We start from the raw sequence: 60,948 nt of genomic DNA, 5'->3' as shown, positions 1-60,948 counted from the left end.
CAATTCTGGAATTTTCTTCAAAATTCTGATAATTTTCTTCAAAAATAAACACACCCAAATAAAACAAGGAACAACTAATACATTCTTCTTCTTTGGTCCAGATTTGTGATTTCGTTAGCATCAGGACCTCTCTCTACCACTGGAGATCTGCAATTGCTTGGCAACATCAAGTCTTAAGAGTTGTTTCTTGAGTGGCTTGGCCAATAACATAGGCAATATCTTTCAAGACAAAACTTGAAGCCAGGTCTTCTCAACTCTGAGGCCAGGTCTCTAAGTACCAAACACCAAGCTATCTTTCAAAGTATTCATACCAAAGCAATTTCAGAAAGCTGTTTTTTCAGTTACTTGGCTTTCATATTTTTTGTTTCTTGGGGGAGGGTCCCAATCTGACCAAACACCACGTGGTCTGTCTTTCATTGTAATTTTAAGTTATTTATAAGATGAGTTTATTGCATCCCTAGAGCCAGCAGCTAACAAAAAATATATATTCTGATTTTAGCTGTTAGTTTGACATGGGTAGATATTTTTGTTTACCATCAATCCATCTATCTTAAATGCATTTCTCATATAGGTGCAAATACTCTCATGTACAGAAATAGCTGATCTTTTCTAGCCTTTTCAAAAAGTAAATGTCGTTTTTAACTGTTCAAATTTATGTATATGTAGCTTTTTTTTCTTACAATCTAATATTCAAGCTGCAACACAGACATAGTTCTTTGTTTATAATACAATGATATCTTTGAGAACTAAAGGAAATTCAGAATTACAGCTTCATCGTAGGACCTAACAGACAGAGAAGGGAATCTGGACATGTCAGGGCAATTGATGAACATTAATGGTTTGGAGCACTGACAAGAATAAATAAGCAAGCAAAGTTTCAAAAGCAAAGATTTAGGGAATTTCCCCACTATAAAATCCCCTATTGAAGCAGATACTTTTCTTTAGAACACTGGTTCCCAACCTTGGGGTCCATGGTATAATAAATTATCAAAAGGGGCTTCTATGACGCCATACATGCACAAAGCATTATCCTTCTGATCTCTACAAAGTATGCAACACGAGTGACTATCTCTGTTATCATGTGTTTGACTGGAATTTTTTTAACTTTTGGAATGAAATATATTTTCTTTTGCTATTGTGACTAATACAATACAAAATCATCCAAAGGCTATATGAATACATAGTAGCTTTTTGCCATTCTGCCTTTTCACAATCAAGAGGTAGCAAAAAGACAAATACTATCATGTGGGGAAGCTTTGAAAGTTTTAGATGTAAAGATGTAAATATGTGAAAAGGCTGGGAACCACTGCTCTATTACAAAGGCTACTTAGTATCTTTCATTGGAATGCTCAATTCTAATAGCTTTACAGCAATATTTAATCAATGAAAAACACAATTATTTAAATGATGCCATCAACATGGGACAGAAAATTCCCACTATTTTATTGCCCAGTGATGACATTCTTTGGTTTAAAAACATCTTCCCATTGTCATTCTTAGAATGTTTAGCTAAAAATTCTTTAAGTAGTACCTTAAACACCGTGGCTGTATATATGCTTAGTTCTGGCTCACATAGAATTCTACAGGTGTTAGATATTCAAAAGTTTTCACAAAATTAATCTTACTGCTGAGCTTTAAACCAATCAAGAGGTTACTGTGGCATAGTTAAGAGAGTGCTAGACTTAAGAGTCAGGAGACCTGGGTTCAAGTTCTGCCACCTACTAGCTATTTGAGAATGGGCAACTCACTTAAAACTTCTTAGAGCTGATTTCCCCAAATGTAAAATGGGAAGACAATACTTGCACTAACTACCTACTGCTGTGAGGAAAGTGCTTTGCAAACCTTAAAGTGCTATGTAGATGTGAATTATTATTAATGAAATAACATATATAACTCATGCTATTTCAACCACCATGTTGGAAGATTTGTTGGTTAAAAAATTGCACATACTAATAGCCCAAACAATATACTTCTTAGACAGGCACCAATGTCCTTTAAGTTCAATGATCATTTCCTCTACAAGACTTAAAAGATAACTCCAAATAGGTGACAGATCATTAACTAATTCAGAAGATGGCAGGATGAAACAGGGAAAAGGCAACAAGGGTGAAATGGCATTTTTTTAAATTGGATCCACTGTAGAAAAGAACGAATAATCTCCACAATAAGGAGAGTTATTCTATCAAAATTCTGACCTGTCTACCATCATGTCTCAGATGGCTTTTATTGTAGATCCTGGTAATTAAGATAGAGTCAATTTTGGATTAAAAAAAAGACATCAAGGGTCATTGCTTCATAGTGAAGAACAAAAATATATTTCAATAGTTTATTTTTCTCTCATGACTGGAAGAAGCCAAAGACCATACTGAGCCAAGGCATAAGTACCTCCTATAGGCAGGAATGGAAACACTGGAAACTATTAAGAGTGATATTTCTTTAACATCTGAGCAGGTATTTTTTTCCTTTACTTTTGTTTCCAAAAACTGAGTCTTGGATTATGACAGTGCTAATCTTATAAAGTCATAGAATTCAGAGTTGCAAGGGATCTTAGAGATTTAATCCAACCTCCTCATTTTACAGATGAGAAAAAAGAGGCCCTGGGGAAATCGATGCCTTGTCCAAAGCCACACAACTGGTTACGGTCAGAACCTGGACTAGACCCCAGATCTCCTAAAAACCAGTCCAGTGCTCTATAATAATGCAAAGTTTCTTTGAGATGTAGAGTGTTTCATTATGAATTGCTTAACTTTACTTATGTTCAGGGGTTCCAAACACATAAAGAAAATACTTTAGATTTTGTCCCTTCTCAATAACTGACTTTCAACAACAGGGCATCATTATTTCCATCACAAATAAGTCAGTAATTTAAGTCCATTTCAGAACTATAAATTTAAGACACTTCAGCTAAAGGAGCACAAAAGCACAACCTGGTTAAAAAACAATGAAGCAAAAGCAGAAATGAGAAATACTAAAAAAGGGCTGACGCTTTACAAAATCCTTCATTGCAAGTAATGGCCTACATTTAATCTATAATATGGGTAATGACAATGAGGCTCATGAGTTTTAAAAAATGAAAACCTGATTTGCTAACACCTTACACTAAAAAAGGCACACGAAAGCATGTCAACATTTTAAAAAACTGAATGTTGTTAGAAAAAACATACTTTTAGTTTGAGATCAAAGCAATTTTGATGTTTTTTTTATCTGAAACTTTTCATTATAGCAAAATTCAAAAGTTATAATTTATATAGGCCCTAAAACATTGTAGGGTGAACTCAGAGCAACTGGTAGCCAAGTTAATCTCAGAACTCTGGGAATGAGATTCACTGAGTAATCAAAACAAAATCATGCTAATTGCAACTTAATTGAAAATGCTACTAACAAGGAGTAAGAGCAGAAAACAAATCCGGTGCATACCAAATGAAGAGACTAAAATGGGCAGAGGAAAAAAAAAGTTATGTTCAAGACTATAAAAGGGTATTGCATGCACCATTATTTTGGAAAGTGCTTAAAAACTTTTGATAGCATCCCTTTAATTCTCAATTCTACATCAGTACCAGCAGACTGTGTAAATATTTTGGTTCCTCTGAAAACTAAAAACTAATTTTGCCAAATCTAATAGGCAATGTCCAAGTCTACAAACTCCATAAAGTCTTAAATAGCTCTTGCCCTTCAAGTAATCTCCCTTCCACCCCCCCCTTTTTTTTTGTAAAACCAAACTATCATTGACTTTAAGGAGCCAAAAAAGCTTTCAAATAGTTAACTAGTACTCTTGTGTCCCTGTTTCTCACAGAAGAAAATTGTTTCCAGAAGGGGAAAAAAAGTGCTACAGGAACACAGCAACATTCAAGCCATTTAAAACAAAAGGTAGATTATTTAATGCATTAATGATGTTAATCTGAAGATAAATAAATCCACAAGAGACTTTAAAAGTTTGAGATCTTTTCCTTTCTTTGCAGAGAGAAAACTTTTGAAAGTATATAGGACTAAAGATGTCAAAACAAAATTTAATTTCTTAATGTCCAGATAAAACAGTCTCAGTCCTCCCTGCCATTCTCATATTTTCCAATGGCAAAAGTGGTGGTTCTTTCAGTTTAAAGCACAGAAAATGTTAATTTCAAGAATAACTGGATGGCTTGCTTCCTGAATCGTCTTCTTGTGAGCCCATACTCTGCAGAAGAGGAAAAGAAAGGTTATTTTTTCATTATTTCCATGATTTTTGTCATCTATACAAAGTTACAATAATCTTTCTCATATAGTAATTTCACTTGTACAAAAAATTCATTTCAAATGCTGTCCACATCCAAGGAAAGAACTATGGAAGTTGAATCGCTATCACTTATTTTTACCTTCTGTTGAGTTCTGTTTCATCTTTCTGATGGTTCCTCCTATTGGTTTTAATTTTTACTTACAACTTCACTAATGTGAAAATATGTTTAATGAGAATGTAAATGTAAAGCTTATATCAGATTGTGTGCCGTCTTGGGGAGGGTGGGGAGGAAGAAGGGGGAGAAAAATTTTCAACTCAAAAGCATATGGAAGTGATTGTTGATAAATCAAAATAAATTAATAAAATTTTAAAAAAAGTTCATTTCAAGGAATCAATCTTCAATCTTCCCTAAATAAAACTAACAGTCATGATGTCAAGAACTGAAAGCCCTACTACAAAGCTACAAGAAGATTTCTCTTTCACAATACATAATAGGATGCTTTGGTATTTAAATATTACAATAATCTGAAATCCTAATTATATTCCAGAGGTAGCAATTTATATACCTTTCTCCTCCAGCCTCCCATTCCCCACTTTAAATAAAGAGAAAAAGTAAGCACCTTTTGCACAAACTGAGGATTCACTGTGATTTCTTGATCCATGGCCTTGAGCCGCTCATCAAGCTCTATACACTTCAGCATCTGAGATATATGAATTTATACTTAATATGATAAAAGGGAAATTGGCTTAAATTACAATTTGCTCAAAATATAAAGACAAAATGTGTATTAACCAAAACGACATTGTAATTAGGATTTCAAGTCTCAAAACAAATCTTTTTTCTTATACAAATTAACATAGAATACACACTTTTGTCCTCCCATCATCTTCACCTACACATCTAATAATGTCTACAATTTCAAATTCACTATGAAATTTTGCTAGGAAGATGGTAGAGAAAAGCCAGGAAATTGCCTGAGCTCTCCCTAGTTTCCCAAAGAAACAACATTAAATCAAGCCTCTAAATGGGTTCTGGAGCAACAGAACCTACAAAAAGATGGAGTGAAACAATCTTCTAGCTTAAGATACCTTAGAAGGACTTCAGGAAAAGTCTGTCTCACTTGGATAAAAGGGGAGGACAGCCCAGCACAGGCAGTGTCCAGGGCAAGACAGTAGAGGCTCTTAGCCATGGCACAGATCAGCAACCAAGGCTCCTTGATCTTGGCTCAGAGGGCTAGCTGAGGCCTCCAGGACCAGAATCCAGGTACAATAGGCACAACTAGGCCAGGCCAGCCCAGTACAGTGGGCAAACTGCCAGCACCTGAGGCCCCAGAGCAGAAATCCAGTAAGCAGGCCCCTAGCCCTCAGCACAAGAAGCTTCAGAGAGTGGCCCCTGTGCCTCAGGAGCAGAGCTCAACTTTAAAAGACACAAAATAGGCTAAAAAATAAGGAAAAATCAGAAAAGAGCTCTGACCATAGAAGGTTATTATTGTTATAGGGAAGATCAAAACACAAACTCATGGGGGCAGCTAGGTGGCGCAGTGAATAGAGCACCGGCCCTGGATTCAGGAGGACCTGAGTTCAAATCCAGCCTCAGACACATAACACTAGCTGTATAACCCCGGGCAAGTCATTCAACCCCATTTGCACAGCCAAAAAATAAAAAAAAAAAGCAAAAACACAAACTCAGCAAAGGACAACAGTGTCAAAATGCCGACATGTAAAGCCTCAAAGAGGAGTATGAATTAGTCTCAATCCCAAAAAGCCTTCTTGGTAGAGCTCAAAAAGGATTTTTAATTTTTTTTATGTTAGGCACTTGGGGTTAAGTGACTTGCCCAGGGGTCACACAGCTCATAAGTGTCAAGTGTTTGGTCTGAGGCCGAATTTGAACTCAGGTCCTCCTGACTTCAGGGCCGGTGCTCTGTCTACTATGCCACCTAGCTGCCCCCTCAAAGGGATTTTAAAAATCAAATAAGAGATATAGAAGATAAAGTAGAAAAAGAAACGAGAGTTATGCAAGAGAAAGTCAACAGCTTGGAAAAGGAACAATAGAAATTGACTGAACAAAACAATTCCTTAAAAAATACAGCTAGCTAAATGGAAAAAAAATCCACTAAAGAAAACAACTCCTTAAAAAGTAGAATTGGCCAAATGGGAAAAGTGGCACAAAAGCTAATTGAAGAAAATAATTCCTTAAAAATTAGAACAGGGCAAGTGGAAGTTAATATTTCTATGAGACATCAAGAATCAGCCAAACAAAATCAAAAGAATGAAAAAATAGAAGAAAATGGAAACTTTGCTAAGTTTACATTTACCATTTATATCAGCTTCCCTAGCACCTCTAAGATTCAAGTGTTTATGATTTTAATGCATTCAAAGACTTGAATGAGTGGTGGCAAAGAACTGGAAATTGAGAGGATGCTCATCAATTGGGGAATGGCTGAGCAAGTTGTGGTATATGAATGTAATGGAATACTATTGTGCTATAAGAAATGATGAACAGGCAGACTTCAGAAAAACCTGGAAAGACTTGTATGGTCTGATGCTGAGTGAAGTGAGCAGAACCAGGAGAATGTTGTACACAGTAACAGCACGTTGTGCGATGACTAATATTGATAGACTTAGCCCTTCTCAGCAATGCAAGGATCTAAGACATCTCCAAAGGCCTGTGATGGAAAATGCTATTCACAAAGAAGAAAGAACTATGGAGTTTGAATGCAGATCGAAGCATACTATTTGCTATTTTTTTTCTTCTGTTGTGTTTTGTTTCCTTTTTCTGGTGGTTCGTCCTATCGGTTCTAGTTCTTCCTTACAACATCACTAACGTGAAAATGTGTTTAATAGGAATGTATACATATAGCCTATATCAGATTGCAAGCCGTCTTGGGGAGGGAGGAGGAGAAAAATTTAAAACTCAAAAGCTTATGGAAGTGATTGTTGATAAATCAAAATACATTAATAAAAAAAAAGACTTGAATGAATGACAAGAAGCTCCCTCTGTTTCCTACTCCCTCTAACTGCAGGTAGTCCTCAACTGATGAAGACTAGTACACAGGGAAGTTGCTATGAAGTCAATTGCCCCTTGTTTCCTAATTCAAAGCACACAGGTCTAATATACTTTATCCTGAGTAGATTCGGTGAGCTAATAAGTTACTCATGCTCAGGAATGCTGCCACTCAGAGCTCCTACTCCTGGGGAAGATATTGCCGACAATGTCACCACATACATCAACCCCAGCCTTTAACAAGGCAACCGCCATAGGAGGTGCTCCTGTTAGGAGCAGGGAGAGAAGAATGGGAAGGATAGAAGTTTATGTATTTCTAACATTCTAAGTTAGAATATAAAATGCATTTTTGCCACTGAAACATGACAAATGATGTTTAGTTACAGTTATAAAGGGTACCAAGCACCTATATGAAATGAGTATGCTGGTATGGGAACCTAACCACCATTTTTATAAGCTTAGCATCTATGAGAAAATGTATGCTGAACTACACATTTATAAACAAACTTTGGGGATACAACCCATTAATAATCTGGGAAGTGCCTGCATTTGGTTCTAAGAATAAGTTTTTAAGGTATAGAAATAGTGAAGTCTTATATCTTATAACCCCTGAAAATCTCAATAACCAAACTAGAACATTTTACATTAATATTTACCTCCTGATCAATGTTATGAAGCATAGCAGGATTGTTATATTTTTCAGGATTATCATGGAAACTGACCATACCATCCTTTTGATTAATACTTGCAAAAATTTCACCGTCTTCTATCTGTAGATAAGAGGAATCACAGAGAACAGAGCTTTATTAAACACACAATAGGTAAAAATCAGTGACTCTTCAATTACAAGCCTGCTCATAACAGTTGGACTGTTAATTTTGACTTTTTTAGAGGAAAAAAAATCTTAAACACCTTTGCTAAATGTATTGCCTGGGTTAAATCTTCCAATTTGGAAGGAGAAGGTAGCAAATTTTAGTAACTATAATTCCATTAGGGACTGTGATGGATGGCAGAAAAATATCTGGGAATATCAAAATTTCTATGTTTACATATAAACACATTCAGAGTATGAAAAGTCATACTCTATTAAAGAATGGAAACAAATCTATAGGTACAGGTGTACATACAGACAAAGCTGGACAGGCTTCACTTATGGGCCTACTGATGGATGCCATGTGTTGTGAAAAGGCTAGTTTAGCTTAATTTGGAGAAGTTCATCTCCAAAAAGCTGTCAAACAGATTATGAATTTTTTGGGCCACAAGCCATAAAATTGTCTGTTAAAGTGAGGGGGTACTGAAATCTATTATCAGTGTAGGGAGTCCTCATGCTCTCCCTCCTCTCCTAGCTTCCTTCAAATCTCACCTAAAGTCCAACCTTTTACAAGAAGCCTTTCTTGCCCTACTCTTAATGCTCTCTCTCTGTTGATTTTCTCCAATTTATTCAGTATATATTTTATTTGTTCAGTTATTTGCTTGTTATCTCCCACATTATACTGTGAGCTCTTTGACAGCAGAGTGTTTTTGACATTTCTTTGTATCCCCAGTGATGAACACCATGCCTGGCACAGAGTGCTTAATAAGTGCTAATTGACTGACTGATGCTAATGAAATCTTTTGAAGTATTATAGTTCATTTGTAAACACATGAATTTTTGCCTATTATTTAGGCAGCATGAATATTTTTAATAAGAAGTAGCCAAATTTCATCTACATAATTATCTCAAGAATGACCTTGCTTACCATGTGAAGGACATATTTTTCTGCCTCCTGAGGTCCTGACAACTGTACACGACTTGCCATATCTTGTAATGACAATGTTAAAAATGTCTGAAATTGAGAAGCAGAATTTGGACATAAGTAGATACAATAGCTATGAGGAATGTATTTATCAGATAAACAATTCCACTTATCTCAATAGAAAAACTATTCTACTTTGTACTAATATTAAATTATTTCAAAATAAAATATGTGTGACAGGAAACTGAAAAATCCATACCCTCCAGTGGATGAAGGCATATGGGAGAGTAGAAATTTCAAAGAAAAAAGAGCAATAGGTCATTTATTTTTGGTGATACACAAGAAACCTACATCCCCACTTTCTCTCCCTTGAAATTAATGAACTATCTTGGATAGTTGGATATCCTCTGATATCCAACACTGATAAAATAGATGTTGGAAAACTCCTTTTACCACTGGCTAGATTTCTAACATTTGCACTTTTAGAGTTGGGTATATATACATATAAGCCAATGTTCTTTCCAAGTCACCCACCAAAATGTCTATCCATTTATTCTGTGGCACTGCAACCATTTGAGTTAACAAAATCAAGAATTACACTTGACAAAATGGGGTTATTTTTAGTCCAGAACGGTGCTTTTATCAGTGTAAAGAGCTGCATGGTAAGATAACTCCTTCTACCAATTACAGATCTATAATTTTTAGTTTTAGAGAGCTGCCTGAGGCACTAGAGCTTAAGTGATTTGCCCAGGATCCTAAAAACAGTATAAAGACTGACAAAGTCAGAGTCAGTACATAAACCTAGGTTGTCCAGGTCCCAGGCCATCTTTCTATCTTCTCTATGTCACAATGTTTCTCATGAAAAAAACAGAAAAGTAATTAAAGGATTAAAAGTGAGCACACTTCAAAACAGCTAGTTGGGAATTTTTTTTTCATTATTTATCCACACACCACAATTTAGTCCCACAGTACTAATGACCTCATCTCACATTCCACTTTTTCATTGAAAGCTTGTTTCAGTGACAAACATTAGAGCAGTGTCTCTCATACCAAAGGTCAGCACACTTACAAATTTCAAGGGAGTAAAATATGGGAACTGGTCCTAGTTCATTAGAACATCTATTGATACACCTCCATCCTCAATGCACTGTCACTTGATTTATTCCTCAGTCCTTGCAGTCATTCTATACCTGCTTTTCTCTCTTCTCCTGGCTACCCAAATCTGATCCTAAAAAAGTGAAAACCCAACTATTTTCCTAATAAATAAACTCCTACCCCACTACTTTTGGAGAAAAGATTTTTTAGAAGCCTCAGAAAAATCATGAGACAAAATATGAGAATTCATCTTACCTTTGTTAGCCTTTGAATGTTCTTCTTATAAAGAGAAGACAAACACTGCTTAACCAGCCCCATATTGTTATCTCTAGTGAAAGTTTCACTATGTTTGTTTACCAGATTTCGGAGTTCTGATGGATTATTGGTTGAATAAACTTGTGCTAATTCATGGTAAGCATTGCTAAGGGGCTATAGTTTTAAAAGGAGAAAACAAATTAATACACAAAGTTAGGTATATAGAAAGCAAACAAGTGGTGATGTTTTGTAAGTACAAGTAATGTAAAAAATACAAAAATGAGGACAAAAGACTATCTAAATAATGCACCAAGTTATTACTAGCAATAAAGCAAATGGCTTAGATATTACAGACAGGTCAGGCAATACAATCTGTTTTTCAAAATGAAAGTTAGTGTCAACAAAATTTTCTGGCTAGCTCCTGATAAAATGGAACATATAATTAATTAACAAGGCAGTATTCTGACTTTTCTTATACTATTAGGACTCTACCTTTTTCTAGCTGTTGATCATCCAATAGAAGAAAAACAAAAGATGACATAAGATGAACCATATCAACCTCCCTCACTAAATTAACAGGATAAATAGTTTTGCTATGGATATCATATTAATATTATAACTAAATTGTTAATTTATGCAGAAACAAAAAGTATAGGCATTGTCATTAGGAAACTATGGCATATTATAAAAGATTAGCCCCAAACCATTTCTTGAGAATGGCTGCTATGTGCCCTCTCATTGCTTTCATTCCTTGTTAAGAATGCTGATTCAACTAGTGTAGAACTTGATCTGGATGCTTTTACATCTGCCTTGTTATCTCCAACAAGCTAACTTAAAAACCTACTGTCAAGAATCCTAACCACTTGAAATGCTGTGCTCTGTATGTGACTGGATCATGAGGGGAACAAGGGGTCTATTAAACAGCTGTGGAAGGACTCCCTCACCCAGGAAGAAATTCCTCAAGTGGAACTTAAAGCATTATAAATTCTGTAAGTAGAGGCTAACCTAAATCTGATTCTTCATAGAACATAAGATTTTTTTTAATACAAAACACACTACGCAAATAATATTTAATGAAACAATTCTCTTTTATATTAACTCTACGATGAAACTAAATTTATTTTTATCTTAACAATTTTTCTAAGTAGAATACTTATTTTTCTTTAGAACACTCACCTTAATGAATCTACCAACAATCTGAGAAGTGTATTTTGGCAGCTGTTGAACTTTGCCCAGTAATATCAAAGAAACTAGAATATACTTCTTATAAGATTCCAACATAATATGACTGACTGCCATGGCAGGAGTAGTTATGGCCTGAGCAAGAAAAAGATGTTAGATTCAGTGATAACTAATAATAAAAGCTAACTTAAGGTTTGCAGATCTCTTTTCTCATTTGATCCTCACAACATTCCTGTGAAGTACGTGCTATTTTCAACATCTTCATTTTACAAATAAGGAAACTAAGGCTGAGAGAGGTTAAGTGATCTGCCCAGGGTCACAAAGCCAGTTTCTAGGGCAAGGTTTAAATCTAAGTCTTCTTAACTCCAAGTTTAGTGTTCTATCACTGCTCCATGGTACCTCTACAGTAGTAGATTATAGATATGCTCTAGCAAGAAGTGGTAAATCGCTAGGCATAGGATTCTTCTTACATAAGACTCAACACTCTTATGAAAGGTACATGCTTCATTTTTCTGGTACTGTCATTTTGCAGTTTTTAGATAACTGAAATTTCCTTTTCAAGTTCTAAATTTTGAACTATGATGAATAGTTATGGTAAAAAAAAAAGGCTACCTACTTTCTTAAACAAAGATACACTTTAAACACAGGATAATGAACATAATAATACATTTTCCTGATGACTCAGGGACATCATAACATATTTGAAAGCACATGGGACTTCAAGACAGAAGACCTGTGTTCAAAGCCTAGCTCTGTTGAAAGATCTTGAGTAAGTGATTTAACCTGTTTGTGTCTCAGTTTCCTCATTCCTAAAATGCAGACACCATTACTTCTTATTTATGAAAATAAGAGCTATTCTCCAATTGATAAATGGTCAAAGGATACAAACAGGCAATTTTCAGAAGACAAAATCAAAGTTATCAGTAGCCATATGAAAAAATGCTCTAAATAACTAATAATTAGAGAAATACAAATTAAAAGAACTCAATGGTACCAACTCACTCACACCCATCAAAATGGCTAACATGACAAAAAAAGGACAATGATAAATGCTGAAGAAGATGTGTAAAAATAGGTATACTAATGCATTGTTGGTGGAGTTGTGAACTGGTCCAAAGATTCTGGAGAACAATTTGGAACTATATCCAAAAGGCCAAAAAACTTTACATACCCTTTGACCCAGCAATACCACTACTAGGTCTCTATAGATCCCAAAGCGATAAAAGAAAAAGGAAAACCTACATGTTACAAAACTACTGAGAGTGGCTCTGTCTGTGGTGGCAAAGAACTGAAAATTGAGGGGATGTACATCAGTTTGGGAATGGCTGAATAAGTTGTCATATATCATTGTGATGGAATACTATTGTGCTGCAAAAAATGATGAAAGGGATGGTTTCACAAAAAAACTCTGGAAGATTTACATGAACCAATGTGATGTGAACAGAACTACGACAACCTTGTTCATAATAACAACAATATTGTAACAGTAATCAACTATGAAAGACTTAGCTACTCTAATCAATACAAGGATCCATGACAATTCTAAAGGACTCATCATGATGAAAAATTCTATCCACAGCAGAGATAAAACTGATGAATTCTCTGTGCAGACTGGAGTATATTTTTTTCACTTTTTCTTCCCTTTTTTTTGGGGGGGCAACATGACTAATGTGAAAATGTTTTAAATGACTTCATATATGTAATGGGTATCATATGGGTGGAGGGAGGAAGACAATTTGGAACTGAAAACAAAAAATTTTTTCAGAATTATCATTACAAAAAAAAGTAACAATAATAGCTAACATTTATATAGCAATTACTACATACCAGGCACTGTGAAAAGCACTTTACAATTATTATTCAATTTTATCATCATAATAATCATGGGAGGTGTTACTACCATCCCCATTTTATAGGTGAGGAAGCTGAGGCATATAGAAGTTACACAGCTAATAAACATCTGGGGTCAAATCTGAACTCAGGTCTTCCTGACTCCAGGCTTGGTATTCTATCCACTGTGTCATATAACTGCCTTCTCTGTCTACATTATTAATCTTCCATTTTGGTCTGGACCTGTGATTTTGTACGTAAAGTTTTTAGTGAAGAAACAACCTCTACCAATACATATCTACAACTGTTCTGCAATTCACAACCTCAGACCTGGGGCATTAAGAGATTAAATGACTTGCCCTGCGTCACACCAATATGTGTCACAGGAGACCTGCACATAAGTCTTCCTGACTGAGGTCAGCACTTTCCATCCACTATACCGCCACTCTCCAGTTTTTCATTACAAGGACCATATCTACTTAGATTACTTATAGCTTGTTCATTAGAATCACAAGATCTTAGAACTGGAAAACGCTAGTTAGAAATCATTTAATCCAACCTCCTTATTTTATGGATGAGGAAACAGAGATGAAATGATTTTGCGCAACAGTTACTTATGGTTGAGCTTCAATGTCTTGACTATATATAATTCAGTGGTCATTCTGTAGCTATGTCATGTAAGGTACAAGGGGGCCAACCTGTCAATTTCAAAGTACTTTATAAATATAATTATCATTACTAGTATTATTACAACATCCTGGCTTCCTTAATTAGGACTATGACCCTTTGGGTATTCTTTAGGTTATGGTATTCTAATTCACAAATGTATTGTTTGTTTATCCTTAAGAGCTAAAGAGTCAAAAAGATTATCCATATTTCACCAAAAATTTAGATTACTATTAAAACAATGTTTAATGATAATTTTTTTTTAAAGAAAAGGAATATCTACCCTCAAAACTAGAACCTCTTAGAACAATCTAATATATAAAACTGTTTTTTGGTCATAAAAGTTAAGAAATAGTTACCTGTTCATAAAAGTAGAGTGCTCTTTCAAAGTTCTTTAGCCCCGTGTAGATCATTCCACCATAGTAGTAGTAACATAAAAAGTGCTTTGCATCATAAGCCCCATTCTCTTTACAAATGTCCATCATATCCACATCCAGATAGGGTAAGGCAGGCTTAAAGCATTTTGCCAACAAACAAAGCTATAAGAAAAGAACAAAGCATTAAATTAACTTGAATACAAGCAGCAATTTCACAGACAAGGAATTTTTTGGAGGAGAAATGGTATTAATATGTTTAAGCTAACAATCGTTATATTTTAAAAAGCTAAACTTGAAGGGAAAGCACATTATTCTTTTAACTATTCACAAGGAATCAACATTACTGCATTACCCAGTCAATTGGTTATGAAGATGGATAATTAAAATAATTTCAGATCTCCAGTTATAAGTATTTTATCATCTCTTAGATCAGTCTATTCTACTTTTGGACAATTCTAAGATTTCCCCCCCAACCTTCATCAAGCCCATTTCTACCATTTTGCAACTAATCTATATATAGTTCTACCCTCTGAAATAAAGTAAAAAAAAACTCTTCTTCTATATTAAACACCTTCAAATACCTGAAGTCTCAAATTTTGAACAGATGGCTTGTCTTAAGAGTCAAGAAGACCTGGGTTCCAGTCTTGCCTCTGACATACCAGTGATATGAGCCAGGGAGAGGCACAAACCTTTAAGGGCCCCTAGCCAATTCTTTAAGAATCTAATTGCAAATGACCTGCATGTTTGCACTGGGAAAAGCAGTTTCCGTATCAAGAGTTCTCTACACCACCACTGACAAAAACAGTACTGCCAGTGCTCACCACCAGCTCCTGCTCATTGAGCACTCCTGACACTGCTTACAGGACCATGCCACTTTTCTTCACTCACCCTCAGTTACCTGCTTTTGAGTCTCTACATATAGTTTTTAAAGTACAAATTGGCTGATGAGTTTCCTATGTATCTACATCTACTTCTTTTGAGAGCTCTCTCTTTTCTTACTCATCCAAATAACTTGTCATCAAGATTTCATGTCTGAGAGCTTTTCATCTCCATTGGGTTGATTTCTCTGTAAGATTCTGGGCCATGGGATTCTTGGCCATGGGACTCTCTGACTCTGAAGTTAAGTTCTCTCCAAAATTTAAGGTGCGTGTTAGACTACACGTCACTGTTCTCTCTTCTTCTAGCAGCACCTTTGAGATGGAATAGACACTTCCTCTGAAGATTCCCATTTCTACTTCAGCAACTAGCTCTCTTCCTTATTTGGCAAAATCAGGTCTAGAATAGCATTCCCCCTTGCTACTTTTCCCATCTTTTGAAGAATTAAATTATTGGTAAGGCAAGCCATAAATATATTAGCTATTCAGCTTTGGAAAAGAAAGTATTCCAGCACATATGGGGATAAGAGAACTCTTTTATCATGACTGTATCATGCCTCTGTGCTACATTTATGATGTTTTTCTTCTTTCTGGATAGATGATCTACAGTATCACAATATCACCTCTATTTCATTTTTCAATTTATTCTACCCCAAATATTTTCCTACCACACTTCTTGATTTCCTCACAGGAATATAACTTCTTAATACACAATGCTAGTTTGCTGCCTATTTTATCCATTTTCTTTCCTTTAGAATAAAGTATACAACTCCACAGTCACATTCTGGTCAAGTCCCATCCTGCCAAAAATGTCACTGATAACCTATATGAAACCAAATTTATTTCATTATGTTAAAATTCCTACTTCACATGAACTTTATGTATAGACATACAAGACCACGGTTTTAATCGCTGGCTCTATTTTTTGATAGTTTCCTATGAATTATCAGTCCTTACTATTAATATTCTCCTTCCTATGTTTTGCCTGTTACTCTCCTTTGATATATCTTTTGGTAGATAATTATGAGCAGTTTTCTTCTGTGCCCTTAATTTTCAGTTAAAAGATGAAATCTGCAAGTCTCCATGAAAATAATGGCTACCAAAAATAATTTTATCAGCCCTAGGTAGGTAGATGATAAAAATCCTACATCTGGTTCTTTGGTCCAGAAATCCAAATTCCAATCTCAGTTCAATTCAATAAACAATTATTAAGCAATGCTACATGCAAGGAACTGAGCACAATACAGGGAATTAACACAAATCTATAAGACCAAGAAGTGTTCCCCAGTGAATAAATGAACAAAGGATATGAACCTCGTAACCACCACATGAAAGATTGTTCCAAATCACTGATTATAAGATAAATGCAAATCAAAATAACTGTGAGATTCTACCTCAAATCAGTCAGACCAGCAAAAAGGAAAACAGCAACTGTTGGAAGGGACTATGGAAGGACAGGAACATTAATAAATAATGCATTGGTGGACCTATGAATTAATCCAACCATTCTGGAAAACAATTTGCAACTATACCCCAAAAGTCACTAGAGAGTGCATACACTAAGAGGAAAGAGGCTGAGAACAAAGGCAAAAATTACTCAATCAACAAGCATTTACCAAGCTCTCACTATGAGCAAACACTGTGAAAAGAAAAAAAAAAGTATATGGACTTCATGTCGAAACACAGTAGAAACAAAGCAGGTGAATGTCCATCAGCTAGGGAAAGGGAGAATTAATTGTAGTTTATGAACATGATAGAATATTGTTGTACCATAAGAATCTATGAATATGATGCAATAATAGAAATTTGGAAAGACTTGTACAAACAGATCGAGAATGAAATGGATAGAACTACAAGCACAATTTAAACAATTACCATAATAATGCAAAGGAAAAAACTCTGAAAGACTTCAAAGCTCTGATCAATCATGACTTCAGAAGAGTAAGGATGAAGCATGCTTCCCACTTCTTGTCAGAAAAGTAATGGTTTAAAAGTACAAAATAAGGCATAGATCTTCAGACATGATCAGTATGTTGACTTGTTTTGCTTGACTATACTTATTTGCATAAGTGTGGGTTTCTACTTGGGGGGGAACAGTGGAGTGAATAAGTAGATAATGACAAAGGCAAAAAAGAAGAATTAAGAAAACAGCACCAATGAAGCACTAAAAATACAAAGACACATATTATTTATATCAAAGTTCATGGTTTTATATACGGTCATTTTTTCCATTCTTCTTTGTGTAGCAAATGTTTATGGGATCAAAGGCTTAGACCTGGAAAGGTCCTTGGAGACGCCATCTTTTGACAGCTCAAGGAATGTAACTGACCTGCCCGAGGTGACTCAAATAGTATCAGAGGCAGAATCTGAACTCCACTTGGCTCTTAATCCAGGGCCAGTGCTCTTGACACTACGCTGCTCTGCTTCATGTGGATGACTTTAAAGCTCATAACGAAAAAGAATACTCTTTAAAATGTAAAACACATTCTTGAACTAAAGTGAGAGCTCCCATCCCCTCCGCCCCCAAGTGCCAGGTACCATATCCAGGGCCAGCATAGCCATGGGTCCCTGCCCATCTAGTTCTTCCTAGAGAGGTAAGTCAATATGGATTCTAACACTCCCCACAAAGGAAAAGGGGCACTGGGTGTGGCCATGCAAAGGAAGTATAACTGGGGCCTGGGAAGAAGAGGAAACATAACCCAGGGCAAACTCACTAGAGGGACAGTTTTCCAGAGCGGAGGACAAGAGCACTAGAAACCTAGATTGGGTCTGTCTTCTACCTTGGGCAGCTGGGGGCAAAGCAGGGACAGAGTTGGGCTTCCCACTTCTTATCATCCAAATCCAGCCTCAGACACTTAACAGCTGCATAACCCCAGGCAAATCACTTCACCTCTTTCTGCCTCAGTTTCCTCAACTTGAAAATGGGGATAATAAGAGCACCTACTTCCCAGGGTTTCTGTGAGGATTAAATGAGACAATAATCCTAAAGTGCTTAGCACAATGCCTGGTACTATATAAATGTTAGTTATGATTATTATTACCTCCATGGAGTTTATTCTAGACCAGAAGTTTGTAAACTTTTGATGATGTGTTTTGATAGTCTGATGTTTCCTCAGAATTTATTTAAATGAACATAATAAAATACATAGCATTACAACGGAAACAAATTAGAACAAAACGCAATCATCAAAATATTAAATAAGCTTGTGGACTCCAGATTAAGAACAGTGGTTCTAGACAAAGAGTTGGCCAAGCCCCAGTAACTCTTCCCTGAACTCCTAAACAAGCAAAGGAGGCTAAGAATACACAGGGCAGGAGAAAAGGTCCATGTCATATCAGCAGTTGGAGAAGAGACCACGAGTGAGGAGGGAAGCCAGAGATGAGCCACTAAGAAAATAAAAAAAGAAATAGAAATATAAGATATAAAATATATAAAAATAAATAGAAATATAAGGAAAAAAAGGAAGCCAAAAGACAAAACTCCAAAGAGAAAGGCTGGGTAGAAGCCTAACTCCTAAACAGCTAAAAAAAGACTTGTAAATAGAAGCAAAAACAAGCAAAGGCTCAAAGAAGGGTCATAATATGTTGAACAAGTATTATACTATGAAGGAAAGTTAATAAAAAATGTCCAGTGAAAAAGAAAAATCTCCAGAGATCATAGCAAATCAGCAAGAAACTCTAGAATGGTTCAAAAGAAGATTTTAATGAAATTATCAGGATAGAAATGACATTGGAAAGTAAAACTCTCAAGAGAATAAACAACCAACCAAGTAGACTGCTTAAAATTTACCACAGAGAATCATGCCAAAGTAATAGAGAATTTGAAAAGAAAAGAGCCATATTTGGATCAAGAAAAGAAAAACCATGAGCTGAAAAAAATTTGAGAAAAGAAAAGCAAAACAATAACTTCGAAAAACTACATGAATCCTACACAAGTCTATGTGAATGCCCTTGAAAGACAACATGTACCAAGATAGCTTAAAGATCACAGGTTACCAGAACGAGATAAATTTAAAGTACTTGACATATCGCTCATTTATAATGGAGGAAATACAAACCTAACAGCCAAAGGAAGAGACTTAGATGCCCCTAAAAATCAGAGAAATGTAAAGGTGACCTCAAAAGACCAAATGTATCTATCAGAATAGCAAACATATTTTAAAAAAATAAAAATCTAAGGCTGGTGGGGATATGAAGAAATAAGAACATTTTATGTTAGCAGTGAAATTACAGACTAGTTCAAGTATTCTGGAAAACAATATGCAATAGTAGTCGTAAGACTGATCACACCCTTTGACCAAAGCTAAGTGGCATACTAGATCATGTACTGGGCCTGGAATCAGGAAAATCTGACTTCAAATCTGCCCTCAGGCACTCCCTAGTATGTGACCTTAGGCAAGTCACTTAACCTTTTCTGCCTTAGTTTCCTCAACAGTAAAATAAGGATAATAATAGCCCAGGGTTACTGTGAAAATGAAATGAGATAATATTTGTAAAAATGCTTAGCACTATATAAATGCTTATTCCTTTTCCTTATACCCTATTGAAAAAAGAAGAGCTAAACTGAAAGGAATGATTTAGACACTACCTGTCCCCCAAGGTCTCTTGCCCAGGATTTCATCATCCTTAACAATATAATCTATTAGTATCATTTGTCTCTATGTGAATCATTAAAATTGGATAGCTATCAACTTTGAAGTCTCTAAAGGCTATCATTTCCCAGCTTTAGGCCTATGAAAACTGTAATATTTCCCTATTGATCATAACAAATACTAAAAACCTTAAATCTTTAAGTTTATTGATAATACTACTTCTTACCTGGCAGAGATCTGCATGTATTGAGGTCAGCTGGTTCGTATTCATCTGCATCTTGTCTATGGCTTGTCTGAGGATACCAATTCCTCGCAGGGGCTGTCAGAAATGACATCTCTTTCAGATAAGTTCTCATAGATGGCAGCACATTGGATCTTATGTTGTCACTTACAAATAAAAAAAATACTAATTGATAGGTTCCTTTAAACAACAATCTGAGGTTTCCATATCCTTTCAGGAAACTGTTGTTTTCACTTAATAGGAAAAATTGGCCTTAATGTTTAAAAGAATTTCTTATGACACAATACAACTTCAGCACTGACTTTGAAAACCAGAAAATTATTTACAATGGAAGTCAGTCTTTCAAAGCACTACGACTTCTTCAATTTTTAATGAAGAAATTTTAATTTTTAATTAACTTTAAACAAACAAAATACAGAAATTCTGTGTATATATAAATATACAGAAGTTCTGGAATATCATCAACCTCTTAACATTCTAGGAAACATCATTAAAGGCTTTATCCAGAATACATCTAACAAAGTAAAGTGAGCTGGGTCATGTACCAAACACAAGAGACAACAGAAGAACAATCAGTTATACTGTTAATATTGCCAAGATACTAAAAGAACAAGAAAAAGGTTTCCAACAAGCTGTGCTGATCCTCTCTGGGTGACTTAGGGGATAATAAGAATCACATTAAGATAAGCAGATGTGGAAAGGCTGTGATCTGCATTAATTAAGGGAGTATATTGAAATCACAGATATCACAAAGTATTATTTTTGATACATAAACTAAATTAAGTAAATTAGGAAACTTTAAATTGTTGTTAAAAATGCCAGCATTTGTTATTTGGGAAAGCCAATTAGAACAGCATAAATCTTCCTCCCAAGAACATTACCTCATACTTGAATTTAAGACTGAAACAAAATACTATCAAATGTAGGACCTTACACTGTGAGGTGTGATTAAAGGAAGGACACTCGGTGATTTTTCTGGGTGACATCATTTTATAGTCATATTTTAAATATACTTTTTTTTTTTTGGTGAGGCAGACAGGGTTAAGTGACTTGCCCAGGGTCACACAGCTAGTAAGTGTCAAGTGTCTGAGGCCACATTTGAACTCAGGTCCTCCTGACTCCAAGGCCAGAGCTCTATCCACTGCTCCACCTAGCTGCCCCACATTTTAAATATACTGAAGAAAATCACATGACAAGAGACTGGTTGGTTACTATGAGTCTTTCTTTCAAACTATAGTACTCTTAATAAGAGCTAACACATAGTTTGTATTTTCAGTCTCTCTCAGAACAACACATTGAAAACTATTTTAAACTCAAACAGATTAGAAAGGTAATATTCTATAATAAAATAAACATTAGATTGAGTCCTAAGACTAGTGCCTTAAACTTGAGGCACTGCTGACTAGTTAGATCACCTAAGGAAAGTCAGCTAATCCCTTTATGCCTATTTCTTCTACACAAAATGGTGAAATTAAACGATAGGGAAAAGTACTTTGAGTTGCTCAGGAGGTACTATGTACAAAGTATCAATACTATTAGCTTTAATCTTCAATCTAAACAAGTTAAGTTAGACAAACAGTACTGTATAGTGGGCTTATAATGACTAAATAAAATTTCTTACCTGTTTTCTTTCCACGAGAGCATTTGTTAACTGGTGGCAAAGACCAGCAACTAGATAAAACAATAAATAATTTAAAAATTCAAGTAACTATAATAAATATAAAACATTCAATAAAAAATAATAAATTAATATATAGCTTACAAGTGTCTGTTGCATATCTAATATGTTCCCCATTACAAGTGCTGATAAAAAGCTGAACCTGTGAGAATAATGTTTCGAAGTCAGGTACACTGGGCATAGAAAACTTCACAAACCTAAAATAGACAAAGATTCAATTACTTTCAGTTTTGGGGAGAGGAAACAAGCAGAGATACCTAGAAAATATAATTTACAGGTATGAATGCCAAATATACACAAATCTTCTACTCAATATACACAAATCTTCTACTTCTTCCTTGAAATGTCCTTTAAACCTTTTAAAAATGTCTTATGGGATGCCTTTTGTCTTTATCTCAGTTATTTCTAAAAAAACCCTTCCCTCCTTCTCAAGATTGAACCCTCCCTTATAACAAAGAAAAACAATTAAGCAAAAGTACCAGAAAGTCACCCTATCTGACAGGGTATACAATATCATGCCCCACAAATCTCTTGCCTCTTTGCTGAAAGGAGAGCAGTATGCTTCATTATCTCTGATTACCTCTGTATAATTAATGGATTTTCACTTACTAAGTGTCTGGCTTCCATTAGGTAACCTTTTCATTTATATTGCCATGGTCATTGTGTATACTTGTTTAGCTCTGCTTATTGTACTCTACATCAGTTCATAAAAATCTTCAAATGCTTCTCTGAATTTTTCATTCTTACTCAAAATATTTCATTACATTTTTGATGGGAGCAATGTCCTAAGGCTCTACCCTCATGAAGATTATGGTAGTTGTTCCTTAATAGATATTGAAACTGTCCTCAGGATTTAATTGACTCAGGGCTGTTGACATGGCTTCCTGTTCACTGAGTGAAAAACAGACAAGAAACAAGGGGCTGGAGCTCCTTGGTGATGTTTCTTACTGGAGGAAGGTGACCAACACTGCCACAGGAACGCTGTGCTCAGCTCAATCAGGAATATCTTCAATTAACATTTCTTCCCTGTTTGGAATATCCTTTCCCTGGTATGCTTCCCACCTCACATGAAAAGGTCTTCCTGCCTGTAAAGCCAAACACCTCTACAAGCACACATGGTAGTATTTATCTGGTCTTCTCTGGCAGATTGCCCCTTTATCCACCCCACCCCACCCCATCTCTCACTAATCTTTAATTTCTCTCAGTCTACTGGCTGCTTTCTTGCCATCTACAACAAACAAAACAAAAAACACTCACTTGATCCATCTATCACTACTAGTAATCATCCTTTAAATCTCCTTTTAATGCCCTTGATAACCTGCCTCCTTCCCACTTTTCCATTCTTCTACCTTATTCTACTCCTCCCACTCCTCCATCCCTACCTTCACTCCACAATGCCCTCAACACCTCCTTCCACATATTCTGTGATTTAGTGACACTGGCCTCCTTGCTGTTCCTTGCATAAGACACTACATCTCCTAATTCTTGGCTTTTTAGTGGCTATCCCTCATGCCTAGAATTCTCTCCTTCTCTTTCCTAATCTCTCTTAAGGTTAGTGTTTCTCTCTAAGATAATCTCCACTACATCATAAATATATCTTGGTTATATGTTATCTTCCCCATTAAGATTATGGGCTCCTTGAAGGCTGACTGTTTTTGCCTTTCTTTGCTTGCATCCCCAGCACTCAGCACAGTGTCTGGTACAGAGCAGGCACTTAACATATACTTGTTAATTTGAATTGACTTCTCCTGCTATGACTACATAAACTCCTTAAGTTTACATGCCAATCTTGAACCTAAAGTACCAACCCAGCCTGAGGCAGGTCTGACCAATTACAACATTTATATAAGCAGGGTTTTGTGTTTTGTTTTGTTTTGTTTTCCCCAGCCATTCATCAAAGAGCACCCACTCTTACCAGAGAGTGCTGTTATAAATATCTGGATTTGCATACTGACTCTTGAGAGGTACAGAAGCAAAATGAATAGAGCACCAGCCACAAATCCAGGAAGATTTGGGTTCAAGTTCTGCTTTTAACACATACTGGCTATGTGACCATAAGCAAATCATTCTGAAGCACTCCTGATGCTCAAGGTAACTAAGACTGTAAGTTGCAGAGAAACTGCTGACCTGGGAGTTCCCCATACCAGTGAAATCTCTATCACTACAGTGGGTCTTAAAATGTAACTCCTTGGGAGTAGGAGTTATTTCATTCTTTGTATTTGTAGTTCTAGTGCTTAAAAATGAAATGCTCACTAGCACAGGGGGATAGAGATAAGCATAGGGAAGGCACTTAAATGCTTGTTGACTGATTGTTTCTGTCTCTAATTTTAGAATAGAACTGTTGGTTCCAGGGCATGGATAGTTCGTTCACTCTTTCATAATTCCAAATTATATTCAGAACAGCTGGGCTAATTCAGAGTATTAATATTTTAATTAGTCTTCACATTTTTGACAGTCTGGTATATTTCAATCTTTGTTAGTTTGCAAACACAACAGTTGTTTTTGATTTGTTGAACTGGGGATGCAAACATTTTCCCACTTAGTTTCTTTTTTTATTCTTTTTTCAATGATTTTGTTACAGCAGAAACTTTAATTTTATGTGATCACAACTTTTTTCTTGCTTAAGATCTCCCCATAGCTATGGTTGTGAAAGGTACCTCCTCCACTCTGTTCTAATTTTTTTATGATGTAGCTTAATTCACAAGTTGTATATACATTTTTACATTTTATATTATGTCTAAGATATTATGTCAACTGAATTTCTACAAAACTATTTTCAAGTTTTTCCCATCATTTCTTGCAAAAAGGGAATGCATACCCCCAGAATTTATGCACTTGAGTTTATCAAACACTGGACTACTGTTTTCAGCTGCTTCTGTTTCCTGCTTATCTAGTCCGTTCCATTGATCTACTTTTTCTGTTCTTGAACTAGTACCAAATAGTTTTGATGACTACTGTTTAAAATGTTTTTCAAGATAAAGTTTTACATGTCCCTTCCATTTGTACTTTATTTTACGCTTTTTTGTGCTTTTCATTATTTTTTTTTTAGATTCTAGACCTATTATTCCTCCAAATGAACTGTTATTTTGTTACATTCTATAAAGTATCCCCTTTGCAACTTGATGGCTATAACATCAAATTCATAAAATAATTTAAATAGCAACTTTTTTGTTATATTGGAACCACCCAATCATGACCATGAAATATCTACCCATTTGTATTTTCCTATATTTTTGTAAGTGTTTTTTGTAGTTGCATTTATATTGGTCTTCTGTCTTGGTCAGTTAGCTTCCAGATATTTTATGTATTTTAGCAGATCTTTTGAGGGAAATTTCTCATATTATCATGGTTTCTTCCTGGTTTTTGTTAGTCCTTTAGAGAAATACTAATGATGTTTTTGGTATACCTATCTGAATTTGAATTCACAAATTTTACTGAAGCTATTAATCATTTCAAGTAGTTTCTTCACTGATTCTCTAGGTTTTTCCCTCTAGTCATTCATTCATGGCTTGCAGGATTGCTTTTTCTTAGAATTCTGAATTAAGATCTTTTTCCTGTTTAGGTATTTGGCATTTTTGTAGATATTCATCTGCTTCCTTTGGATTTTTAGGGTTTGAGGGCCTGTAATCAAATATGGTATTTTTGTTGTTGTTTGACTAGCCCAATTATTTCTCTGGTACAGAGAACTTATTTTACCAATGCAAAGAGGCATTTGCTCTGCAAGTCAGAGGAGGGACTTGAATCCAGGTATTTTTTCACTCTGAGGCCAGCTTCTATCTGCTATTCCATACTGCCTAACTTCTGTGTATATTAGTTGTGTACAGTAGTTTCTGATACTTCTCTTTATTCACTTTTTATTAGTTGTGATTTTTACATAGTTTGTCCATTTTTCTTTGATTTTCCTCTTTGTTTTTCTTGATCAGTTTAGCCAATGGCTTATCAAAAACCTAGCTCTTGTATATATTAGTTTTATTGCCTTTTTATTCTCAGGTTTCCTCTATTTTTCCTCTGACTTTCAAGATTTCTTCTTCTGAACTTGTTTTAGGATCATAAATTGAAAGTTGGAAGGGACATTAGAAGTTATTTTACAGATGAAGAAACTGAAGCCCATAGAAATGATAATGATAATGACAGCTAGCATTCACATAGCTCTTTAAGGTTTGCAAGGGACTTTATATCTTTCCTCTGCTTTGATTTGATTTTATGCCATAACAGCCCTGTAAGGTATATACTATTATCATCCTCATTTTATAGAGAGGGAAAATGAGGCTGAGAAAGGTTAAGTGACTTCCTCAGGGTCACCTAGATATAAGTATGGGAGGCAGGATTCAAATTCAGGTCTTCCTGACTCCAAGTCCAAGACTTCACCCACTGTACCATCTAGCTTCCCTATGTCAATGAAATCTCAGTTTCTGGTCCCATGCCTAAGAGACGACTTGTAGCACAAGGCAGGATTGCTAATTTACTTTCTAGGCTCCCTAACTGCACATTTGACTCATTGATTCTCCCTTTTTTATTTTATTCAGCTAAGTTTTCAGAGATAAAATTCCTGACTACTTTTTAAAAAACCTAATCCTATAAGTTTTAGGATTAATAATATTTGATATAATTATTTGTTTCTAGGGGGCAGTTAGGTGGTGCAGTAGGGACAGAGCTGGGCCTAGAGTCAGGAAGCCTCATCTTCCAGAGTTCAAATACAACCTCAGTCACTTAATAACTATATGATCCTGGGCAAGGCATTTAACTGTTTCCTCAGTTTCCTCATCTGTAAAATGATTTGGAGAAGAAAATGGCAAACCAGTCCAGTATCTTTGCCAAGAAAACCCTAGATGGGATCATACAAAGTCGGACACAACTTAAACACTGAACAACAACATGATTTGTTCTTTGATCTACTCATTATTCAGGATGTCATTACATAGTCTTTCTATTTAGAGTTATATCTTTTATTTATATTTCCTTTATTACATTATGATCTATAAAGGTTGTATTTATTATTTCTACCCTTCTTATTTAAGATTCTTTTATGCCCTAAAATGCACAATCATTTTTTGTAAAGGTCCCACGGGAAGCTAAGAAATGTGTATTCCTCAATGTTCCCATTAAGCAAATACCATGGACCAAACAAATTTAACTTTTCTAACAATTTATATGACTCCATGTTTTCTATCCTGTTTGTATTTCTTTCATATTTACATTTGTATTTCATATTTATCCAGCACTAAGAGAATACAAGAGTCTCCTACCGTTACTGTGTTACTATCAATGTTACTTTGCAATTCTAGGTTTAAAAAAAATTGACACTATGCCATGTGGCACACACACACACACAGACACACACACACACACGTATATGTATATATATTTAATTGTATTCCATTTTGTATGGTGTCTTTAAGTCTCTCAACATCAACTTTGTTCTTGTATCTGAAATTATGGTTGAACTCTTGTTTTTTTAGTTACTTGACAAACTGTAAGATTTTGTTCCAATCATTCCTTCATTTTTACTCTACATGTATCTATATATGTTACGAGTTTTTTTCTTTATACATTATGGCAAAGTGGATAAAGAGTTAGATTCAGAGACAGGCTTCACCCTGATTTCATGTCCTCCCTCTGAACAGAGAGTCTACATGACCAGACAAGTCACTTACCCTTCCAGTTCTCTAGGCAAAGGGTCAGCAAACTACTGCCAGAAGGCCTCTCACTGCCAGCTTTTATACTCAGGAGCTACAATTTTTTTTATGTTTTAAAATACAATAAAACCTTATTTTTAAAAGGGTAGCTGGCTGGCATAGTGGACAGAGTGCCGGACCTGGAGTCAGGAAGATGTGAGTTCAAATCTGGTCTCAGATGTTTACTAGCTCTGTGATCCTGGGCAAGTCATTAAACGTCTGCCCATCTCAGTTTCCTCACATATAAAATGGAAATGATAACAACTACCTCCCAGGATTGCTGTAACCATAAAATGGGATATCTGTTACATGCTTTGCAAAACTGGAAGCACTATATAAATGCTAATAGTTGTTATTAAAAAAAAAACAACCCTGTTTCTACGACTAAATTGGAGAGAAAAATCTGTACCGGTAGCTCCCAATATCAATGAAATCACAGGTCCAGGACCTAGGCCTATAGCTTGTATGCAGCAAATTGTTGGGGTTCTTAAATCCATTTTTCCCCCTTTTCTTTCCCTTTATTAGGGAATTTAATCCCTTCACATTTCAGATCACAATTGTTAAGGGTTGTTTAACTTTTCCCCATTGAATATTTTTATATATTCTTTTCTTTCACCGAAGTCAGCACTTATAGTCTCTTTCCTTATAATAATTTGGTTTTGATATCCTTCCCTCAAATTAATTTTTTCTTCTGTTTCTAGATTTTTATGTACTATAAAAAAATCTATTGCTATAGAATGTTTATATTTTGTTCTACACTTCTGTCATTAGATTTGGTGATTTATTTCCTTCAAAGATCTACTTTCTTATTCATTGATACTTTTATTTAATTCTTCAATTATTCTCCAGAACTATTCCAGTTTCTTGGTGTTATTGAGTGGAGATTGCTGAATTTGTTATAATATCCTCATCTTCTTCATCTTCCAAATCTTAGAATTTGGACCTAATCTCATTAGTTGCAAAATAAATGTTCACTGAGATGATAGTTTCATTGAATGTTTTATTTCTCCCCCTCAGTAAGTTTTTATCTGGTTTTGTCATCCTGCTGGCTTTTCTACGGTGTCCTTGCTGTAGGTATATTTCTTCCTACCACTCTTTTCCCTTCTGTCATGGCAGTATGAAGAAGGTAAAGAAAAGGAATCTGATCAACTCTAGCGATCTATGATTGAAATGGTCTGTCCCTGGTCCTCAGTTCTGCCTCTCCTCACCAATACTGGAACCCAATTGCTGGTTCTTAAATTTTCTTTCTCATTGTCTCTCTTTCTCTTTATGATTCACTTTGGAGCTGACTTTATTTGACAGAGATTATTTACAACTCAAATCTACCACCTTTTCACCATCTCTCAACCTATTCCCTACTTCCTAGTTGAATTTAATGCATTTCTTTTCTTACACAAAATTTTTATCGATCTTTTGTTTTTACATAACCTACATATTTCCCAGGATACCCATAACCCACACCCTCCCAGACAGAGCTATCACTTATAATAAAGAATTTAAAAAGAAGAAAAACAATGTTCCACAAAACCAACCAATATATTTTAAAAGTGTGGCTTTATATACAGTATTTCATACTTATGGACCCTAACTTCTGCAAAAATAATAGAGGGAGGCGTCTTCTTAGGATGCAAGTTTGGTCATTATAATTTTATAACAATCAAATTCCATTATTTTTAGTTTAATGTATTTCTAACTGTTGAAAGTTATTTTTCTATGGTAAAGAGCTATGCTAACAAGGACATATTCTTTCCTTTGTAACAATTTAAGCATCCTCCTTTGTTATAAGAACACTTTACCTGCTCAAAGTAAAAATGCTTTGTAAGAAGCAAATCATTTCTCATTTGTTACACTCCAGCCAAATAGCTTAGGAGAGAAGGTATGTACACATACCTACTCATATATACGCATATACACATGTGTATATGTACACATATATGTATATAAAAATAGTATATGTTATCTGAATTGTCAACACACACCCGTTCACCACCAACTGACAGTATGTGTGTCACACATAAACTTCAGTTTACCTGTCTGTATCCTGTACTGCCTTTTTTGAGCAGTAGTTATTACGGACCTTGAAAATTCTCGATGCACTACATTATGTGTATGTCTGTGCGTGCAATCCTTTTTCTCCCTCTGAAACTCAGTTAAAAGTGAAGTTAATGAGATGCCCAGTCCCTCTAACACTTGCTTCGATGTTTGTATATTCTTTTCACCTACCCCATTTATGTGAAATAGTAAGGTCTCCTCCTTCCTCCTAGTTTCTGTACTAAAGTATTCCTTTTTTCCTCCTTTTCCCCCCTCTAAAACCCAACAAAACAGGACAGAACTATACTCATAGCCTGTATTTTTGATTTAACTCTCTCTGATCCTTAATGAAACAATGTCACTTCTCTCCCAATTTGAACGTATACTTCATCAGCATTTAGCCCCTTCTAACTGAACAAACACATTTACCTTTCTAGGTTTGTCTCTGTGCCGGTGTTTGAATTTCAAAGTTTCTATTCAGTTCTAGTCTTTTCATTAGGAAAGCTTAAAAGTCCTTTATTCTATCATAACTCTATTTTCCATGACAAATGCTGGAAGGGATGTGGGAAAATCGGGATACAAATGAACTGTTGGTGAAGCAGTGAACTAGTCTAACATTCAGGAGAACAATTTGGAACTAAGCCCACAAGAGCTAAAAAACTCTGCATACTCTCTGACCCAGCAATACCACTACTAGATCTAGATCCCAAAGAGATCAAATAAGAGGGGGAAAGAGCTATTCGTACAAAAATATTTATAGCAGCTCTTTTAGTGGTGGCAAAAAATTACAAATCAAGGGGAGGCCCATCAACTGGGGAAGGGCTGAACAAGCTGTGGAATATCACTGTGACAGAACACTATTGTGCTATGAGAAATGACAGCCTCTGATACTTACTAGCTGTGTAATCCTGAGCAAGTCACTTAACATCTGTTTGCTTCATTTTCCTCAACTGTAACATGGGGATAATAATAGCACCTATCTTGCAAAGTTGTTAAAAAAAAAAGCACTTAGTACAGTGCCTGACAAATAGTAGGTACTATATAGATGCTTATTCCTTCCTTCTACTTCACCACTTCACCAGTCACATTACCTTCCATTTTTTGGGGGGGGTGAGGCAATCGAGTTAAGTGACTTGCCTATGGTCACACAGCTATCACAATATCATGTGTCTGAGGCCACATTTGAACTCAGGTCCTCCTGACTCCAGGGCCAGTGCTCTATCCACTGAGTCACCTAGCTGCCCCTCACCTTCCATTTTCAAAAATAATTTTAATACTAAAAAATCCCACTTTATCAACCCAAATGAAAAAGTTTAAAACCTGATGCAACTGAATACAGCAATAAGCACAACTGGTAAAACCAGGTGCTAGGAGACCTGGGTTCAAGGACTTGTAGAATCTTGAAGAAATCATTCACCTCTCTCTGGCCCAGCTTCTTCCTTTGTAAAATTACAAAACAGAACTACATGATTTCAAAACTCTCACCCAGCACTAGCATTCTAGAATTTCAATAAATTCTAACATTACCATGTTACTATAATACTGTAGTAACATTACTATGACAGTTTCAGTTTTACAGAAAAACTGAATTTTCTTCAGATAATCTACTTCCTTTCTCATATAAAAACAATCCACAAAGCTGATTCATAAAGTTTTAAAGTTATCTTAGGGGTTTAGGATAAGTTTAAAACAGCACTTACAGAACTGCAAGGACCCCCAAGGAATGCTCTTGTACATCCAAAGCACCAAGCACTGTATCAAGATGGGATAAATTTTTTGCTAGAAGTTCTCCACTTTTGTTTATCAATTCACAAAGTTGAGTCATTTGCCCTAGAAAACATCAAATAATGGTATCGTTCACTCATGGCACAGTACTGACATGAAGGGGCAAAGACAACACTAAAAATATGAGAAAATAAAGAATAAACTGTAAGAATATATAATACTAAGTTGTAATAATTGAGGCTAATATCATAAACAAATGTCCTTCATACAAGGGAAGAATTTATAAATAAATATGAGATAGAGAGCATTACAAGACATAAAATGGATAAGTTTAATTACATTAACTTTAAAAAGTTTTGCACAAGCAAAACCAATGCAACTAAGATTAGAAGGAAAGCAGAAAGATAGGAAACAATTTTTACATCAAGTATCCCTGATAATGGCCTCATTTCTCAAATATATAAAGAACTGAGTCAAATTTATAAGAATATAAGTCATTCCCCAATTGATAAATGGTCAAAAGGTATGAATGGGCAGTTTTCAGATGAAGAAATCAAAGCTATCTATAGTTATATGAAAATATGCTCCAAGTCACTATTAATTAGACAAATGTAAATTAAAACAACTCTGAGGTACCACTTCACACCTATCAGATTGGCTAATATGACAGAAAAGGAAAATAATAAATGCTGGAGGGGATGTGGGAAAATTGGGACACTAGAGGTAGAGGTTGTTGTCCTTCATTCTCAAAGAAGACGAAAAGGCCATCACTATGTTGGAGTCAAGGTACAGTATGTCCGATTGTGGCTGATCAGACCAATATGAGCTCACAAGGCTCTACCACAGATCGGGCACAAATAGTCCATATGAACATTTGGAGAGGAGATGTCTCTAAATTTGCTCAGCAAACTATGCCCAAAGAGCAATCAAACTGTGCATACCCCCTGATGCAATACCACTAAGTATCCCAAAGAGATTTTTTAAAAAGGGAAAAGAACCTACTTTACCAAAAATATTTACAGCAGCTCTTTTTATAGTGGCAAAGAACTGGAAATTGAGGGGATGCCCATCAATAGGGAAATGGTTGAACAAGTTATGGTATATGAATTAATGGAATATTATTGAGCTATAAGCAATGATGAGGAGGGTGATTTCAGAAAAACCTGGAAAGACTTACATTAACTGATGCAAAGTGAAATAAGCAGAACCAGGAGAACATTGTACACAGTAACAGCAACATTGTGTGATGATCAACTATGAATGACTTAGCTATTCTTATCAACACGATGATCCATGACAATTCCAAAGGACTCATGATGAAAAATGCTATCCACATCCAGAGAAAGAACTAATGGAGTCTGAATGCAGATCAAAGCATTCTATTTTCACATTCTTTATTTTTTTCCACGATTTTTTTCTTTTGGTCCCTTTCTTCTTTCACAACATGACTAATATGGAAATATGTTTTACATGATTGTACATACATATAATCTATATCAAATCATTTACCATCTGAGGGAGGGAAGAGGTGAGAGAAAGGAAGGAGAAAATTTGGAACTCAAAATTCTTTTTAAAAAGAAAGTTAAAATTTGTCTTTACATGTAATTAGAAAAAAATACTATCTATCTAAATAAACAAACAAATGAACAAAGAAACAGATAGATTGATAGCCATCATTTTCAAATACTTGAGGAAATCACTAACAGTCAGGTTGTTCATTTAATTCTGTCAGCTTTCACAATTATCATGGCTAACACTACATATCATTTTCTCAAACAGTGCCAGCTGTCTATAAAACATATGCCATGGTCATAAATGTATATTAATACTTTCAAACAAATACTGAGTTCATGCAGTACATGTTTCAAAACAGATAAAGTTTGGAATTAGTCTTTGGAAGACTGCTTTTAAGTTTTCTTTCCAGATATTCTAATTTACAGTTTAAACTTCAAAACATCAACACTGACTAAAGATTCTAAGATTTGTGAACTATTACACATGTATATGTGTCTTTTCTGTCTCCCTGCTGGATTAAAAGCTCCTTGAAAATAGGGATTGTTGGGGATACAAAGAAACTACTTAGCAGTTCATTTGTCCACTTACCTTTTTGTAGATATTTTCTTTATTAAAGTGATACCTGTATGACATAATGATTAAGTGGCAATTAAAACAAATTTAAGATTTTATCTAGAAAAAAACTTTTTAATGCACCACTGCTAACAAAAAAAAAGACTGTAGCTACATCATAACCATAAACCAATTCTCAGCTAGCCATAATACAGGATATGTTGGCATTTAACTGATCAATATCTAATTTGATCTCTTACAAAATATAAGGAAAATGTTCCATGATAAGCAAGCTCCATATTCTTAATATACACTTTCACAATAGAACCACAAGTTCAACTGAAAAACACATTCCCTTTCTTAATCAACTGGATAGTTTCTTCTAGTTTGTAAAACCTTAACTTTTTTTCTATGCTCTCCTTTTAGGTAAAAAAAGTTTCAAATCAATAAATACCAAAGAAGAAAATAAGAATAAGAAATAAGAAATATGATGTTTAGGAACAATTAGCTTTTTGCCAATTAGGAAGCCAAAGCAGAACTGAGGTGTACAATAAGATATACTCTATAACTGGTGATAGAGAATCAGTCAATACTGGACTAAGTAGAAAAACTAATTTTGAAAACACATCCATTGGTAAAGTATCAATAGAAGGCAAAAGACACAAACTTTCTATTAATCATCGAAAATGAGAAATTCCATTTCCCTCATTTAATTGCTAGTGACTAAGGAACATGATGGATAGATTCAAATTTAATCAAAATAACTAAATACAACAAATGAGTCTGATATAACACGCTTCTTCCTATATGCTAAAGGCCCTCTATTAGAAAGCTAGGATTTGGGAGGTTAAAGAAATAGTAACATTTAAGTGTTTTATGGTAAATGAGTTTCTGATGATTAAATCAAGATATAAAATATGACTAAGTATTTCAAGTTTGAACTTTTGCTTCTCTACTTTTTGTCATAATATTATGATTAGCAGCAATAATCAAATTCAAACAAAAGTCATGGTAAAGAACTGGGAAGAAATAAAGACCCTGGCATGTTAAGGAAATTTACCTTATTGCTACCCCCTTCAATACTACAGACACAGAATCACAAAAAAAGGATCAAGTAGCAATGTATTCTACAGCAGTGTTAAAAATGGAAAGCCTTAGAAGTTAGAGAAGTAAAAACATGAGATCTCATCAAAGGTGCTTCTCTTCTTTGAGCAAAGTACTTATTCAAGAATTGATGCCACATAGCATCAGTTAAGAGAGGATGACAATCAACCAACCAATCAAAAAGCAAAATAAAGGTTCCTCTCTACCATGCACTGCTGTAGGTTTTGAGGATACAAATAAAAGAAGGAAATAATCCCTATCTTTAAGCTTTTAATCTAGCAGGGAGACAAAAAAGACACATATGTGTGTAATAGTTCGAAAATCTTAGTGACAATTCAGTTAGACCATCACCATTTATTTTGGAATGAACTGTCACTTGCTAAGTTGAACAAGTCAATTAGCCTCTCTAAGCCTCAGTTTATTCATCTGCAAAATGAAGGCTGGAAGAGATGATAAATATGATTCCTTCCAACTCCAAATCCTTTGATCCTTTGAAGTATAGATAAATTAAGCTACTTGTCCAACATTAGAATACATATCTGCAGCTGAACTGACATAACAATTAATATGCATGAAGCTTTACAGTTATAAAGTACCTAACCTTCATTATCTCATTTGACTCCAAACAATGTTAAGACGTAGCTACTGCAATTATCATCCCTATTTTACATCTGAGAAAACTGAAGTTCAAAGAGATGAAATTACTTAAGGCCATATAGGTAAGAAGCGTGAAAATGGAACTTAAATCTAAGTCTCCTCATTCCAAGTCTAGTGTTTTTACTATTGAATCATGATCCCTCTACCCTTGCTCCCCTGTCTAGTGCTGGGTTCCGAATGACGTACCTAAGATATGAAAATAAGTGAGGATATGAAGCAATGAAGCACAAATTGCCTCTCACAGAATCACAATCTTAACACTAAAGGAGATTTTGAGATATCTTGTCCACTTCCTACACAAAGCATGGATCTAATTTACAGTGTCTCAGACATGTGGTCACTTCCAAGGATACAGCACTCACTACACTCAAAGGCAGTCTAGTCCAGATTTGGGCCAGTTCTAATTAATAGTAAATTATTCTTTAGATTTCACTGGAATATGCCTCCCTGCGTCTTCTTTTGCCCAGAGGTCTTTGTTCTAGCCTTCAAGACAAGCAGAAAAAGCCTAATCATTCCACATGACAATTCTTCACTACCTCAAAGAAGCTGTCACATCCCCCTATATCTTCTCGTCTTTAGCCTAAACATCACTAATTCCTTCAATCTGTCTTCTTATAAGTCCCCTTACCTTCCTGATCACCCTCTTCCAGGCACATTCTAACTAGTCAATATGTGTTTTAAATTATGGCATATGAAACTTGGCACAATAACGTCATGATGATCTGAATAGGACATAGTGTAGTGGTATATTATAGTAGTGTGTGATGGACATTATCTTCCTTTTAGTGATGCCTAAGATCATATCAGCTCTAACACTGAGCTCACAGTTCATTTTAAGTCCTAGACGTTCATTCTTTCTCATTCAGTACTTGCCCAGTTGATTTTTTTAACCCAGGTCCAAGTCCCTACATTTATTTCTATTTCATTTCATCCTATTCATTTTGGCCACTAAACCAGGCTATCGAGAGCTTTTTAGTCTCAGCTCTGTCATCCTATGTATTAGCCAGTATCAACAACAAATCTGATCCAAGTTACTTCATTCAAGTAATTGATTAGAAAGCTGAACAAAATTTGGACCAAAGGCAAGAGTGTCACTATCGACCTCTTTCCAACACATAAATCAATACTTTAGGCCCATTTAAACTGTTATGTCATTTAGTTCACTTAATCTATGAGGATATGGTCAGAGACCTTGTCAAATTATTTCCTTCATCTACTAGTCTAAACCCTGTTAAGAGAGGAAATGAGATTAGTCCGGTATGATTTGTTCTTACAAACAGTTCACACTTAGCTCTCCAAAGTTTGCAAAGAGCTTTACACAACAATATCTCATTTAAGCCTCACAACCAACCTTTTAGGAAGGGCCACAGATGCTATTATCATTATTTTAGTGATTATCACTATTATTTTAATCATTATTTTAAGGATGAAAAAATTAAGAGTCAGGGATTTGAATTCAGGTCTTCTGGATTCCAAACCTAGTACTTTAACCAAAGTACATCTCCTTAATGAACCCAGGCTGACTCTTAATAATCACCTCTTCCCTAAGTGCTTTAAAAAAAAAAGCTCTCCCTTTAATAATTTTTTTCTAGAATTCTACCAGGAATTCTCTTCATTCCACCCTTAAAAACTGAACTCCATGAAGAAGGGCTTTTCGATCTGCTGCTTACTAGGAGGGGACCATGGCACAGAGTTGTAGATTCTAAAAAAGGGGGCAGCAGACACAGCATTCCATCTCCTGCAGCCATGCTTTTGCACAGGCTGTGTCCAGTGCCTAGACCTCACTCTACCCACCTCCACCTCTTGTAAACCTGGGCTCCGCTCAAGCCTCTGCAAAGACAGAGAAGCCGTTGGTGCACATACCCTTTAGTAATCGCAGGGAAAGCAGACAGTCCAGGTATGGCCACGGGGAGCAGGAGACCATAATTCAAATTATATTGTGAGCCTTCTTCCCCGAGAAGCTCCCAAAGGAGTATCGGGTAAGACTGACAGACGTTCGGCCAATCATGGGAAGGGACGGGGGACCCCCCTCGCCAATCGCTGTGCGGAACAAAGCGATGGCGGAAGTCACCGCCCAGCAAACTGTCAAGCAAAGCGACTCTCTCTCCGAGGGGCATCCAGCCTGGGTGCCAAGAGGGGATCGGGAATGGAAGAAGAGGAGGAGATCGTTCTCTCGTCTCCTCCCTCCACAAACGGCTGGTGGAGGCGGGGCCGGGGGAGGGCTTAAGGGGGAGGGGAAGTCTCCCGGGGCAGACCAGCCGGCGGAGACACCAGCTGGGCCCCTGCCGGAGGAGGCGGCTGCGCCGCGGCTCGGCGCGGGAGCCAGACGGGAGGTGGGAGGGCCAGGCCTACGGGAATGAATGAGGCTCAAGCGACGGCGCCTCCCCTACCCGGGTCCCCCCTGCCTGCCGAGGACAGTAAGCGACGGCCCAGGTGAAGGAGTGTGGGCCGGGCCGGACCGGGCCGGGCCCGGCGGCCTGGAGACTGACCTTGAGCGGAGAGCTGCCGGACGCTGTTCACGAACTGCTCCAGGGCGGACGCCATGTTCATCCCGGGGAGGAAGGGAATGGGGAGACGGGGGGAAAGGGCAGAGGGAGGCCCAGGCGGCGGCAGCTCCTCGGGCGGGAAAAGGTTGGAGCTCTGTGGACTAGCAGCGATTGACCGTGGTGGGGGGAGCCCCTCAGGAACTCCCGCTTGCCGTCACTTCCGCCGAGGAGGTATCGCGAGATTACCGCCGCGCGGAGCCTGGTTACTGTTGCCATAGAAACAGTAGTTCGCCTTCTCAGAAAGCTGATGGCTATTCTATGGTCTGAGGAAGAGGAGCTGAGAAAAGTTCCAAATCCGGGCACCGGCAGTAACATCATCGTGGGATGCTCCTAGGTGTAGAGCAGGAAAGGACCTTGGGGGGTCATCTAGTCCAACCCTCACCCACCTTATTTTTACAGAAGGGGAAACTGAGGGTCAGAGCCACGAAAATCGAACCCAGGAGCTGCTCTCTTCCCGCAGCAAAGTTGCAGTGACTCGTGTTACTCTGAGATACCTTGTCCCAATATATATATATATATACATATATATATACATACATATATACACACACACACACACACACACACACACACACACACACATACATACATGTATTGTCCCTATTAGGCAGCTGAGTGTGGAAGTGGTTAAATCGCTGGGCCTGGAGTCGAATGTGACCTCAGACACTTCCTTAGCTGTATGATCATGGGCAAGTCACTTACCCTCTCAAAGGCTCAGATGGGGATAATAATAGCCCTTACATTCCCATGGTCGTTGTGAGGGTAAAGTGAGATATTTGTGAAGCACTTGGCAAACTTTTAAAATGCTATATAAATACTATTATTACTATTATTGTTCACCAGGACACCACCAAACTTCTATTCACCCAGGCTCAAGACCTAGGTGTCATCCTTGCCTCCATACTCTCATGCCCCATATCTAATCTGTTGCCAAGTCTTTTCAATTCTACTTTCATAACCTTTTGGAGTGGCAGCTTCCTCATCTGTAAAACAGAGATTATAACAGCACCTACCTCCCAGGGGCGTCGTGAGGATCAAATGGGATAATTGTAAAATGCATAGCACAGTGCCTGACACATAGTAAGTGCTATATACATGTCGTCGTCATCATCATCATCATTATTACATTTAACATTACAAATTCCCATTTCTCCTGTTACACTACCACAACCCTGGCATAGGCTTTCATTACCTTATCCTTGTAATACTGCAATAGCCTTTGGTTGATCTCCTTGCCTCTCTGCCCACTCCAGTCTCAGTGTCAAACTGAATTTCCTAAATTGCAGATCTGACCATGTTACCACCCCACTCTTCATTCAATAAACTACAGTAATCCCTATTCCCTCCAGGATCAAATATAAAAATCCTTTCTTTGGCTTTTAAAGCCTTTCATAACCTGACCCAAACCTACCTTTACAATTTTCTTTTTTAAAATAGTTTCTTTTGTATTATCAAGCATTTATTTTTTTTCTCCCACTTCTTACCTACTGAAAAAGAAGGGAAGAAGGGAAGAAAGGAACAAGAAAGAAAGGGAATAGAAAGGAAGGAAGGAAAGAAAGAAGAAATCAAGAAAGAAAAAAAACGACTCATTATATAAGTACATTCAAGCAAAACAAATTTCCAAGTTGACCGTATCCAAAAATGCATTTGTTGCTCTGCATGTATGTCCATCATTTCTGTCTTCTTAAACCCTTTACCTCTCCACATACTCTGTGATACAGGGAAATTGGCTTCTGTGTTGTTCCACCCACAGGACATTTAAGCTCCCTATTCTTTGAATTTTTGAAGTCTTTCTCCAAGGCCTAGAATTGTCTCCCTAGTTTCCTGATTCCTGGCTTTCCTGTTTTCCTCCAACTCCCAGGTAAAATCCTCTCCTGTAGGAGAATCCTTTCCTGGTGCCGCCTCCCGCCTCCCCCCCCCCCCGCCCCCCCAACCCAATGATTATCTCTAATTCATTGATATTGTTGTCTCCCTCTCTAGAAGGTGAGCTCCTTGAGGGCAGGGACCATGTTCATGTAAACACTAGTTGCTGAATGAATGAATGAATGAATGAATGACTTCCCAATCTGATTCCTGCCTGTCTTTCCAGGCTGATTACACTTTAGTAATAACTAGCCCTTTCATTTTCTGATTTAGCTTCACTAGCATACTTACTGTTCTTCAAACAATAATACATCCTTTTTCCCTTTCTGGCCCTTTGCACTGGCTGTCTCCGTGCCTGGAACATTTTGCCTCTTCACCTCCTCCTTTTAGTTCCTTGGCTTCCTTTAATCCTCAGCTGAGTCTACTGCCTGCAAAAGACCTTCCCCCCCAAAAAAAGACCTTTCCTAGCCCCTAAGCTCTTCATTCCTTCTCTTTCAGATTACTTCCCATCTACTTTGTATATATTTTGTATGTACCAAGTGATTTATATGTTGTCCCTGACATCATAATTTATTCTGACTGGGTTGTATTTTGTTTTTGGCCTCCCCTGACACAGCTCTTAATAAATGCTTGTTGATTGACTGACTGACATACTCACCTTTACATATGACATTCTAGCCAAACTAGCCTACGTGTTGTTTCCTCTACACAGCATTCCATCTCCTGCAGCCATGCTTTTGCATAGGCTGTGCCCAGTGCCTAGACCTCACTCTCTACCCACCTCCACCTCTTGTAAACCTTAGTTCTCTTCAAGGTTCAGCTCAAGCATCAGCCCCTTAGAGCCCTCTCCTGATTCCCTCAATTGTTAGTGTCACAGTGATTTTGTATTTATTTTGTATCCTGCTTATATTTGTTTATCTGTAAACATACTGTAACCCTCAGTAGAATATAATCTCCTTAATGGAAAATTTTGTATTTGTATCTCAGTGCCTGACATGCAAGGATGCTTAAGAAATGTTTGCTGATTGATGGTGAACATGAAGAGTATATGTAGAGTATATTAAAGTACATTACAAGAAAGCAAATACAAAGCAGGAGCAATTCGAAGAAAGTCAACAAAAAATATATAAGACTGAAAAAGAAAATAGGCTGATCACATGTCAAAAATGAGGGATAACTGATGGATGGGTGGCCCACATGCTCCTCTCTTCCAGCTGTATCCTCCATATGTTAGGAGAATTCAAGGAAGACCCCCCCCAGCATGTTGGGTGGACCCCTTGTGTTGCACTTATAGGAAGACTTGGATAAGATTTGTATTAGATGGGCAGACACGAATGAGTTGCCATATGTGTTGATGAAGGGCAGCCTACATCAATGAAATCATTGGCTCATTGGAATATTTGAACTATAAGGTTAACTGACACAGAAATAAATAATGCTTCTTATTCCATTTGGCTGCCCCCCCACCTCCATGGTGGTGCTACAGAAAGGTTTCCTGAACTCAGTGGGAAGTTAGGATAGTTAATATCTGAATAATCCTCCCAATGCAAAGATTCTGTGAAAATAAAACTGGGTTGATCGAAGAGACTGTCTCAGAAAGAAGGGTAAGGAAAAATTATAATAAAAATGACTAAAGGTGTGAGTCTGAGTGGTTTGAAGAATGAGGATGGCATTATAGAAATAACTAGTGAGGGAGAAGAGCTTTTGGATAAGGGGCAAAAAAGCTTCAAGACTGAAAGCTGCTCTAGGGGAAAAAAAGGCCAGGAGGGATTCCAGAACCACTAGGTCAGCTGTAGAGGATCTACACAACAATCCAAATCTGACTCCAAACAAGTTTGGTCAAAGGGCAACACTTGAGGATCTAGAGGGCCATATCTGCCTTCCAAACCAAAGGCTGCCCACCCCTTGAGCTAGGTCATTCACCTTTCTTATACCTAAGTTTCCTTGTCTGAAAAATAAGAGTATTGGGCTAGATCACAGGTGTCAAACCCAAACCAGATTAAATGTAATTTGGGAATATTTGGGAAATTAAAATGCAATAAAACATAGAGAGTATTAACATGTGTTTTTCTAAGTCAACATGCAGTCTGAATGGACCCTTATATATGATTTAGTGAGTTTGATCACTGGACCAAGTTATCTTTGAAGTCTCTTCCAACTCTAAATACACGATGCTAGTCAGAGGTTATTTTTTCAAAGTTGAAAAGCATCTGTTTTGGGTGTACTATGCTCTTGCTCAACAGTTCTGAAGAAGAGTCTGAGGTTCTTACTTGACCATTTACTCTTCCCAATGAAAAGATAACCAACTACATAAGGTAATATATAAGTCCCAGAGGAGCACTAAGAATTGTAAACATTTAAATGAGTAGTAAGAATGGAACTAATTCCATGCTTGTAAATGAAAAAGATAGTCTATATAGTTCCCACTAGCTGTTTTGGTTGGTTTTCACCCAAGAATATTATGCTTCTTCCAGTATAAACTAAACAGAAATCTCATCTTGGAGACTGCCCTTGTTCTGATACTCAATACCTACTCTGTACCTTCCCTTGCCTCTCCCCTCTGATTGCAAGGTGGAAAAACTCCCCCCAAAGTCTCTCTTTATGGAGGGCTCAGAATTTTCCAACTAATTTTCAATTTCCTCCAGCAACTCCACTTGGTTTTCATTCCACAAACACATTGCCCTGAAGCCCACGTACCCTCTGGCAACTCCTTACTTTTCCTCTTCCTTTTATGTATTATCTTTTCCCATTAGCTTGTAGGGTCCTTGAGGGCAGAAACTATCTTTTTCTTATTTGTATTCCTAATATTTAGCACAGTGCCTGGCACATAATAGACATTTAATACATTTATTATTGATACCTACAAGAAATCTAGAGTTAATGATCTGTATGAAGGCTAGCTTGCTCTAACAGAGTGCTTTAAAAGACATTGAACCCAGGATCTCCACGTTTAAAAGCAACTAGGTGTTGAAGTGAAGAGTGCTGGGTCTAGAGTCAGGAAGAGTCATCTTCCTGAGTTCAAATCCAACCCTAGACACTTCCTAGCTGTGTGACCCTGAGCGAGTCACCTAACCCTGTTTGCCTCAATTCTTCATCAGCAAAATGAGCTGGAAAAGGAAATGGCAAACCACTCCCAGTATCTTTGCCAAGAAAACCCCAAAATGGGTCAGAAAGAGTCAGACAAGAAAGGATTGAAGAACAACAACAAATAAAAGACTTTAGCATTTCCTCTGTCATAATTATCTTTATAATTAGCTGAAACACTCTACATTCCCAAACTCACATTTCATTATTTTGCAGTTTAATGGTTGCCATTTCCTACCCACAATTAAGTAAATAATTGGACACCATTCCTTTTTGGTTTTGGAATCATAAAATGCTCAAACTAGAGGAAATATTTCAAGCCCCTCATTTTTCAGACAAGGAAACTGAGGCCCAGATTTGAGAAGGGACTCACTCAAAGTCACATAGCCAGGAAGCTAGGCTTCTTATCTTCTTCAGCTTTCTCAGTTGTTACTATTCTCTCCCTCTTAAAGTTACCTTGTATTTATACTAATCTGTATACATGCAACATCTTCCTTAAAGAGTGTAACTTCTTTGAAGTCAGGGAGTGTTTCATTTTTGTTTCTGTATCTCCAGCCCTTACCACAGAACCTTGCCTGTAGTAGGCAACTGAAAAAAGTTGTGTTAATCGAATTAACAAATCTTTCCCACATTGCCTTCATAATCAATTAAAAACATTTAAATCTGCCTCAACAGTCTTTTATAACAATGCAATAGCTCTTGGCCATCCAGGTTTTCAATCTTAGTTCCTTTTACAGGCTGTTTACTCGAATTCAATCCACCCACTGGGCTAAATCCCTAGAGTGAGACACTGCCCCATCTTTATTGTCAAAAAACAAACAAACCAGTCAGCACAGGAGAAGATCTAGGAAGAATCCAAGGGGACAAAACAGACTATTGGAATTAAAAAAAGAGTTCTCTACCTGAATATTTACTGAAGAATACAAATTCAAAACTTAATAACTACCTTAAACCTTAAGAATTTTTAATTTAGCAAAACACTCAGATTGGACTAAAAGGTGAGGGAGCATCCCTATTATTCTTTGAAGCTTTGAAAATTTTATAAAAGACTAAATTATGGAGTACTTCCTGTAGAGGGTTGGTTGGCAATGGGCCAAACTCATAACATCACCTTATAAGTTTAAGAACAAAGAAGTGAAGGTGACTATCCCACTCTAATCTTAGCAGCATGAGGAGCTAGGAAAATTACCTAAATTGGAATTGGATTAGGATGGTAACAGAGAAGGATAATTACCCCCAAGGACTCTATGTCCACTATTTTATTGGCATTATGCTAGGCAATTTTACATTTAGAATTATAACTTTAAAAATCATCTAGTTCTAATATCCACCCCACCTCCCACCTTTCCAAAATTTTTAGATGAGGAAATTGAAAGGAGATGGCAGATTTAAAGAAATAACACATGTAGGTTGGGGCCTTCAGTAGAAGAAGAAAATTCTCTGAATTGTCTAACATAATTCTCTGAATATGCTTGGCTACAGTCAACAAGAGTTCCCCCCCCACCCCAGAGAATTCAATTCAGCAAACATTTCGTACTTTATTCAAGGCAATCCTGGATGCTTGAGATACAAATGCTAAGATACATTTTCTGATTTTAAAGAACTTGCAAGACAATAAGTCAAATACACAACTCTATGGTACCAGGCAAAATACAGTAAATGCATATGAGTTCCAGGTAGGTGTGAGCTGTAGCCAGCTCATATTGATGAGTATAGGGAACTGACTATTAAATTTTCAGTGTAAGTATTTACATTTCTAAAGTGGCAGATAGCAGAGATAATGAGTTGTTAACGAAAGAATCTTAAAGGCAATATAAAGAAATGTCTATTTTTGTTGTTTAGTCATTTTCCCTCATGTCCTATTCTTCATGACCCCTTTTAGGTTTTTCTTCGCAAAGATAACAGGAATAGTTTGCCATTTCCTTCTCCAGCTCATTTTATAGATGAGGAAACTAAGGCAAACAGGGTTAAATGACTTGCCCAGGGTCAACAAACACAGCTAGTAAGTGTCTAAAGCCAGATTTGAATTCAAAGTCCATATACTATTACCTCTTTATGAGGCAGGAAGAAATTCTTCCTTCAAGCTTGATGGAATTAGAGGGACTAGCCATTGGCTAATCCCAAGGCCCTTTATTTTATTTTATTTTATAAATTGTATTTTTTTCCAATTACATACAAAGACAATTTTAACATTCATTTTTATAAGATTTTGAGATCCAAATTTTTCTCTCTACTTCTTTCCCCTCTGTCCTCCCTAAGACGGTAAGCAATTTGATATAGGTTGTGTATAATAATATAAAACATATTTCCACATTAGTCATGTTGTAAAGAAGAAACAGAAAAGAAGGCAAAAACTATGAAACAATAAAGAAAGTGAAAATAGCATGCTTTTCCATCTGCATGCAGACTCCATCAGCTCTTTCTCTGGATGTGGATAGCACTTTCCATCATGAGTCTTTTGGTCTTGTCTTGGATCACTGTATTGCTGAGAAATGCTTAGTCATTCGTTATAGGTTCTTTTCCCTTTTTTAATGATCTCTTTGGGATACAGACCTGGTAGTGGTATTGTTGGATCAAAGGATCAGCACAGTTTGGTTGCCCTTTGGGCTTAGTTCCAAATTACTCTTCAGAATTATTGGATCAGTTCACAACTCCACCAACAGTGCATTAGTGCCCCAATTTTCCCACATCCTCTCCAACATTTGTCATTTTCCTTTTCTGTTATATTAGCCACTCTGATAGGTGTGAGGTGGTACCTTAGAGTTGTTGTCATTTGCATTTTCCCTAATCAATAGTGATTTAGAGCATTTTAAAATATGACTATAGATGGCTTTGATTTCTTCATCAGAAAACTGCCCGTTCATATCCCTTGACCATTTATAATTTGAGGAATGATTTGTATTCTTATAAAATTGACTCAGTTCTCTATATATTTGAGAAATGAAGGTTTTATCAGAGACACTTGCTGTAAAAATGGTTTCCTTGGTTTTCTGCTTTCCTTCTAATCTTGATTGCATTTGGTTTTGTTTATGCAAACACTTTTTAATTTAATACAATCAAAATTATCCATTTTGCATCTCATTATGCTCTTTCTATCTTGTTTGGTCACAAATTCTTCCCTTCTCCACAGATCTCACAGGTAAACTATTCCTTGTTCTCCTAATTTGCTTGTGGTGTCACCCTTCATGTTTAAATCATGTACCCATTTTGACCTTATTTTGGTATACAGTGAGTGAGATGTTGGTCTATAGCTACTTTCTGCCACACTATTTTCCAGTTTTACCAGTAGTTTTTGTCAGATAGTGAGTTTTTTTCCCCGAAGTGAAAGTCTTTGAATTTATCAAACAGGAGATTACTATAGTCATTTACTACTGTGTCTTGGATATCTAATCTATCCCACTGATCCACCACTCTATTTCTTTTTTTTTAATATAAATTTATTTATTTTTAGTGTTCAACATTTACTTCCACAAGATTTTGAGTTCCAAATTTTCACCCCATCTCACCCCTCCCCTTACCCCCCACTCCAAGATGGCATGCATTCTGAACACCCCTTCCATAGTCTGCCCTCTCTTCTATCTCTCCTCCCTTCTCTTATTCCCTTCCCCTTCTATTTTCCTGTAAGGAAGGATAAACTTCTGTACCCCATTTCCTGTATTTCTTATTTCCCAGTTGCATGTGAAAACATTTTTTTTAAACATGTGTTTTTAAAGCTTTGGGTTCCAAATTTTCTCCCTTCCTCCCTCCCCACCCACCCTCATTGAAAAGGCAAGCAACTCAACGTAGGTTATACACGTGCAGTTATGCAAAACACTTCCATAGTAAACATGTTGTGAAAAACTAACTCTATTTCCCTTAATCCTATCCTGCCACCCCATTTATTCTATTCTTTCTTTTGACCCTGTCCCTCCTCAGAAGTATTTACTTCTGATTACCCCCTTTACCAATCTGCCCTCCTCTCTATCATCCCCCTGCTCTCTTGTCCCCTTTCCCCCCATTTTCCTGTAGGTTAAGACAGATTTCCATACCCAGTTGAATGCACCACTCTATTTCTTAGCCAGTACGAAATACCCAGGGCCTTTTAAAAAGCAAAATCAGTCCTTAGGGAAGAAGTCAAGGCAGTAATACAAATACAAAAACAAAGACTCCCTGCCATCAAGGAGTTTACAATCCAATAAGGGGAGACATTTGTTATAGATGAATGGGTGGTCTGGAAGGATCACTTTGAATCAGAAACTTACTGGGATTGTGAGATTCCAGTGGGAGTAGACTGACATACCTCTTCTGGGAACAATGATTTACCTAAAATAGTGATCTTAGTGAAGCAGGATGACAGAATTTCTGTAGATAAAAGGGTTGATACTTCCTGAGCATGATCTCTGGTCCTGGTGGCAAAGGGCTGCCAAGAAGATGGTGAGGGAATAGGAAATGTAGAGAGTGAGATTTGTGAGTTGAGAAAAGAGTCAGCTCTGGCTGTTGGGTACTAATTTGCCAAGAGTAGCAAGCCCAGGGACCCCAGCTGAGTAATCTGCTTCGTAGAGAATGCATTCAGGGGGAGCAGCATAAGGGAAAGGAATGGGCATCCAGTCCTTGCAGTGCAGGAGGTGTGACTTGCCTTGGTTACATGAGTTCACTGTGTGTTCTTTTCTACTACTGTAGTCTGTATATGCCTACTCTTTCCACTGTACATGTGTTTAGTTCTGGGAGAGTACACCCCTGGTTTATGGGGATAGGGGGTTCCTATGTTTGTTCTCAGGCTGTTATCTCAGTAAATGCGTTTGCTTTGAGCTAATCAGGTCTACTGACTTACTATTAAAAAGTTAGTGCACCTGTAGGGGCTCATAAACTATAGTTTTATGAATGTGACTCACAAAGTCCTTGAACTTGGGGGTAGTCATCCCCTACCTCCCCTCTCCCCCAAACCAGAGGGGTGCAGTACATGCTTGTGGAATCCATTCTCCTTCCTCCAGTGCCTTTGGTGGGTGCATTCTGACAAAATCTGAGTGAGGACAGTAATGCACAATTTTTGTTAAAAGAGAATGTTTGTTAAGCTCAATAGACCAGGGCCAGAGGGACCCTCTGATGCACCAGCAAATGCAGGCTTTTTGAGCTCTAAGGCTATATTATGTGTGTGTATACATACATCTTTTATACATACAATTTGAAACTTTTTTTTTACAATTTTGAGTTCCCAATTTCTCCCTCCTTCCCACCCTTCCCCCCTCCTTGAGAAGGTAAGCAATTTTATATAGATTATATTTGTGCAGTAATGCAAAACATTTCCATATTAGCCATCTTGCAAAAGAAAACACAGACCCTGTATCCCAAAGAGATTATAAAAAGGGAAAAGGATCCACATGTACAAAAATATTTATAGCAGCTCTTTTTGTTGTGGCAAAGAATTGGAAATTGAAGGGATGCCCATCAACTGGTGAATTGTTGAACAAGTTATAGAATACTATTGTGCTATAAGCAGGGGGATTTCAGAAAAACCTGGAAAGACTGATGCAAAGTGAAGAGAGCAGAAACCAGGAAAACATTATACACAGTAACAGCAACATTGTTCAATGATCAACTATGAATGACCTAGCTCCTCTCAGTAATACAATGATCCAAGACAAGCCAAAAAGACTCATGATGGAAAATGCTATCCACATCCAGAGAAAGAACTGATACTGTCCAAATACAGACTGACTGGTGTTATTTTCACTTTTTTCCCATGTTCTCCCCCTTTTGTTCTGTTTCTTCTTTCACAACATGACTAATGAAACATGTTTTACATTATTGCACATGTACAACCTATATCATTGCTTGCCATCTTGGGGAGGGTAGAGAGGAAAAAAGTAAGGAGAAAAATTTGGAACTTAAAATCTTTCAAAAAATGAATGTCGAAAATTGAATGCACATGTAATTGGAAAAAATTAAATATTTTAAAAAATTTTAAAAAGAAAATTCAGACCCCTCAAAAAACAAAAACAAGAAAAATAAATAAATATTTAAAAAGTATGCTTCCATCTACATTTAGACCATACCAGTTCTTTCTCTGGTGGTGGATAGGACTTTTCATAGTAGATTCCTCAGAATTGTCTTGGATCATTGCATTGCTGAGAATAGCTAAGTATCCCACATTCGATCACCCTTACAATACTGCGGTTATTGTATACAGTATTGTCCCAGTTCTGCTCACTTCACTTTGTATCAGTTCATATAAGTCTCCACAGGTTTTTCTGAAATCATCCTTTCTGAATCCATAACCATTTCTTATAATAAAACAGTATTCCATCACAATCATATACTGCAACTTGTTCAGCCATTCCCCAGTTGATGGGCATCCCCTCGATTTCCAATACTTTGCCACCACAAAAAGAGCTGCTATATTTTTGTACAAATAGGTCCTTTTACTTTTTCTTTGATCTCTTTGGGAAACAGACGTAGTAGTGATAGTGCTCGGTATGCACAGTTTTATAGCCCTTTGGACATACCTAGCTCCAAACTGCTCTCCGAAATGGTCTCCAAAAGTGCTTTAGAGTCCCAGTTTTTCCACATCAAGGGACTCTACTTTGACAGATAGAGGGAAGGAGGGAGGGGGGCGAGAGGAGGAAGCTTGAATGCCGGGCTCACTCTTAAAGGTACATACGCCCTCCCTGCTGGGCTTCCGTCTAGCTCCGGCCCCCCCCCCCAATCGGTCGTACGGCTTTAAGTCTCCTCCTGGCGACAAGAATAGGAACTTCAAGGTGAACACTGCCGGGTTATGGCGGTTTCCAGTTACTGGGCTGCGGAGTTCCTTGACCTCCTTCGGGTTTCTGGGTACTAGCGGCCGCCGCCGCCGCCGCCGCCGCCGCTGCCTAACCCCCGTCCCCGCCCCCCAGCTTCCCTCCGGATTCTCCGTCTCTGCCCCCCTAAGGTTCTTTCCCCCTCCCCCTTCTCCTCCAGCCAGCGCCGGAGTCAGTCGGAGCGGGAGCCGGGGCCGGGCTGCGGGGGAGCGGGCGGGAGCGGCTCGGGGCTGGGGGATTCCTGGCCTCGGCAGCTGCTGCCGCGGCTGCCCAGATGTTCGCCCGCTGACGCCCGCCCTCGACACTCGGGATCGCCGGGGGCGGTGGCGGCGGCGGCGGCAGCGCCCGGGGGGGCTTCCTTCGGCTCGGGCTCCGGCTCCGGCTCCGGCTGCGGCGTCTCCCCGGCGCTCCCGGCGGGGATCATGCACTTGAGTGGGCCCAGGAAGGGAGGGGCAGCCGAGAGAGAGTACAGGGAAGAAGGAGGAGAAGGAGAAGAAAGGCACGAGAAGCCGGGGGGAGGAGGAGGAGAAAGCCTTCCCCTTCGCGCCCCAGCCCCGGGGCCCGAGCTGCCGGCCGGGCCGCGGGCTTATGCTGCCGAGCGGGGGCCCTCCGGCTTCTCGTGGGGGCCATGATTCGTCTGGGGTGGTCGCTTGGCCGGTCCAAGGGCCGGGGCACCTGGGGGAGCCCCGGGGCCCTGGTCCGGTCCTCTTCGTCCGGCGGCCCGGCGCGGGGCAGGCCCCTGCGGGTGCTCGTGGACATGGACGGGGTGCTGGCCGACTTCGAGGGCGGCTTCCTGAAGAAGTTCAGGGCCAGGTACCCGGACAAGCCTTACATCGCTCTGGAGGACCGGAGAGGCTTCTGGGTTTCGGACCAGTATGGACAGCTGAGACCCGAGCTGAGTGTGAGTCTCCCTGCCCTTCTCCTGCATCCCTCTCCTGTGTGGGAAGGGGCCAGTCCTGATATAACAGTAATGATAAGAAACCTGAGCTGAGTGAATCCCCTTGCCTTTCTAAAACATTCCTTTTCTGTGTAGGAAGAGGTCAGTTCTAACTGTGGTGATGATGATGATTGATGATGATGATGATGATGATGATGATGATGATAGACACTTATTGGCTTAAAAGTTTACAAAAGTTTTACATGCGTTGTCTCATTTGATCCTTCCAGCAATCCTATGAAATATCATTCACATTTTGTAGATAGGGAAACAAGCTCGTAGAAGTCGCACAGCTAATTATAATAGTGAAGGGGAACCCACTGCTTCCTGAGACAGCTCCCCTTGTTTGGAACTTTTCCTTACAGCTAGCCTAAATTGGCTTTTCCCCCTGCAAATTCTATCCGTTTCTCCTAGTTTGGGCCTTTTGTGTAAGCTAATTCATCTTCTACTTGTCAGTCCTTCAGATTCTTGAAGACAGCTATCATTTTACCCCAGCTAAGCATTCCTGGTTCCTTCAACCAGCAATCATATATAGCATGATCTCAATGACCCTTTTGGTCCTCTTCTGGATGTTTTCTAGCCCATCACTGCCCTTCCTAGAAATGTGATGCCCAGAACTGAAAATAATGTTCCAGATGTAGTCTAAACAGGGTAGAGTAGAATGCAACCTAGACCAGGGGTGGGGAACCTGTGGCCTTGAATTCTAGGTCCTAAAGTGTGGCCTTTTGACTGAGTCCAAATTTTATAGAACAAAGCCTTTTATTAAGGGGATTTGTTCTGTGAAGTTTGGATTCAGTCAAAGGGCTGCACTTGAGGACCTAGGGGGCCACATGTGGCCTTGGGAGGCCTCAGGTTCCCTGCCTCTGACCAAAATGCCATGACTCTTTTAATGCAGCCTAAGATTGCATTGTAGAGGATCATTGCTTAATGACAGAAGGAGAGGTTTACCTGGGAATTCAGAAGATCTAGGTTCAAGCCCTGCTTCAGACACATAGCAGCTATCCGACCAGGCACAAATAACTTCACTTCTTGATGCCTCAGCAAGTTCTCTAAGACTTTAAGGTACAGACAGATTGCTGATCTGTACAAATGTGGGGGATTTCTATATTGAGAGTAACCTACACAGATGAAATCATGAGTTTAGACCTAAAATCACGATCACATTAGCTTTTTTTGACTGCCATGTTACACAGTTGTTTCCTATTGAGCTTATAGTCCACCAAAATCCAGATCTTTTATCTGATGAATTTCTTTCTAGCCATCCCTACTCCATCTCTTGTATTTGTGAAATAGGTTTTTTTGTTTGTTTGTTTTTGGTTAGGCAGTGGGGTTAAGTGACTTGCCTAGGGTCACACAGCTAGTAAGTGTTATGTGTCGGAGGCCGGATTTGAATTTAGGTCCTCCTGAATCCAGGGCCAGTGCTCTATCCACTGCGCCACCTAGCTGCCCCATGATATAGGTTTTTGAATCAGCATGAAGGCTTTATATTTATTGCTGTTTCATTTCATATGATTAGGTTCAGCCCAGTGTCCTTAGTCTATCAAGATTTTTCTTTTGAGCCTGACTCTTGTATTTGGTGTATTAGCTGTGTCACCCAGCTTTGTGACATCTGCAGATTCAAGAAGCATACAATCAATGACTATCCAAGTCATTAATAAAAATGTTTAATAGTACAGGGACCTGTGCAAATTCCTGGGTCTGTCTACCGGAAGCCTCCTTCCTCTTTGACTAATGACAGATCATTAATGACTCTTTTTTGGGTTGGGCTATTTAGTTCTATATTCACCTAATTGTACTACTGTCTATCTCTGGGGCTAGCTGGGAGGAGTAGCCAGAATTAGGAATGGTTTTCCATTTTTAGAATAAGATTTTGGGGCAGCTAAGTGGCTCAGTGGGTAGAGCACCGGCCCTGGATTCAGGAGGACCTGAGTTCAAACCAGGTCTCAGACACATAGCACTCACACTTATTAGCTGTGTGACCCTGGGCAAGTCACTTAACCCCAATTACCTCACCAAAAAAAATATTTTATTGTATTTAAAAATGTAAAAGCAAGCATATAAAAACAGTCCTTTGGACTTTAGTTTGCTGATCTCTGGTTTGGCTCTCATCTCTGCAGCCAGCTCTGCAACTTAGGACCTATATCATCTTTTGACAAGTCACTTTCCTTTCTCTGGGCCTCAGTTTCTTCTTCTATAAAATGAAGGGGTAAACTTTCTTTTTTCATTTTTTAAAAATTCTTTGTCATAAGGGATGACTCTCTGTCTCCCTATGACATTTCATAACTTTGAGACCATTTTTAGTGCTTCAGTATAGAACTAATCCTATTCAGACAGCTTAAGCTGGGGAAAGAGAAATGTTTAACAGTGTTTAAAATTGAATGAGTACACATAACAAACATAATCTGGTGTTTTTCTGCATGGAATATGTTATTTTTTGTGAATATCATTCAAGGTCACATAGCCCTGTATACCAGACAGAGCACAAAATAGGATCACACTGAAATTGTGATTTGATTAATCCTGTTCAGAAATAAAAGGATGGTACTCTTTCTACAGATGAGTAGACTCAACCATGTTGAGATAAATAGATTTGCCCCAAGTGCTTTGTGACAAAGAAACAGTGAAGAAGAAGACCATAGAAATGAGTTGGGAGGTGACCCATGACAGTTCAATACTGGTTCCCTGAGAGCTTGGGAACTTCAGAAAAGTAATTATTCTACCTATAGTTGATTAGTTCAGGATGGGCCAGGTGAATGGTAGAATAGATGTTGATAGAATTTCGGTGGTGTCCGCCTGGTTCCTTCTGATTCCCAGAATACTTTTCCCACCTGACTTACTGGAAAATGACAAAATTTTACAGATAAATATGAAATAGTCCCTGCCCTCAAGGAGTTAAAATTCTATCAGGAAAAACAGCCTTTAGGGATCTAAGTAAATACAAAATATATGCAAAGTACATACCAGATAATATTAGGTAGGGACGAGAAAGGCAGTAACTCCTGTGGGTATCAGAGAAAGGCTGTGTGGTAGATCATGCTTATGTTGAGCTTTGATAGAAGCTAGGGGTTATAAGAGGCAGAGGGAAGAAGACGTGTGCATTTTAGGTTTGGAGTATTTTTGGAGGCACAGAGGTAGAAGTGGAGAACAGCAAACGTGCTAAACAAAGAAGTTCATATCTCATCCTACCTGCAGTCGGGCTGCCATTGGAACATTTTTGAACAAGAAGATGGCATGCTCAGACTTCAGACAGTTTTGACAGATCATTGAAAGACTGATTGGAGAGGAAACCAAGTTAATGACCAATGCAGTAGTCCCCATTATCAAATGCAGTAGAGGGATCTACCATGTGCCAGACACTGTTTTAAGCACTTTATAAATATCTCATTTGATCCTCATGGTACCTTTGCGATAAAATTATTATCTCCGTTTTACAGGGGAGAAAACCATGGATGGCAGTCAGAGGTTAAGTGACTTGCCCAGAGTCACATAGCTAATAAATATCTGAGACAGGATTTTAACTCAGATCTACTTGAAGCTAGGCCTAGCACTCTATCCACTGCATCACCTACCTGCCTCAGCAGATGGAGATATGAAAGGACATAGAGAAGCTCACATAAACCCCAGCTAATATCTGAAGAGGACCCCAGGAAGACCAAAGATAAAGAAATCTGAAAATAATCAGAAGTAACCTCTTCCATCCTGTCCAGAACTATGGAAGAAAAGAGGTGGAGAGAAGGGATGTTGAGGTAGCTGACACAAGTACAGTTTAATTCAGAAACTTTGAGAGGCAGAGAGAGGGGTTGCATGAGGTAAGCCAGTGCAAACTCTGAGAAATGAATTAGAAGCTAGAGGAAGCAGGGAGAGGAGTGCCAGGGAAGCCAGCACAAGTTTCTTTGAACTGATGTGAAACCTCCAGTACTCTGAAACGAGGGGGCAGAGTTGCAAGCTAGTACAGTCTGTAGTAATTAGGGGCCTGATGCCAGAATCTGGTCCCAGCCTGTAAGAACAGAAGGTGGACACAGAACCAGCCTATGGAGATCTCTGTCTGAGGAGACAGAGCCTAGCTGTGCAATCCTTGGAGTAGGAGACAAGACCAGTGCAGGGTCCTGGACACTAGTGCCAGGTGGACCATACAGGAGACCTGAGAATAGCACATTCTCTAATATCCACTTGGGTCTTATCAGGACAGAAATGGAGATTAGAACCAATATATAGTTAGAAATTATGCCAGGAGGAGATAAAGTGGCCAATGCCAGAATCCATCGTTAACCACCTAGAAACTGAGACAGAAGACAAGGATTGGGTCAAAGGGAGGTCTCTAATTATACTAATATAATACTTCTGTATCAGATTAACCGAAGCATCCTGGACTACGTAGAGGACAGGACCAAACAAGGAGATGTAATCTATCTAATAGTGCCAGAGAGAACTGGTCTGAGCTCATATGTCCAGGCTAAGAATCAAGGCTGGAAATGCAGGTGAATAGAAGAAAACACCAAACAGTGAAGATATACTTCTTTTAGCAGAGAAGCCCAAGGGGTAAACTCTGAAAAAGAGTAACACCACAACTACTATGTAAGCCAAACCTCAGAGGAAAAAAAAATTGGTTTGGCCAGAAGTACTAGAAGTACTAGCCTCTAAGGGCTAGAGGAAATGAAGCAAGAGATTTTAAAAATGGAATTTTAGTTCTGAAGAAGAAAAACAGAAAGAAGAACAAATAGCTTAGAACAGAAAGTTAGAAACCTCATCTAAGTAGTATACTCTTTGCAAAATCAAATGGAGCAATCAGTACTCAATTACTCTATGAGAAAACAATAAATATTAGACGAAGGTCAAGTGGAAGAAAATGTAAGGTATCTACCATCAAAAAGAGCTCACCTGGACAACAGGTCTAAAGATTCAGTGATTTAAAAATCATTGAAAACCAAAACCAAGCAAAAAATCTTGAATACCATATGTCAAGAAATAATGAAAGAAAACTGCCCAGACCTATTAAAACCAAAGGAAAAGTGAGAATAAAAAGAATCTACTGGTCATCTCCTGAAACTCTGAACTGAAAATACCTGTAATATCATGGCCAAAAGCCAAAACTTTCAAGTCAAAGAAAAAATATACTGTAAGAAAGCATAAAGGAGTTCAAGTACCAGCCATATTCAGCATCATATACTAATACTCATACATATACTAAATACATACTCAGCTACATATACTAAAAAGGAGAGAAAACCTTGGAATATGATAATCTAAAAACAAAGGTAAAGGGTAACAATAAAGAGTAGCTCACCCTGCAATAATGTTACCTATAAGGGGAAAAATGTATTGTTACTAGAATAGAGGGCTTTCAAGCATTCCTGGTGAAAAGAGGAGAGCTAAATAGAAACTTTGAAATTCACACACTGGAGTCAAGAGAAATCTAGAGAGGGAAATATATTTGCGCAATTAGAAGAGATCATTAAACCATGATGAAGTGCTTGTGTTCTAATGGAGAAAAGAGACAAGTGTCCCTTCAGAATCCTGATATCTTTAAGGGTCACAAAATTTTTAAATAAGACAAATACAGAGCCTGGGTGTGCTTTTATTTTGTTTATTGGTTTTAAGAGAGGAAACAAAAGGGAAGGGCAGGAAGGAATATTATAGGAAAGAAGTTAGGAAGAAATAGGAAGAACTTGCCATTTTATACAAAAGGTATATGTGATAAGACTATACTAACATGAAGGAAAATATGGAGGAAGTATACATCTTATGACCTCACTTTTATCAGAACCAGGTAAAGAGAAGAAGGGAATAAGCATTTATATAGCACCAGGTTATATAATGTGCTAGGCGTTGTGCCAGGCACTTTACAAATATTATTTCATTTGATCTTCACAACAACCTTACCAGGTAGGTATTATTATTATTCTCATTTTACAGTTGAGGAAAATTGAGGCAAACAAATTAAGTGACTTTGCCAAGATCACATAACTAATAAGTGTCTAAGGCTGGATGTGAACTCAGGTTTTCCTGACTCTAGGCCCAGTACTCTCTCCACTGTGCCACCTAATTGCTTCTTAAAGGAGGATTGAAAACACACCCACACACACCCACACCCACACACCCACACACACACACCCACCCACACACACACACACACACACACACACACACACACACACACCCATGTTATTCAGTATAGAAATACATTATACTCAGGTGTATGGATGTTCAAGGAAGACTAGCACCTCTGGTGTGAGGGCTTGCCAAGCCCTTTTCAGGGCTACTTATCCACCTTTGTTGTGTACTTGGCACTCAACTTTCACCTGTAGCTCCACGAAGCTGTAGCATGCATAGTGGTCCTCCCCAGCAAGGTGGGCTAAACCAGGTGGACAAACAACATTATACTCAATAGGAATATAAGTGGGTCAAGGAAAGGGAAGGGAGGGCATAAGAGGAAGTTTAATAGTCATGAGTAAAACAAATGTCAACTTTAGATGCTTGATCATAAAGGGGTATTTAACAAGAGAGAAAGAAAATATAAGGGGGTCTGAGTTTGGTAAAGAAAGGAAGGACAGGGGAGTAGGAGCAGACCATTTCATTTACAGAGTACTAGTGTTCATCAGGTCTTTTTTTTTGCTTTTTTCCACTCCCTTCTTCATAAAGACAAGAAGGAAAAATTATGAGAGGGTAGATTGATACAAAATTTAAAAACCATGGCAGTGAATATGAATGGCATGGCCTCATGAGAGGTGGGTAGGAGAGTGGGTAGGACAAAGCAGAATCAAACAATATATTGAATTCTTTTAGATTCATTCAGTATTCAAATGGATATTTGATCTCGTCAATTTGAGAGTTCCCTTCCAAAGCTTCCCAGCTCAACCAAGCGCTGCCTGGATTAGAGTCCTCTCCAAAGCTTAACCACAGAGGGTCCACTCAACAATGCTAGAGGCCTTCCATGTATTCTCTGGACATCAAGGGGGTACCAGTGGAACATTCTGACTGTCTACCTGTTATTCCTCACTCTTGCCACGTAACTAGCCCATCTTCTCTTTCTGTCATACTATTTCTTGATTACATCCTTTACTTCTGTTCTTCAGAGTTTCATGTTGGTTTTCATTGACCTCTGTGTGATGCTTATCTTTAGTTCTTCAGATGAAGTTGTGTTTACTGTTATGGGGATCTTGAGGGTCAGTAAGAGTGCTCTGCAGTTTCTCCAAAGCAATCCCACCCTCTTTCCTCTTCCTTTTCAGCTATGGGCCCACCTCATCATCCATTTGTACTATCTCAGATAAATATACTGTTGAACAAATTCTATAGAGGGTCCATTCAGATGCCTATTGAAATGTGGGCCATAGACCTCTATTTGGTCTTTCTCATGTGGATGAACATATCAAACTCCATTGAGTGATTATAGATCTTTTTCAGGAGGCTCTTCAACATCTTGGGATTTGATGCAATCAATACAATATCATCCACAAATAGGAGCATCTGGAGGACCTTTCTACCCACAGGAAATCTTTCTACTACCTGGATCTCCCCCATCACTCTGGCAAATACTTTTGGTGAGCAAATATCGCCGTTTTATGCCTCACCTGATGTTTATTAGCAGAGGATTATTGAAACATGTTATTACATCTTCTCAGGAGTCCTGAATGATTTTGTTCTATGATGGGAGACATTGTGAAAGAGGCTGTCCGACAGTGTTTTTGTCTTGACAGGCTGAATGTTTGTTGTTGAAATCAACAAACAATAAACCCGATGGGATTTTATCTTCTCTACATTTTTCAGTTGGTTGTGAAATGGTAAATATGTAGACCGTTGTTCAGTATGACTTGTGAAAGCCTTCTTATTTTCTCCTAATACCCCCACTGAAGATGCCCTCGGGTTATTTATAGGTGATCTGCATAGAGATTTTGTATAGACAAGAGAGTAGACACATTGGTTGATAGTTATTGCTGTTCTCTCAATCACATTTATAGGAGTATTAACAAGGTTTGAGCTTGTTCTATACCTTTGATATCTTCCTCTCCTTCAGATTCCTTGCTTATTAGTTCTACAATGCCCTTGCAATTATGTGTTCCCACCAAGCTCCTCTCTGCATATCTGATGCAATCTGGCTGCTGTTCCCTTCCTCTGTCCTTTTAGTGCCATTTCTGCTTCCTTTGTAAGCGCCTTAGGAACTGTGATGTCAGGGTTCAAGTGTGGTGGTTCCCTATCCTTGGTGAACAAAAAATTGGTTGAAAGAGTTTTTGCAAATCTTTTCCATTTTTCTTCTCTCTATAGTCCTCTTCCATTTTCATCCTTGAATATCCTTATTATTGCTTTGCTTGGTTGGACATTTTGCCAAGGTTTCTTTCAACTGGTTCCATTGCTTCTCTTTAAACTATGTCTAAAGCTTTCTTTAAACTGGTTCCCAACCTTCCATTGCTTCTGCTTTGTGAGATATGTTACTGCTTATAATTTGTGCACTATTGTTATAATGATTTTTACAGACCAGTTTGTATTCTAACATAGTGTTACTTTTGACCTCTATCTCTCTTCTTTTGGCAAATAATGTTTGCCGCCTAAGGTGTGCTGGCTTTTTTGGTTTCTTTGTAGCAATTAATTTACATTGGTTTCACTGCTGGATGAAATTATTGTAACTGGTGTCAATGTCATTTCCATTATCCATTTCTCCTTTTCCATTTTCAATAGCTTATTTAAATAAGTCCAAGTTAAATACTTGACACTTACTAGCTGTATAACCCTGGGCAAATCACTTAACCCCAATTGCCTAAAAAATAAAATACAAAAAATAAGTCGAAGTTAAATCTTTTTTATAACTTTTTTTAATTACATTTTTTTCTTCTTGTCAGCCCTGAAAATGACTCTACACAAACTACCAATTTAGGGATAACTTAATTATAAGTCTTTTCCTGTCTTTTAAAATGCCAGTTTTCAGTCTTTATGCTTTTATTTGATGCTTACCAAGTCCAGTACCTCCCCTTTTTTTTTTAGGACAGTGCTCATGATATTAAAGGCATGGGGCTTCTTTATAAGTCTTTGGCTTCTCTCATTCCTTTCTCTTGAACCACCCTTTCCATGTGTTTCTCCCTAACTTACATTTTCCCATCTTTGCATTGAAGTTACCAAGTATCAGAGTGTATGTAGTGTATCAAATTTTTAGTAGAATTTCACTGCCATTTAGTTCTTAACAGCTCATGCTGGTATGTAAATTGCAATTCTTTTTGCAAATATGTATCTTCAGTTCTGTAATATGTGATGACCAAATATCCCATGAAATATTATTACCAAATATCCCTATTTCTTATAGCTTTTGAGCCTACAGTAAAACCTACTCTACCAATTCCTTTCTTTGCCTCTCTGAGGAATACCCTAGAGCCAACCATCTTTGCATCCAGCTACAATTTCCTTCTTCTGGTTTTATTTATAGTAAGAATGACAGCGCCTTCAGCAGTATGTCCCCTTGTTAATCATTGGACAAGGATCTCATGTTTGGAGTACTAACAGTCACATTGAAATTTCTTGATAGTCTAAAAACTTTGTGATTCATAATACCCTCTGCCCCTTTTCTCACATTTCTCAGCCTCAATCACTGCAGAAGCATCAGGGGAGATACATGGGACTAGTGGCCATATACAATTTCTTTTTTGTTTTGTAGATTGCTGTGTTCAAAAAGTATTTATCACAGGATGGCCAGCTTACTGGTGATGCCCTCTCTGTGATTAGCTAAGTTGATCCATGGAAAATAGAGTCTGTTTTCACATAGAGTTGAAATGAGGGACTAAAAGTTTTAAAACCTTTGAACTGGTACATAAAACTAGGAGCTATTTAAAAAAACACACAAAATATAAACCATTAGCAAATGTGATATAAAAAGAGACTAAATTGGCAATATAAAAATTAAAAATAATTCATAACAAATGAATAGGAAATAAAGCAAATTATTAGTGACTATTTTGCCTAATAATAAGTCAATAAAACTGATAACATAAATGAAATGGATGATTATTTAAGGCAATGATAATTCTAGATTGACATAACAAGAAATCAAGAACTTAATATAATTTAAGAAAAAGAAATCGAACAAGCCATAAGTCTGGCAGAAACTAGGGATGGACAAATATCTTATACCATTTGCCAAGATAAGGTCAGAATGCATACATGATCCAGCCAGGGGTGGGGAACCTATGGCCTTGAGGACACATGTGGCCCTCTAGGATCTCAAGTGCAGTCCTTTGACTGGAATCCAAACTTCACAGGACAAATCCCCTACATAAAGTGGGATTTCATAAGTAAGTTAGAAGAATATGGAAAATATTGCCTGTCAGATTTATGGATAAGAGAATAAAAATGAGATAGCATTGAGGGATGCAAAATGGATAATTTTGATTACGTTAAATTAAAAAGGTTTTGTACAAATAAAACTAATGTAACCAAGATCAGAAGGAAAGCAGAAAATTGAGGAAAAAAATTATAGCTGATTTCTCAGATAAAGGTCTTATATCTCAAATATGTAGAGAACTGAGCCAAATTTATAAGAATGTAAGTCATTCCCCAATTGATAAGTGGTCAAAGGATATAACAGGCAGTTTTTGGAAGAAGAAATCAAAGCTATATATAGTCATATGAATAAATGCTCTAAAACAACTCTGAGGTTCCTCTCACATCTGTCAGATTGACTAAAATGATAAAAGGGTAAAATGACAAATGTTAGAGGGGATGTGGTAAAATTGGAATACTAATATACTATTAGACTATGAACTGTT

General features: G+C 37.6%; 2 protein-coding genes across 4 annotated transcripts in view; one reads left to right on the top strand and one right to left on the bottom strand.

The window, feature by feature from the left end:
* Positions 1-2,726: 2,726 nt before the first annotated feature.
* COPS3 (COP9 signalosome subunit 3) lies at positions 2,727-37,708 on the bottom strand. Of its 3 annotated transcripts, XM_020967350.2 has the most exons (12): positions 37,490-37,708; positions 31,148-31,277; positions 21,826-21,938; positions 21,685-21,734; positions 20,049-20,141; positions 14,338-14,517; positions 11,477-11,617; positions 10,301-10,474; positions 8,954-9,040; positions 7,871-7,984; positions 4,831-4,911; positions 2,727-4,171 (listed from the first exon to the last, which is right to left on the bottom strand). In XM_020967350.2, exons 1-12 carry the CDS (start codon positions 37,548-37,550, stop codon positions 4,118-4,120), a joined length of 1,278 nt encoding a protein of 425 aa, XP_020823009.1. In that variant the 5' UTR covers positions 37,551-37,708; the 3' UTR covers positions 2,727-4,117. The 3 variants fall into 3 exon arrangements, with proteins under 3 accessions (XP_020823009.1, XP_020823010.1, XP_078009104.1); XM_020967351.2 differs by lacking the exons at positions 31,148-31,277; positions 37,490-37,708 and adding an exon at positions 30,768-30,870; XM_078152978.1 differs by lacking the exons at positions 31,148-31,277; positions 37,490-37,708 and adding an exon at positions 22,690-22,797.
* A 12,097-nt stretch (positions 37,709-49,805) lies between these two features.
* The window catches only part of NT5M (5',3'-nucleotidase, mitochondrial), a 20,627-nt gene continuing 9,484 nt past the window's right edge, over positions 49,806-60,948 (top strand). The window contains exon 1 of the mRNA XM_020967372.2: positions 49,806-50,167. Within this exon, the coding sequence (XP_020823031.1) occupies positions 49,895-50,167 (273 nt within the window). The 5' untranslated portion in view covers positions 49,806-49,894. The remainder of the gene's footprint in view (positions 50,168-60,948) is intronic.

This window comes from Phascolarctos cinereus, unplaced genomic scaffold (genome assembly GCF_003287225.1).
Source record: "Phascolarctos cinereus isolate Bilbo 61053 unplaced genomic scaffold, phaCin_HiC Scaffold_4;HRSCAF=312, whole genome shotgun sequence".
Taxonomy (NCBI): domain Eukaryota; kingdom Metazoa; phylum Chordata; class Mammalia; order Diprotodontia; family Phascolarctidae; genus Phascolarctos; species Phascolarctos cinereus.
Note: the sequence above shows the minus strand (reverse complement) of the source record. Positions and strands in the feature narration are given on the sequence as shown.

What these genes read in the sequence shown, in the direction of transcription:
- COPS3 (XM_020967350.2), bottom strand. Translation starts at nt 37,550, where the DNA reads ATGAACATGGCGTCCGCCCTGGAGCAGTTCGTGAACAGCGTCCGGCAG. An exon ending in TAGATATGCAACAGACACTT is followed by an intron (nt 21,735 to 21,825) that starts GTAAGCTATATA and finishes TGTTTTATCTAG; the next exon opens with TTGCTGGTCTTTGCCACCAG. An exon ending in CTCTCGTGGAAAGAAAACAG is followed by an intron (nt 20,142 to 21,684) that starts GTAAGAAATTTT and finishes CATTTCTGACAG; the next exon opens with CCCCTGCGAGGAATTGGTAT.